The sequence below is a fragment of the Diaphorina citri genome, unplaced genomic scaffold (assembly GCF_000475195.1).
Source record: "Diaphorina citri unplaced genomic scaffold, Diaci psyllid genome assembly version 1.1 scaffold999, whole genome shotgun sequence".
Taxonomy (NCBI): domain Eukaryota; kingdom Metazoa; phylum Arthropoda; class Insecta; order Hemiptera; family Psyllidae; genus Diaphorina; species Diaphorina citri.
Genome location: NW_007378430.1, coordinates 1 through 72,089, shown reverse-complemented (window position 1 = coordinate 72,089; position 72,089 = coordinate 1). Strand labels below are relative to the sequence as shown.

Here is a 72,089-nt window from a genome sequence, read left to right as displayed (position 1 = left end):
ACAAAAATCAAAACCCCATTTTTTTCCTGCGGGGTCCTTTATTTAAATTAAATAATAAAGTCGAGGCCTCAGGATATAATTTTTCATTACAGCCAGGAGGAAGAAAATTTACGGGGGCGAAAAAAAAACTTCATTATTTTATTCGCATATTATATGTATAGGTACAATTTTTAATTCATTACTAGAGCTTTTGTTCATTTAATCAATATGGTACATTGTTATCTACAGTGTCTGCATACCTATGTATACCTTCATAACATCTACAGTACCTATAGGAACCTATGTTAAAAGCCCCATTTTTTTTCCTGCGGGGTCCTTTATTTAAATTAAATAATAAAGTCGAGGCCTCAGGATATAATTTTTCATTACAGCCAGGAGGTAGGAGGTAAAAAAATTTACGGGGGCGAAAAAAACTTCATTATTTTATTCGCATATTATATAGGTACAATTTTTAATTCATTACTAGAGCTTTTGTTCATTTAATCAATATGGTACATTGTTATCTACAGTGCCTGCATACCTATGTATACCTTCATAACATCTACAGTACCTATAGGAACCTATGTTATAAACTACTCGTATAAAAAAGCTCTTTTTGTTTCCCAATGCCACCTATTTGCTTCCGAGCTTATAAGATGACTTGAAGCATTGCGTACACACATAGTGCCTTAGGGCCTTAGGGAGTTAGCTATTAGGATCTGACTCGGTGACTGAGTAGTCCACTGAAAGAGTAGTTTATTATTAGTAGGAAAGAGGAGAGGGGAGAGGGGAAAAGAACAGAGGGGAGGTAAATATAGGAAATTGGGGAAGGAAAAAGGAGAGAGGGGAGGAGGATAATATGGGAGGGAAAGGGAGGGGGAAAAGAAATAGGAAGGAGGGGAGGAAGATGATATAGGAGGGGAAAAGGGGGAGAGCGAGATAAATGGGTAAGTAGCTTGGTAATAATTTATTCAAAAGTAAAATTTAACCCCCGAAAACCTTTCTTACACACATTTGTATACAATATACTGGGTGGTTCAATCAATTCACTCTCTGAATAAATCCCTGTAAGTACCAGTACTAGTGTACTTTTAGGGTGATCCTTTATCTTACAAATTTAGTAAAGAGACTTTTCAGTCTTATGCGAACAGTCTAAATAAGAACTAAATTCAATAATTCAAACAATTCAATTCAAAGGATTAACCAATCAGAATTTAGGAGCTTCCCCATATAAAAAGTTTATATGGGGAAATTGGTTGATCAGTGAGCCCATATCCACTAAAAATTCATAAAAAAAAGGAAATTTGTGTATAAGAGAGCCCCTATACCAAAAAAATTCAAAAAAAAAAAAAAAAAAAAAAAAAAATCGTTTTACCTACGTCCAGTTCAATATGAGTCGATGTCGGTCGACTTTCTTGTGGTAATTTAGTTGTGTTTTACTCTTGGAAACGGAAACGATTTCGCTGGCCCGCCATGTTGGATTTCCTATGGTTTAGTACCTACAGAACCTACTACACCAAAAGTGGGGAAACAAGCTTCAGAAGAGGGGAAATTCTGAAAGGAGCATAAGACTTTTCGTGACGGCCCAATTGAGCACTAGAAGTCGATGTACCTACCACCCGTGTGCAAAAACAAAATACACACACACACACGGAAAAAGTTTCACTCAGTTCTGACTTGGAGTTGTGAATAGCTGAATGTGTTAAATGAGGATAAAGCAGAATACCCTCCTTTCCCTCCCTCGTTTTTGTCCTCTTTGGCAGTTTTTTATCCGTTTTTATAGCGGCGAATTACTTTCCAAGTTTCCATAGAAAATGAAACACTATGGAAAGGTTTTCAGAGAAAATAATTTTGTCACGGCTGTCTTTTATAGACGAGGGTTATGCATGAAGTCCGGGTAAAGCCAGCCGTTCCGAGAACGAACCTCAGGATCTGTTTAAGTTTTTAGGAAAAAAAGCTCGCCCTTGAAGTTCGTAGAGATCCTAGAGACAGAAAGAAAAGAATGGACGATATGAAAGAGAACGAGGGGAAGAGAAATTGGGGGAGAAAAGAAAAGAATTGGAGGGAGAGCGGATTTTATCCTGATGGGATAATGTTCGTTCTCGGAACGGCTGGCTTTCTCCTATCCTGTCTTCCTTCTCTCTTCAATTTCAGGACGATAAGACCTTAGCAGTTACAGATCCCTCTATCAAACCTCTTGAAAAAAAAAGAAAAAAAATCTGTTCTAAGTATAGATTTATCTACTAGTGGTTCTCGCCCATGAGGGGACGGGCATGCTACGACACAGACCACCATCCAGTGAATGGCTCAGCCGTCAGCCAGGTCAAATCTCCTGAGAATGCCACAAAAAAGTGTTTCCTTCACACATAAGTCGCATGACACATGTCAAGAAACTTCAAAAGAAATATCCTTGGAGAGGGCATCAGGGCAAAGGGAATTCTTGAATTTTTAAATTCCGATGACGTCACATCACTTGGGCAAAAGAAACCATCGCCTCGTCATTATAATTATTATTAGTAGGAAAGAGGAGAGGGGAGGAAAATAAAGGAAAGAAGAAGGAATACCAGAATCTGCAATGTTACAAAGTTCTTAATTCAAGTTGCACCTGTCAAAGGTTTATATGCAAATAACCATTTCAAGTTGAAATGAGAAAGGTCTACAACGTCAACCCTGTGGTACGCCACAGAGATTTTAACTTTGTCAAATGTCCATGATTTGGTCCCGAGGGTATTATGGTAGGCAGTCGAGAGAAAGGGACCTGAACGTTACCATCATTTGGTTCTAAATATGATAGGTACTTCAAGTTGAAATGAGACAGGTCTTATCTAATGAGTCAACTCTGCCGTACGCCGAAGAGATTATAACTTTGTCAAGTAGTGTTATAAATTAAATTCCCTTTCATATAGTCAAAATTACAAAATCTAAACGTGTCCTACATTTGGGTGTGATGTCCATAGAACACTAATTTGACTAAAAAAAAAAAAAAAAAAACTCCGGTTGACCTCATTCTTATAATACAGATTAAATAGTAAATGGGGACGATCTGTCATATGCAAAATAATACCTATGTAAAAAATGCTGTATTGATTTATCAAACCCAGTAAAAGAGACCAATCCCATACGGAATGCTATTGAACCAACGACGACGAAGCCAACATCAATACCAACATCGCCAACACCACCAAACACAGTATTACCAAGAGGAACAATATGGACCAAGAGCAACAATAATAATATCAACTACAGCAACAACACTAACAACAATAGCAATATTACCAACAGCAACATGATCACCAGCAACAATAAACCCAGTAACAGTAATAACAGCAAAAGTAGGTACCCGCAACTTCTCAACTGTAAGTCGGACAGTTCTAAAAGTTTCACCATTCGATTTACAATATGGACCAAGAGCAACAATAATAATATCAACTACAGCAACAACACTAACAACAATAGCAATATTACCAACAGCAACATGATCAACAGCAACAATAAACCCAGTAACAGTAAATAACAGAAAAAGTAGGTCGGATAAGTGTAAATTATTTTCAGGTAGCTCCGAGTTTTGTAATTTTGCAAAAATCTTACAACTCGCCTGTTTTGTAAAATAAATAAAGAAGATAATACCAGGAAAAATAATTGTAAAGGTGGTAAACATTAGAGTAATAATACAAGAAAACAACATCCGTAAAACACGAAATGGGAGCAATAGAGAGAGAAAGAGAAATGGGAGGGAGAACGAAGAATTCTTCAGAGATAGGAGGGAGAAATAGAAGATAGAAAGAGACCAAGAGGGAGAGAGATAGAGCAAGGAAACAGCATCAGAAAAAGGAGAACTAGGTGAGAACAAGCGGGGCCCGTCCCTCCGGGAATTTTTTGATCTTGGTTAAAGATAATCAGTATTTATGTACCTACCTATTTTATTTAATATTCAGTTTATTATTATTCTTGATTTGATTTTTTGATTTTACTTTCATGTAATGATTTAAAATCAAGACTAGAGCCCGTTCTCCCTTTATTCCCAATATAAGGTTCAAGTCACCCATGTACGTACGTACGTTACGTACAGACCATGGGCTAAAAACCACTTTTTTGGAATCAGGGGACCCCAAAACGGATATTTCCACCCATTTCCCGATTTTGAAAATTTGGACCGATTGCAATACTTTCATTACTAGTATAGCTCGCTATACTGTAGTAATAGAAAGTAAAAAAGCTGTGTCCACACATAGTTGACAGCCGTTGACTATGTGTGGACACAGCTTAACTTTCTAGCCAATTAAAAAATTGGGGTAGGTCAGAAAACAAAGGTTGCCAAAGTAACCACAAAACAAAACGCATATGCACCGCCGAATCTGCGGCCAGCGGCCACTGCGGTAGACCGGCGCCCAAAATGAACGTATAAGATACCCCACACAGTCATACAAAATTCATTTATACCGTTAACCTTTACCTATGATATGCAATATGGTACCTATATGCATTTCCCCAAAATTGTGTGAATATGGAGCAAACTGTGGAATATGTGGCTGATGGAATGTGGTTGGAAGGAGAGATTAGGGGTGTAGAGAGGAGGGGGTTTTTGGGTTTTTAGCTTCTAGGGAAGAATGAAGATGGGAAGGAAACCACCGGAGGGGGGGGGGTCGAGGAGGATATCAGAAGAAAAATAGAGATGAGGAATGATTTGGGAAAGGAAGAAGAAGGAAATGGAATATTAAATTTATGACTATGCTGGTACAGGTAAATATGTTTGTGTATTTGCATTTGCTTATTTTGGAGTACGCATATTCTAGCACTTAGGAGGAAAAATCTCGAGTTAATTTAGTCCAACAAGTAAAATTACACAGGTAAGTTAAAACCCAGATCACAACATCACTTTCAAATTGTTTGTCTACAACGAAAGGTCTTAATCCTTATCTCTCATCCTTTCCTAAAAATCCCAAACTTGTGTTTTCTAGGCTAGGATTTTGAACTAATCCTTGAAATCTCTTCTTTCTATCCAGAACACTCTTGCTGATGGTATTAGATACGTAGATAGTCATTTCAGATTTTATCCCCATATCGAAAAGCACCTTATAAAGGGAAAGGGCGAAGAAGTTCTGGCGTTAATCGTAATTGGATTGAAAAGAAAGGGAGTGAGAGGATAAAATGAAGATTATGAAGGGTGAAAAGCAGTGAAATTAGAAAGGAGTGTAATTTTCTTTTGCCACTTTAATTGCCTCGTTCGTTATAATTATACATCTATTCGTTATAATTATAGTGTCGGTAAGGTACCAGGTACATAGAGTTCCATTACAGCCAGAGTGTCCAGGGCCGGGCATAGTCGGATCTAATACCAACAATGCACGGGGGAAAATACAGTTTAAGTCGGATTCAAGGAGCACTCCTTGATTATAAATTCCCTGAAATTCCTTAGAATTTAAGGTAGTTTGCCCTAAATGAGGTATAGAGTTCAATATTAGAGTGCCTTAACCCAGTCACTCGATTGGGCTTCCGGCACCCTAGTTTTTTCTCAGTGTACTGTAGGTTCCGGGCCTCCTTGAGAATCCCGAACCCGCCCCCCCGGGTTAAACATTTGAACTAATCCTTGAAATCTCTTCTTTCTATCCAGAACACTCTTGCTGATGGTATTAGATACGTAGATAGTCATTTCAGATTTTATCCCCATATCGAAAAGCACCTTATAAAGGGAAAGGGCGAAGAAGTTCTGGCGTTAATCGTAATTGGATTGAAAAGAAAGGGAGTGAGAGGATAAAATGAAGATTATGAAGGGTGAAAAGCAGTGAAATTAGAAAGGAGTGTAATTTTCTTTTGCCACTTTAATTGCCTCGTTCGTTATAATTATACATTATACATCTATTCGTTATAATTATAGTGTCGGTAAGGTACCTACCAGGTACATAGAGTTCCGTTTCAGCCAGAATGTCCAGGGCCGGGCATAGTTGGATCTAATGCCAACAATGCACGGGGGAAAATACAGTTTAAGTCGGATTCAAGGAGCACTCCTTGATTATCAATTCCCTGAAATTCCTTAGAATTTAAGGTAGTTTTCCCTAACTGAGGTATAGAGTTCAATAATAGAGTGCCTTAACCCAGTCACTCGATTGGGCTACCGGCACCCTAGTTTTTTTCTCAGTGTACTGTAGGTTCCGGGCTTCCTTGAGAATCCCGAACCCGGGCCCCCGGGTTAAACGGGACCGGATAAACCCCCTGTAAACGTCCCTGAGGGTGTTGAGTTAACCTTATGTAATATTAACGTACCTATGTACTGACATACCTGTTAACGTTACTGCAGACGTACCTGTTAATTTTGTGCTAAGGTAAATGAAATGGGCTTAATCGTTCGCTTACCTACTTCTTCTTCCTATTACCATATTACCCAACAGTTAACAAGGTAATCCATTGAGGATTGGCTCTTCTTGTAAGGAGGTCAAGAGTTCAAGCTCGATTTGTGTAGTGTTGGAATTTTCATATTTTTCGTCTTCTCTTCTGGAAATAACTTCGTACATCTAAATCAGATGTGCCGTTTTCGAGGTCCAAAGTAAATATTGATGCAAATTTTGAGATACATATATGGAAACCTGTTAACGTTACTGCAGACGTACCTGTTAATTTTGTGCTAAGGTAAATGAAATACTGTTAATCGTTCGCTTACCTACTTCTTCTTACTATCACCATATTACCCAACAGTTAACAAGGTAATCCACTGAGGATTGGCTCTTCTTGTAAGGAGGTCAAGAGTTCAAGCTCAATATGTGTAGTGTTGGAATTTTCATATTTTTCGTCTTCTCTTCTGGAAATACCTTCGTACATCTAAATCAGATGTGCCGTTTTCGAGATCCAAACTAAATATTGATGCAAATTTTGAGATACATATATGGAAAGACGCCCAAATACGACCACGATGTCACATAAACCCACAGTTTCCAAAATTAATGACGGTTTCAAAATTCTGATCGAGAAAACACGTCTATTATTATTTCCCTCTATACATGACGTGCATAAATTATTAGTAGAGTATGAGAGAGTGAGAGAGGGGCGAGGGAGAGAGAGAGAGAGAAGAAGGAACTCAGAAATTCTCTTTCTTTCTGTCTTTGTCTTTTTTTCCTTTTCCTCTCTCTCTCTCTCCCTTTCCTTTCCTCTCCTATCTCTCTCTCTCTCTCTCCCTTTCCTTTCCTATCTCTCTCTCTCCTTTTCCTTTCCTATCTATCTCTCTCTCTTGCTCAAAATCTCTTTCTTGTCTTCTCTCCATCAACCTCTTTTTCTCCCTTCCCTCTTTCTTTTTCTTTCTTTTTTCCCCCCTTTCTTCAAAAAAGGTCTTCAGAACTCATGACATCTAAATGGCCTCATTACAAAACTAACATGTTGGTAAAATGGGACAAAGAAATGCTTCAAATAGGACAAGGGAATGCTTAAAATGGGAGAAGGGAATGCTTGAAAAAGGCGAGGGACGAAATCATGAAGAATGCTTAAAATGGGAGAAGAGAATGCTTAAAATGGGAGACGGGAATGTTCAATGGGACAAGGGAATGTTTAGAATGGGACAAGGGAATGCTTAAAAGGGGCGAGGGATGGTATCATGGGGAATGCTGCTATGATTTTACATCAGAAACAGCACATGAATGGGAGTAGCAATAACACATATAGTAGCAATATTCCTGACGTGATGTACGCATCTGGTATGCGGATATGGAAAGCAATAATACTCCCTCCGGTGACGTGACTCACATGGTAATATAATCAGGGGCGTTCACAGATAGATTGGCCCCCAGGGGCTGACTTCAATAATGGGCCCTCCTCGTAAAGCTGTGTCCACACATAGTCGACGCCGTTGATCGACGTTGACTGATACCGTACACTGCGACACTGCCTCGACAACACAGATCTATCTCTTCACCTCGTCGATCGACGGGGTCGACTATGTGTGGATATTATAGATTTGGAGCCCAGTCAGTCACTCGATTAGGCTTCTGACACCCTAGTTTTTCCTCCGTGTCGGTATTCTTCACAAACGATACTTTTCCACACTATGGTGGAACTTGGCACTGCTTCCGGACCCCTTTGGAAATCCCCTGATTATACTCGTATTTCAGGAGGTTTATAACTTACTAAGTTCTGTGTATGTGTAAGAATGGGAGGTAGAAGGCTTGTACTCTGAAGAGTCTCTGCCTGTACTACTACTGCTCGCTCTTTCTCTTCCCCCTCTCAAATATATCTACATAGGTATTCCAAAATCTGTGTATATACCACCTATACACCCACGTTTTGGTACCTACATATGTAGCTAATGGAATTTTTAGTACGAATTCCATCAACAACATAAACAGAAATATTCGGGGAAAATATTTGAATGCTGACCCCAATTTTATGATAAATTAATAACAAGAAGAAAGAAATGAAATAGACTATGTGTGGATATTATAGGTTTGGAGCCCAGTCAGTCACTCGATTAGGCTTCTGACACCCTAGTTTTTTCCTCTGTGTAGGTATTCTTCACTGGTAAACGATACTTTTCCACACTACGGTGGAACTTAGCACTGCTTCCGGACCCCTTTGGAAATCCCCTGATTATACTCGTATATCAGGAGGTTTATAACTTACTAATATGTGTATGTGTGTGTATGTGTAAGAATGGGAGGTAGAAGGCTTGTACTCTGAGAGTCTCTGCCTGTAGGTACTACTACTGCTCGCTCTTTCTCTTCCCCCTAAGTTTAGGTACCTATGTAGCTAATGGAATTTTTAGTACGAATTCCATCAACAACATAAACAGAAATATTCGGGGAAAATATTTGAATGCTGACCCCAATTTTATGAAAATTTTTGCATATTGCTGAGAATTTTCGAGCAAAAGCAGTAATAATCTTGATGAAAATAAACTTTTGATATGCAAAACCGCTTCAAGAAACAGCAAAGGAATTTTGTATTTTCGCAAGCATATAATTTCTCAGAAATATGCACAGTTTGCACAGGTACTTACCTAAATCTAAATAGTGAAAACTACATGAGTGAAATAGGTATGTACCTAGGAGTATGCAGGTACATCATCTAACAATATGTACTACCTGTCTAATACATACTCCTTCTACTTTTGGGAAGTATGTGGGTAAAAAATATTAACGTAAGACCTACAGACGTGCTACGTGCGAAGTAGATTCGTAGAAACTTAAACCATTCTGTAGGGCTGGGTTAAGCGAAGTAACTACCAACATTGTAAGTAACTACTTACGAGTATAAACAACCTCAGTGGTGTAGTGGTTAGCACTTCGATAGGGCTGGGTTAAGCGAAGTAACTATCAACATTGTAAGTAACTACTTACGAGTATAGACAACCTCAGTGGTGTAGTGGTTAGCACTTCGGATTTGGAGGTTCGTGGGTTCCAGACCAAGTCATAAAAACAGATAAGGTTCGTTCTCGGAACGGTTGGCTTTCTCCTATCCTATCCTCCTTCCTCCTTTGTTACAGTTCCTGTACCTATAACTACTCGCATACCGATTACTGACTCATCTTTCTAAAAAAAAAGGGGAGGGAGAAAGAGCTCAATTTTGTACCAATATACTCAAACTTGTACCAAGAAGGAGGGAGAGAGAGAGAGGGGCGTCCACGGTACAATTAGATCGGTCACCGGGACCGAGTGATTAAAAAATTACCTAGAAATCGGAATTCTTAGTGGCCAAAACCGGGAGCTTTATCCCGCTACAGCCTTTTATAGGGGAGATAAAGAATTTTATAGCGGGAAAAGGGCCAGAAATTACATTATCAGCTTCGTGATGAAAATTCAAATGAAATTTGGCTTATTTAGCAGTAGAAAAAAATGGGAAAAACGGAAAGCGGGACGAAAAGAGGGAAAAACTGGGAAATCTGCCTCGGAAAGGATTACATTCGGAATAAACATTTCAGCCGAGCTTTTTTCCGGTTACACAAGTGTAAAGGCAGGTATAGTAAAAGGGGGGACATATTTTTTCCCGGTCCAAGTGATATGTAACTCCCATCAGATTTGAAGAAAATCCCGCAGTAAAAATAATGAAAAAAAATCCCTCTTCCCCTTTTCGTCCCTTTTTTCCCTCTTCTCTATTCCCTTCCCCTGGGCTTCAAGGGTAGTTTTTTACCTTTTGTTTCCGTGGTGTGGTTTTGCTTTCTAATCCTCTCCACGTTCTTTTGTTTTCTCTTCCCTTTTCCTTCCCTTCTTCTTCTTCTTCTTGTTCTTCTTCTTCTCCTCTTTCCCTTCCCTCATCTCCCTCTCCCTTCTTTCTTTTCTCCTCACTCCATGGCAGATATTTCACATGCGTTCTTCTTCTTCCTTCCCTCCTTTATCCTTCCTTCTCCCTTTTGTCTCCTTACATCCTTCTCGCCTCTTTCTTTCCTCCTTCCCTCTTCTCTTTCCTTCTTTCTACTTCTTCCGTTCTCCTCCCCTTTTCCACTCATCCCAGATCTTTCACATGCGTTGGTTTGTGAAACTTTTTATTTCCATCTTCACGATAGATGTATTATAGGTAGGTGTATAGGTACTGTGTAGTTCCTGCACTCCGGCGGTACTTAGCTGAAGGTGGATAGGTGGGTCCTGTTAACGTTACTGCAGACGTACCTGTTAATTTTGTGCTAAGGTAAATGAAATGGTGTTAATCGTTCGCTTACCTACTTCTTCTTATTATCACCATATTATCCAACAGTTAACAAGGTAATCCACTGAGGATTGGCTCTTCTTGTAAGGAGGTCAAGAGTTCAAGCTCGATATGTGTAGTGTTGGAATTTTCATATTTTTCGTCTTCTCTTCTGGAAATAACTTCGTACATGTAAATCAGATGTGCCGTTTTCGAGATCCAAAGTAAATATTGATGCAAATTTTGAGATACATACATATAATTATGGAAAGATTGATATATACATATGAGAGAGATAAATACCTATGTATAATGAAAAAAAAAAAGGATTACTTACGTTGTTTTCGTCGAAAACCCTAAACTAGGAAAGGGGAAGGAAGAGGGATGAAGGGAGAGAAGAGATGAGGAAGGAAGAGAAGAGCTATAAAGAGTGAGTAAATAGAGAAGAGAGGGGAGGGAGTGTAAATGGGAGAGAGAGAGAAAGAAAGGGAGGAGAGGGGAAAGAAGAAGGGAAGAGGTGAGAGAGAGAGGAAAGAGGAAGGGAAGGGAAGAGGAGAGAGAGAGAGAGAGGAGGAGGAGGAGAGAGAGAGAGAGAGGGGGAAGAGGAAGGAGAGACTAAACACAAGTGACGCGAATTTGGTGGGATCTCCTTGCGGAAAGAATTGCTTGTAGATTTTGATGAACCCCTGAAACAAGTCATAAACGAGAAGTTAGTAAACAGTTTTAATAATAATTACAGTTTTATAAATTCGCAATGAATCGTATTCGGAATTTCGGATCCTAGAGATTCCAATGATTGAAAAAGAGTTTTTATTTTATTCTGTCTGTTACAAATTTCATGGTCTATGTCTATGGTCATTACAGCATCACAAGACTTTCCCATAGGTAACTATCCATAATCCATATCCACATCCCGGACTCGAACCAGCAATCTGCAGATACGAAGTAAAAGAGTTTTTATTTTATTCTGTCTGTTACAAATTTCATGGTCTATGTCTATGGTCATTACAGCATCACAAGACTTTCCCATAGGTACCTATCCATAATCCATATCCACATCCCGAACTCGAACCAGCAATCTGCAGATACGAAGCCCATCACCGAATCAACCATCAGCAGAACTGTACAGTGGTCGGTCATGATCTGTATTCTCCCTTTCTCTCATCTCTTCCTTTTTTCCCATCCTTCCTTTTTCTCTTCCTCCCTTCCACTCTTTATAGTGTGACATTGTGAAATGTATAAAATCCTTCTTCCTTCTCACCTTCCTCTCTCCCCCCCTTTTCCTGTGTCCACACATAGTCGACGCCGTTGATCGACGTTGACTGATACCGTACACTGCGACACTGCCTCGACAACACAGATTTATCTCTTCACCTCGTCGATCGACGGGGTCGACTATGTGTGGATATTATAGGTTTGGAGCCCAGTCAGTCACTCGATTAGGCTTCTCACACCCTAGTTTTTTCTTTTCCTCCGTTTAGATATTTTCACTTATAAGTTCTAAGATACTTTTCCATACTTTGTGGAACTTGGCACTGGTTTCAGGCTCCTTTGGAAAGCCCCTGATTAAATTCCTGGAGGTTTATAACTTACTAAGTTCTGTGTATGTGTAAGAATGGGAGGTAGAAGGCTTGTACTTGTACTTCAAGAATCTGAGCAATTCTTTCCATCTGCCTGTACTACTCCATCTTTCTCTTCCCCTCTTTCTATCCCTTTACCCTCTCTCTCTCTCTCCCTCCCTCAAATATAGATATTAGGTATTCCAAATTCTGTGTAGATACCTACCTAGTAGGTAAAGTAGGTACGTAGGTAGTATTAGGTACCTTAGTTAATGGAATTTTTAGACTCATAGTGTTTCATTTCAAAGTTTGAAGTGGTAATCAAATAAAATGATTTATGATACGAGACACCTGTACGTGAACGGAAATGAGAGGGAAACGAGAGTAGGGGAAGTAAATAGAATAGGACATGAAGAGTAGGGGAAGTAAATAGAACAGGGCAAGAAGAGTAGGGGAAGTAAATAGAACAAGGCACGAAGAGTAGGGGAAGTAAATAGAACAGGACACGAAGAGTAGGGGAAGTAAATAGAATAGGACATGAAGAGTAGGGGAAGTAAATAGAACAAGGCACGAAGAGTAGGGGAAGTAAATAGAACAGGACACGAAGAGTAGGGGAAGTAAATAGAACAGGGCATGAAGAGTAGGGGAAGTAAATAGAACAGGGCAAGGGCACAAGTTTCGTTCCTATAGTTCCTAGTCTTCGTTTTTCCTCCTCCTTTATTTACAAGCAAGTTTTCCCAGAACATATGTATAAATGTATAAAATAACAGAAGTCAAAAGGCGAAAATGTAATACAATTGCTAGGTATTCCATAAATAATGAAAATGTCACACATTATCGTGCCGTTTGCAGGAATAAATAATTTACTTTTAAAATAAACTTTTGATATGCAAAACCGCTTCAAGAAACAGCAAAGGAATTTTGTATTTTCGCAAGCATATAATTTCTCAGAAATATGCAGTTTGCACAGGTACTTACCTAAACCAGAGCACGAGATAAGAGGGAGAGGAGGGGAAATATATGTGTGAGGAAAAGCAAAGGAGGGGAGGTAAATAGAACAGGACACGAGATAAGAGGGAGAGGAGGAGAAATCTATATGTGAGGAAGAGCAAAGGAGGGAAAGTAAATAGAACAGGGCACGAGATAAGAGGGAGAGGAGGAGAAATGTGTAAGTGTAAGTAAAAGAAAATGAAAGAAGGAGAAAGAAGAAGAAAGAAAAAGGAGAAGAAGAAGAAAAAGAAAAAGAAGAAGAAGAGGAAGAAGGAGGAGAAATAAAACCAAGGAGGATTTTGGAGAAAACAGTGGCTTTTATGGAAGGAGAAGAGAAGAGAGAGCGAGAGAGAAACAGAGAGAGAGAGAGAGAGAGAGAGAGAGAGAGAGAGAGAAACAGAGAAAGAAAGGAGGAGGAGGAGGAGGAGGAGTAAACAATATACAAAGGTCTGGAGATTGTGGAGAAGGTAACGTAAGACCTACAGACGTGCTACGTGCGAAGTAGATTCGTAGAAACTTAAACCATTCTGTAGGGCTGGGTTAAGCGAAGTAACTATCAACATTGTAAGTAACTACTTACGAGTATAGACAACCTCAGTGGTGTAGTGGTTAGCACTTTGGATTTGGAGGTTCGTGGGTTCCAGACCAAGTCATAAAAACAGATAAGGTTCGTTCTCGAAACGGTTGGCTTTCTCCTATCCTCATTCCTCCTTTGTTACAGTTCCTGTACGTGGAGAAGGAGAGAGAGAAAAGAGAAAGTGCAGTGTTTTGAGTACTTTTGAGAAATACCTAGAGTTACATTTATGAGACGTGAATAGCGGGGTGGGAGGGTTTTTGATATGAGAATATAGAAAGTATTGTATATGAAATTTTTGATAGAGTGGAAATTTTATGAAAGTGGAAATTGTGAAAGAGAATGAGAAGGTCGGGAAGAAAAGAGATGATTACTCAATGTGTAGATAGTGGGAGGAGAGAGGGAGGAAGAAAAAGAGATGATTGGAGAGTGTGTAGATAGCCTAAAAGAAATCTCCAGTAAGGTTCATTTCAGTTTACTTTGTGGAAAAGATTGTGTAAGAGCATTAGAAAGTAGAAAGTTGGAGTTACGAACACGGAAAGTAAAGAAAGTTGGAGGTGAAATGAAAGTAAATGAAGTACGAGGTCCTTAGGTAAGGGAAACCTATCGCATGACAAGCAAGACTCTGAACAGACTGGAACTACAAGGTTACTGATAACAGTGATAAGACGTCTGAGGTAAGCGAAAATGAAGAGGACTTTACAAGGCGAGATAGGAGTATTTCACAAGTATTTTTACCTAGAGCTAGCCATTAGAACTATGAACTTTTTAGTTGACTATGCCCCGCCCGCTTGACACTCATAAATATGGCCTTCCTGTCTTCAACCCCGCCGGGAATCGAATCCGAACATCCTACGTATGAGGCCAGCCATTCACAGTCAGGTAGACCTGGCAGGTACAGCTGAAAAGGTACCTATCAGGTCTACCTAATCAGGTGGTTAGCCTTAGGTCATAGTGAGGTTTTCGATCTCCAGTGGTATGTTATCATGTATGTTCCCCTTAAGAAGGGCAAAAAGGAAAAGAGACTGAGACGCGTTGCTCAAACTTTCGGAGAAACTTTTCAAGTTGACAGCTGAAAAGGTACCTATCAGGTCTACCTAATCAGGTGGTTAGCCTTAGGTCATAGTGAGGTTTTCGATCTCCAGTGGTATGTTATTATGTATGTTCCCCATAAGAAGGGCAAAAGGAAAAGAGACTGAGACGCGTTGCTCAAACTTTCGGAGAAACTTTTCAAGTTGAAATGATGATGATGATGATGACTCAAGAGGACGCCAGACAGACTGACTAGTTCTACACACAAACCGTCCTGTCATTCTGACGGAATAAGGATAATCTCGGAGAAAAATGATGAATTTCACATTTATGTATTTTCAAATCTGAGACAGAATAAATTAAATCACAAAGAAGGAGGAGGAAATAAAGAGGGAGAGTGAGAAGGAGGGAGATAATCTCGGAGAAAAATGATGAATTTCACATTTATGTATTTTCAAATCTGAGACAGAATAAATTAAATCACATAGAAGGAGGAGGAGGAAATAAAGAGGGAGAGTGATAAGGAGGGAGAGAGAGAGAGAGAGAGAAAGGAAACGTCTTCCTTTACTGCTTGTATTTCCTTATGTATGAATATCTCTCTCTGCTTCCTCTTCTTTCGAGTGGATTTACTGAAAGTTTCATGTTATAAGGAAAGTACGAATTTACAAAGCAAAGGATCTAGAAGAGCTTTAGGGTAACATGGAATATGTACACAAGAATGTCTGTTTTCTATGTATGCTTTCTTTTTATTCTGTCTTGATTTTTCGAATTTTTTTGCATGTACCCTGTTCGTATTGTTTCCAATGCAAACGAACGATTCCTTTTTCCATGTTTCTATCATGCTAAAAGCTTCTTTTCTATTGAAAGTCCTGTTTGATTTTATTGTTTAGGTTTAGGGTATTAAATTATTAATTTAATATCTATATCTTAACTTTATAATAATTATAACAATAAACACTGAATTTGATCTTAGACATTACCTCCGTTCTTTATATGGGGTACTGTGGAACACATCTCCAAGCAGATTACAAATGTTAGGGCAAAACGGGGGTCATTGGACCTCTTTTGTGAAAGAAAGATTAGAAGGAAGGAAGTGAAGGATCTTCCGTTTCCTGAAGGGGCTTTTTCACCAACTTTGTCAATGGTAGGCTAGCGAAAATCCAACCAACACACTGAAGGTATTATTTGGGATAATTATTACCTACCTTCCTAGTCTGATATTAGCTTTGTGCTTGACCTACTGAACTCTCAACTCTGGCCCGATTTTTAGGTGTTGTACCAGCGATCTTTGAATATTCCTAGACTTGAGAGTTCCTTATGTCCAGGTAAAGAGAATCCCTAGCCTAGCTAGTACCTAGTACCTACCTAGGAATTGCCAGTCCTGAAATTTCCAGGAGATTAAAAAATGACACCCAGTACACCCACTGGTTTAAAAAAAGGAAAATTATTTCATACAATTTTAGATCCAATGCCGAAAGGGCCCGATTTTTAGGTGTTGTACCAGCGATCTTTGAATATTCCTAGACTTGAGAGTTCCTTATGTCCAGGTAAAGAGAATCCCTAGCTAGTACCTAGGAATTGCCAGTCCTGAAATTTCCAGGAGATTAAAAAATGACACCCACTGGTTTAAAAAAAGGAAAATTATTTCATACAATTTTAGATCCAATGCCGAACCCAACATTACATACGTCAAAGTTACCCTATTCTGTCTTACACTTTGACTTTGAAGGATTTTTTCAAACTTTTTTCCGCAGAAATTCTCAGTGGAATATGGCTGGCGGGGTTTTCTCAAATGCCGAACCCAACATTACATACGTCAAAGTTACCCTATTCTGTCGTACACTTTGACTTTGAAGGATTTTTTTCAAACTTTTTTCCGCAGAAATTCTCAGGGGAATATGGCTGGCGGGGTTTTCTCGTAAGTTTCCGAAACAACTGGGAAAACATAATTTCAGGATAAAGCTACCTGATATTATTATTTATATTCTGTTTACACTTCCAATATAGAAATCATCGAACCGTGCATAAGACGGTGGGAACGCCGTCTACATACATAATTACAATTCTATTTTTATCCCTACTCTAACCACCTACAGGTAAAAAGGTATATTGTTAGATGCATATTTATGTATTGTCCATGTTCTGAAGAACTGTTACATAAAATATATAAAGAGTAGTTCTATAATTCACTCACTCTTTTCAGATCTCTAAACATATTGCAAATATTTCTACCGTCTCGTCTAGAACTTTACAAAGTAGGTATGTAATATGTACTCTGATGAATAATAACCTTAAACGGCCTCATGTTGACCTTAAGTTGGTACATTTTTGGACCAATTCTCAGAGCACCCAAAATAAATATTTCTACCGTCTCGTCTAGAACTTTACAAAGTAGGTATGTAATATGTACTCTGATGAATAATAACCTTAAACGGCCTCATGTTTGACTTTAAGTTGGTCCATTTTTGGACCAATTCTCAAAGCACCCAAAACACGATTCATCATAAGACAACTGACCAGGTCCTAAAACCCCCAGTTCTACTGCTCCCCGAAGGATGAGAAGATTAGATGAAGCTATGTGTAGTATTCCAAAAGGTACGGGTAGTTACGTTGTACTCGTATTGTTATAGTTTATGTAGCCTTTAACTATAGCATATGTACCTATGTAGCCTATACCAATGCAGATTGATTTTCAATATGTTTGGAATTTTCCAGGACGTTGTGTTTTGAAAGCTATTAAAATCGTTCTCCTCTATCTCCCTCCCTCTCTCTTTTCTCTGTATCTCTCTCTCTCATTCTATATCCCTTCTTCCTTTCTCTCTATCACTCCCTCTCTCTCTCTCATTCTATATCCCTTCTTCCTTTCTCTGTATCACTCTCTTTCGTTGTACTCGTATTGTTATAGTTTATGTAGCCTATACCTATAGCATAATATATGTACCTATGTAGCCTATACCAATGCAGATTGATTTTCAATATGTTTGGAATTTTCCAGGACATTGTGTTTTTAAAGCTATTAAAATCGTTTTCCTCTATCTCCCTCCCTCTCTCTCTTCTATCACTCTCTCTCTCTCAATCTATATCCCTTCTTCCTTTCTCTCTATCTCTCTCTCTCTCATTCTATATCCCTCCTTCGTTTCTCTGTATCACTCTCTTTCCCTCTCTCCCTCCCTCCTTTCTCCATCTCTATCCCCTCTCTCTCTCTCTCTCTCTCTCTCTCTCTCTCTCTCTCTCTCTCTCTCTCTCATTCTATATCCCTTCTTCCTTTCTCCATCTCTCTCTCTCTCTTTTCTCTGTATCTCTTTCTCTCTCTCTCTTCTCTCTATCACTCTCTCTCTCTCATTCTATATCACTTCTTCCTTTCTCTGTATCACTCTCTTTCCCTCTATCCCTCCCTTCTTCCTTTCTCCATCTCTCTCTCTCTCTATCCCTCCATTCATTCTTTCTGTTTGAGTAATTTTGCTGCATTCTCCAGAACTCGGTGCCATAATCCCCTTTTGAATAGGCACATACTGCCCTCCTCCCTCCCTTACCTCGTCTCTTTCGGTTAGGCAGTGAGGCAGGAGAAAGAGAAGTGAGGATTCTCTTCCCTCATCACTTTCGGTGAGATAGAAAGGCAGGACAAGCTGAGCCCGTCCTTTTCGGTTAGGCAGTGAGGCAGGAGAAAGAGAAGTGAGGATTCTCTTCCCTCATCACTTTCGGTAGAGTAGGGGAAGTAAATAGAACAGGGCAAGAAGAGTAGGGGAAGTAAATAGAACAAGGCACGAAGAGTAGGGCCTCTTTCACACATCCTATTTCCTTTTTCTCTCCCTTCATCACCTCTCTTCGTCCATATTTATCTTTCCCCCTCCCTTCCCCTCATAGTGTTTCATTTCAAAGTTTGAAGTGGTAATCAAATAAAATGATTTATGATACGAGACACCTGTACGTGAACGGAAATGAGAGTAGGGGAAGTAAATAGAACAGGACATGAAGAGTAGGGAAGTAAATAGAATACGGCACGAGATAAGAGAAGGGGAAATCAATGTGTGAGGAAAAGCAAAGGAGGGGAGGTAAATAGAACAGGACACGAGATAAGAGGGAGAGGAGGGGAAATCTATGTGTGAGGAAGAGCAAAGGAGGGGAAGTAAATAGAACAGGGCACGAGATAAGAGGGAGAGGAGGGGAAATCTATGTGTGAGGAAGAGCAAAGGAGGGGAAGTAAATAGAACAGGGCACGAGATAAGAGGGAGAGGAGGGGAAATGTGTAAGTGTAAGTAAAAGAAAATGAAAGAAGGAGAAAGAAGAAGAAAGAAAAAGGAGAAGAAGAAGAAAAAGAAAAAGAAGAAGAAGAGGAAGAAGGAGGAGAAATAAAACCAAGGAGAATTTTGGAGAAAACAGTGGCTTTTATGGAAGGAGAAGAGAAGAGAGAGAGAGAGAGAAAGAAACAGAGAGAGAGAGAAACAGAGAAAAAAAGGAGGAGGAGGAGGAGTAAACAATATACAAAGGTCTGGAGATTGTGGAGAAGGAGAGAGAGAAAAGAGAAAGTGCAGTGTTTTGAGTACTTTTGAGAAATACCTAGAGTTACATTTATGAGACGTGAATAGGGGGATGGGAGGGTTTTTGATATGAGAATATAGAAAGTATTGTATTGTATATGAAATTTTTGATAGAGTGGAAATTTTATGAAGGTGGAAATTGTGAAAGAGAATGAGCAATGAGAAGGTCGGGAAGAAAAGAGATGATTGCTCAATGTGTAGATAGTTAGAGGAGAGAGGGAGGAAGAAAAAGAGATGATTGGAGAGTGTGTAGATAGCGGGAGAGAAACGGAGATAAAAAGGTGAGAGAAGAGAGGGTAGAGAAAGGGAGGGGTAGAGTTAATTGAAGATTGAATTGAGAGAGGAGGAGGAAGAGGGAGGGAAAGAGAACGAGAGAGAGGGACGGAAGGAAAAGTGAGATAAAAAAGCGAGGGTGGGAGGGGGAGTGAGAGGGATGGTAGAAAAAGGAAGAGGTGGAGTTAATTGATGACTGGGAAGAGAGAGGGAGAGGGAGAGAGAAAGAGAGAGAGAGGAAGGAAGGAAGGAGTGAGAGAAAGAGAGATTTTGAAACGTCAATTACTGACATTCCCAATTAACTTTGATAAAAATATATCCACCGAAAAAATACACCTATAGATATATGGAAGAAGAAGAGAAGAGAGAGAGAAAGAAACAGAGAGAAAGAGAAACAGAGAAAAAAAAAGGAGGAGGAGGAGGAGGAGTAAACAATATACAAAGGTCTGGAGATTGTGGAGAAGGAGAGAGAGAGAAAAGAGAAAGTGCAGTGTTTTGAGTACTTTTGAGAAATACCTAGAGTTACATTTATGAGACGTGAATAGCGGGGTGGGAGGGTTTTTGATATGAGAATATAGAAAGTATTGTATATGAAATTTTTGATAGAGTGGAAATTTTATGAAGGTGGAAATTGTGAAAGAGAATGAGCAATGAGAAGGTCGGGAAGAAAAGAGATGATTACTCAATGTGTAGATAGTGGGAGGAGAGAGGGAGGAAGAAAAAGAGATGATTGGAGAGTGTGTAGATAGCCGGAGAGAAACGGAGATAAAAAGGTGAGAGAAGAGAGGGTAGAGAAAGGGAGGGGTAGAGTTAATTGAAGATTGAATTGAGAGAGGAGGAGGAAGAGGGAGGGAAAGAGAACGAGAGAGAGGGACGGAAGGAAAAGTGAGATAAAAAAGCGAGGGTGGGAGGGGGAGTGAGAGGGATGGTAGAAAAAGGAAGAGGTGGAGTTAATTGATGACTGGGAAGAGAGAGAGAGAGAGGGAGGGAGGGAGGGAGGGAGAGAGAGAAAGAGAAAGAGAGAGAGGAAGGAAGGAGTGAGAGAAAGAGAGATTTTGAAACGTCAATTACTGACATTCCCAATTAACTTTGATAAAAATATATCCACCGAAAAAATACACCTATAGATATACAACACATTGATGGAAATTCGAAAGGTGCACATCAAATATAATTAAAATTATACGTACAGACAGATAGGACACGGAATTTCACCTGGGAATAAAGCTATTTAGTAAATAGCTTTGAATAAAGCTATTTAGTAAATAGCTTTATTCCCAGGTGAAATTCCGTGTCCTATTATTTACTGACATTTGATTGGTCCAAATGGAAATTGAGGAATCGAAATTTTATACCTAGTAAGAAGAAGAAAAGAAAAGAAAAAAAAAAAACTCCGGCTGACCTCATTCTTATAATACAGATTAAATAGTAAATGGGGACGATCTGTCATATGCAAAATAATATCTACGTAAAAAATGGTGTATTGATTTATTGAACAAACCCAGTAAGAGACCAATCCCATACGGAATGCTATTGAACCAACGACCGCAAAGCCAACATCAATATCAACATCGCCAACACCACCAAACACAGTATCACCAAGAGGAACAATAAGACCAAGAGCAACAATAATAATATCAACTACAGCAACAACACTAAATAGCAATTTTACCAACAGCAACATGATCAACAGCAACAATAAACCTAGTAACAGTAAATAACAGAAAAAGTAAAAAGTAGGTCGGATAAGTGTAAATTATTTTTAAGTAGCTCCGAGTTTTGTAATTTTGCAAAAATCTTACAACTCGTCTGTTTTGTAAAATAAATAAAGAAGATAATACCAGGAAAAATAATCGTAAAGGTGGTAAACATTAGAGTAATAATACAAGAAAACAATCCTGTACCTAAAAGGTCGTATACCGATTAGTGACTCATCTTTCTAAAAAAAGCTGTGTCCACACATAGTTGACGGCCGTTGACTATGTGTGGACACAGCTTAACTTTCTAGACAATTAAAAAATTGGGGTAGGTCAGTAAATAAAGGTTGCCAAAGTAACCACAAAACAAAACCCATATGCACCGCCGAATCTGCGGCCAGCGGCCACTCACTGTACTCACACGGCGGTAGACCGGCGCCCAAAATGAACGTAAAAGATACCCCACACAATCATACAAAATTCATTTATATACCTTTAACCTTTACCTATGATATGCAATATGGTATATGCATTTCCCCAAAATAATTGTGTGAATATGGAGCAAACTGTGGAATATGTGGCTGATGGAATGTGGTTGGGAGGAGAGATTAGGGATGTAGAGAGGAGGAGGTTTTGGGTTTTTAGCTTTTAGGGAAGAATGAAGATGGGAAGGAAACCACGGGAGGGGGAGGGTCGAGGAGGATATCAGAAGAAAAATGGAGATGAGGAATGATTTGGGAAAGGAAGAAGAAGGAAATGGAATATTAAATTTATGACTATGAAAAAATAATTGTAAAGGTGGTAAACATTAGAGTAATAATACAAGAAAACAACATCCGTAAAACACGAAATGGGAGCAATAGAGAGAGAGAGGGAGAGAGAAATGGGAGGGAGAACGAAGAATTCTTCAGAGATAGGAGGGAGAAATAGAAGATAGAAAGAGATCAAGAGGGAGAGAGATAGAGCAAGGAAACAATAGAGAGAGAGAGAGAGAGAGAGAGAGAGAGAGAGAGAGAGAGAGAGAGAGAAATGGGAGGGAGAACGAAGAATTCTTCAGAGATAGGAGGGAGAAATAGAAGATAGAAAGAGACCAAGAGGGAGAGAGATAGAGCAAGGAAACAGCATCAGAAAAAGGAGAACTAGGTAAAAATAATTGTAAAGGTGGTAAACATTAGAGTAATAATACAAGAAAACAACATCCGTAAAACACGAAATGGGAGCAATAGAGAGAGAAAGAGAAATGGGAGGGAGAACGAAGAATTCTTCAGAGATAGAAGATAGAAAGAGATCAAGAGGGAGAGAGATATAGCAAGGAAACAGCATCAGAAAAAGGAGAACTAGGTGAGAAAAAGGGGGAGTAGGGAGATTACTAGTATAGCTCGCTATACTGTAGTAATAGAAAGTAATCATTACTAGTATAGCTCGCTATACTGTAGTAATAGAAAGTAAAAAAGCTGTGTCCACACATAGTTGACAGCCGTTGACTATGTGTGGACACAGCTTAACTTTCTAGCCAATTAAAAAATTGGGGTAGGTCAGAAAACAAAGGTTGCCAAAGTAACCACAAAACAAAACGCATATGCACCGCCGAATCTGCGGCCAGCGGCCACTGCGGTAGACCGGCGCCCAAAATGAACGTATAAGATACCCCACACAGTCATACAAAATTCATTTATACCGTTAACCTTTACCTATGATATGCAATATGGTACCTATATGCATTTCCCCAAAATTGTGTGAATATGGAGCAAACTGTGGAATATGTGGCTGATGGAATGTGGTTGGAAGGAGAGATTAGGGGTGTAGAGAGGAGGGGGTTTTTGGGTTTTTAGCTTCTAGGGAAGAATGAAGATGGGAAGGAAACCACCGGAGGGGGGGGGGTCGAGGAGGATATCAGAAGAAAAATAGAGATGAGGAATGATTTGGGAAAGGAAGAAGAAGGAAATGGAATATTAAATTTATGACTATGCTGGTACAGGTAAATATGTTTGTGTATTTGCATTTGCTTATTTTGGAGTACGCATATTCTAGCACTTAGGAGGAAAAATCTCGAGTTAATTTAGTCCAACAAGTAAAATTACACAGGTAAGTTAAAACCCAGATCACAACATCACTTTCAAATTGTTTGTCTACAACGAAAGGTCTTAATCCTTATCTCTCATCCTTTCCTAAAAATCCCAAACTTGTGTTTTCTAGGCTAGGATTTTGAACTAATCCTTGAAATCTCTTCTTTCTATCCAGAACACTCTTGCTGATGGTATTAGATACGTAGATAGTCATTTCAGATTTTATCCCCATATCGAAAAGCACCTTATAAAGGGAAAGGGCGAAGAAGTTCTGGCGTTAATCGTAATTGGATTGAAAAGAAAGGGAGTGAGAGGATAAAATGAAGATTATGAAGGGTGAAAAGCAGTGAAATTAGAAAGGAGTGTAATTTTCTTTTGCCACTTTAATTGCCTCGTTCGTTATAATTATACATTATACATCTATTCGTTATAATTATAGTGTCGGTAAGGTACCTACCAGGTACATAGAGTTCCGTTTCAGCCAGAATGTCCAGGGCCGGGCATAGTTGGATCTAATGCCAACAATGCACGGGGGAAAATACAGTTTAAGTCGGATTCAAGGAGCACTCCTTGATTATCAATTCCCTGAAATTCCTTAGAATTTAAGGTAGTTTTCCCTAACTGAGGTATAGAGTTCAATAATAGAGTGCCTTAACCCAGTCACTCGATTGGGCTACCGGCACCCTAGTTTTTTTCTCAGTGTACTGTAGGTTCCGGGCTCGGCTGAAGTGTTATCTAAAACTTTCTCGCTTTGAGTTTATAGGTCGTCGCGACAAATTTCGAGATCAGATCTCATTTGTGTGAGAAAATGTGAAAAAAATCCCCCAAAAATCAGTTTTTTTTTTTGGTTTTTTGGCTTTATGGTTTTCTGGACAAAATTTGCACCACCATTTTCGTGATCCTGGTAAAAAGACCTTTAATTTGATATATAGGTCGACCAGGTTTGGATAAGTCCTTCTATGGGAACAGACAGACAGACAGACAGACAGACTGACAGACTGACAGACGACACCGAGGCGAATACAATAGTCCGTCCCTTATACCTTTTTATTACTGTTGTAATGATAAAGGAAGGACGGACTAAAAAGGGGGAGTAGGGAAAAAGCGATATATGTGGGGAGAAATAGAGAGAGAAAGGGGCGTGAAAAAGTGTAAACTGTGTAAAAATAAAAGTAAATAAAGCTTGGGTTGCTGCAATAAATATAAATTCCTGCTGCTCTAAATATAAATTCCATTCTGATAGCAAACACCTCCTAACCCTCCCCGTTAGGGAGGAAAAGTACCCCATGGGGGGTGTATTATAACTTATAAGAGAAGTAAAGAACCCTAAACACAAGTGACGCGAATTTGGTGGGATCTCCTTGCGGAAAGAATTGCTTGTAGATTTTGATGAACCCCTGAAACAAGTCACAAACGAGAAGTTAGTAAACAGTTTTAATAATTTACAGTTTTATAAAATTCGCAATGAATCGTATTCGGAATTTCGGATCCTAGAGAGTACTAGGAAGGTAAATGAGTAGGTGTAGGTAAGGCATGTTATGTATGTTGGATATGATGGATCTGTGTTGAAGAAGTAAAGAAAGGTAGGAAGGTAGTACCTACTCTGATATGGAGAAGAGAGGGAGAGATGATACCTATACACCCAGGAGTGGTAGGGTTGAACCTTGAGGGCATTGATGTACGAACCTACTCTGATATGGAGAAGAGAGGGAGAGATGATACCTATACACCCAGGAGTGGTAGGGAGGTAGGGTTGAACCTTGAGGGCATTGGTGTAGGTTACTAGGAAGGTAAATGAGTAGGTGTAGGTAAGGCATGTTATGTATGTTGGATATGATGGATCTGTGTTGACTGTGTTTAGACCTACTCTGATATGGAGAAGAGAGGGAGAGATGATAACTATACACCCAGGAGTGGTAGGGAGGTAGGGTTGAACCTTGAGGGCATTGATGTAGGTTACTAGGAAGGTAAATGAGTAGGTGTAGGTATGTAGGATGTATGTTGGATATGATGGATCTGTGTTGGGTGTTTAGGAATTAGGGCAGCAATGGCATACAAACTTACAATGTGTATTTGCATATAAATTGAAATGCCTTTGAAAGATCAATATGTATGTACATCTGAAAGAGTCGAAAGCTCTTCTGTTGTACCTATCGAGGAACGTTACGTAGATGTTAGGCAATTTGGGTCGAATTTAGAGCCCAAAACATTCCGGAAAAAAAGAACACGTTTATAACTCAGTAAGAGGGGGGAGAGAGAGAGAGGAGTTGAACGTGGAGATATAAAAAAAAACATTCCAAGAGGAATGAGAGCGTAAGATAGCTATAAGGAATATTGTATGTGCTAGACAAGGATGAAGGATTTATTTCTGGTATTCCGTGTGTAGGTATGACTCTCATTTCTCATTTATAACTTTTAGTATGAGAAAGAGGAGAAGGAAGAGGAGGAGGAAGAGACTGAGGAAGATGAAGAAAAGGGGAGAGTGATAGTAAGAAAGCAGAGGAAGTATACATATACATAGAAGACACCGAACGAAAGAAAGCAACTAAGCAGGATTTATTTCTGGTATTCCGTGTGTAGGTATGACTCTCATTTCTCATTTATAACTTTTAGTATGAGAAAGAGGAGAAGGAAGAGGATGAGGAAGAGACTGAGGAAGATGAAGAAAAGGGGAGAGTGATAGTAAGAAAGCAGAGGAAGTATACATAGAAGACACCGAACGAAAGACAGCAACTAAACGAGGGACAGAGAGAGAGAGGGAAAGAGAAGAGGGAGGGAGGCAGAGAGAGAAAGGAGAAAGAGAGAGAGAGAGAGAGAGAGAGAGATACTTACTTGTTCAGTGAGAAGACCGTTCGGACAATCTTTTAGGAAACCTTTGTGCCTGAAACAGATAAAATAATCCAAATGTTGAATACTGCTGATTCCCGGTACTCACGCTCAGACCATCTGATGCGATTATTTGCTCAAATCCATTTGAACTTGGGACAGAAGGAGTTGTCGTGTATAGGCACCTTGCAAGCCCATTTTACTCCCCAGATCCCAACAGTCCAGTCCGTTGTAAATTTAGGTTCGACAGCCGACAGCCCCTCAGGGGATTTTTTTCCTCCTCCTTCTTCTTCTTCGAAGGTACCTTTTTCGAGATTTTTCCTTGTCCACATTTTTCATGTCCCGGTCCATTTTTTTCCTCTAAAATGTTATTCCCTCCCTTCCTAGTACCTTGTTTTTCTCCACCTCAAAAAAAAAGTGTCATAGCTGCCTGCGCCATCTTTCATTTTAATTTCCCCTGAGACTGCGTATACCTTGGGCACAAGTTTCGTTCCTATAGTTCCTAGTCTTCGTTTTTCCTCCTCCTTTATTTACAAGCAAGTTTTCCCAGAACATAGGTAACTGTACGCTCATGTTTTTACAAAGGACATAACTTTTCAAAAATAATAAACAATACGTGGAATTTCCCAAGCGTATACTGCGTATAGTAAAGTGTTATGAATAAAACGGACAGAAGAAAACATACAGCACTATACGAGAATACCCTGAATTTTTACTTTTTTCATCGCTCTAGGACAAACCGTTCTTGAGATATTTTGTATACCACCTTTTCCCATTTAAACCTGTAATACCCTGAATTTTTACTTTCAGCTTATGAATTAGGTACTTTTGATGTGCAAAGAAGTGAAGTACCTACCTCGGTAGTAAAACATACAGACAAACAGCAAACAGACATCTCAAGTAAAGTATGTAAAAGCACGTAGAAAAAGTACATAAATATGTAAATACGAAAGATATGTACGACATTATTATAATTTTGATAACCTATACTATGTCATGCTATGCAACTTGAATAGGTAGGTATAACAAGGGGGACTTGTTTATGAGAAAAGCCCTAATTACCGAAAACTTCAGATGGCAAAACAAACACGGAAGAAAAACAATGTTCATCTTACTTGAGGAAGCATTCGGAGGGAAAGAAAACAATAAGGAACTGTATGTATGTGTGCTTTAGAACATAGCACTTCACACTCAAGTGTTATGCCTAGGGAACAAGGTGCTTGGTAACTTTCTCCAAAGTACCTCCACACAGTTAAGCGAGCATTTCCACTCGGGCCGGTCATAGGTTGATCTGGCCCCATTTGCCCGGAACCAACAGTTCTCAAGCCCGCCGCCCATTGAAAGATTAGATGGGCTACTAAAAGTCGCGCTTCTTCCAATATGCGTCGGGCCTTACTCGTCAAATTTTTCGATGGTCAGTTTTTTGTTTTACCAACACATGTTTTGAGGTACCACTGGTATGGGTATACCGTGCATTTTTCCTATAATGAATGCATGAAGATTGACAATGATTGATAGAAGAAGCAAAGAGAGATTAACTTATTAAGGTTAACGAATTCCTGGAAATTTTGACATAATTTATCTGCTGCGGATTGAAATTAACAAGAGTTCTAACTCAAATGTCTGTTTTAAAAAGACAGGTTTGTACTAAGTTATTATATCTTAATGATTGTTTTATGAAATATATTTCCTTCGGAGTTTTTTCACGTTATTTATACTATTTTTTCCCCAGATATAACTTCTACGTCTGTTTATTTCTTTCGTTTGTGCAAGTCGATAGAACTTTTGATGTGTCTTTTCCCGTGTAGTATCTTACGAGCACATTTTTCTAAGGGAGAGCCAAGACATTATTTTGTTGTTCAAGTTTGTTTCTCCATTCCAAGTTGTAAACCAACTGACATGAGTATAACCTTGTAGCTTGTAGCCCAAGTTTTGCCATTAAATAGTGAACTATGTATATGGGATAGCCGGATGTGATATTTGACAGCTATCTTTGCTTTTACGCTATTCCTTAACATCACAACTTCCTAGGATTAAGAGTACACACATACATACGTACGTACGTACGTACATACATACGTACAGACCATGGGCTAAAAATCACTTTTTTGAGCAACGAATGTCCAGTATTCTGCGATACTTACTGACGAAACCCTCTGAAAATAGATGTTCAACCCATTCTTCAGAGTGCAACGAAAAAAATTTTAGAAATATTCCCGATTTTGAAAATTTGGACCGATTGCAATACTTTCATTACTAGTATAGCTCCGCTATACTGTTAGTAATAGAAAGTAAAAAGTACGGGAGGGAAACAAAAAATGAGAGGGTGAGACGGAGGCGGAAAAGTGGAACAAAGGGAGAGATGGATGAAGATAAGATAAATAATGAATGAATATCCTGCTCTAGCAAAATTTCCCTCCCCTCCCATTCCTGAGGAAACCTTCCCCTCCCTTGGTTTGTCAGTGCCCTTTTGCCTTTATTATTTTCTGAAAAGCAGAATTGAAGAGAAAACGGAGAAAGAGAGAAGGAGGGAGAAGAGAAAGAAGAGGGAAAAGGAGGAGAGATAGAATGAAAGAGAGGCGAGACCGAGAAAGGAGAGATAGAAAGCAAAGAGAAGAGGGGAAAGAGGAGAAAAGAGAGAGAGAAAAGGAGAAAGAGATGTGAAGAAAGATAGAAAAGGAGAAGAAAGGAGAGATAGAATGAAAGAGAGGCGAGACCGAGAAAGGAGAGATAGAAAGCAAAGAGAAGAGGGGAAAGAGGAGAAAAGAGAGAGAGAGAAAAGGAGAAAGAGATGTGAAGAAAGATAGAAAAGGAGAAGAACTTTGTGGAAGGGAGAGCCAAGACATTATTTTGTTGTTCAAGTTTGTTTCTCCATTCCAAGTTGTAAACCAACTGACATGAGTATAACCAAGAAGGGAGAGCCAAGACATTATTTTGTTGTTCAAGTTTGTTTCTCCATTCCAAGTTGTAAACCAACTGACATGAGTATAACCTTGTAGCCCAAGTTTTGCCATTAAATAGTGAACTATGTGGGATAGCCGGATGTGATATTTGACAGCTATCTTTGCTTTTATGCTATTCCTTAACATCACAACTTCCTAGGATTAAGCAAAAAGCAACGAATGTCCAGTATTCTGCGATACTTACTGACGAAACCCTCTGAAAATAGATGTTCAACCCTTTTTTCAGAGTGCAACGAAAAAGATATTAGAATTGGAAGAAAAATTCTGAATCAGCATTGTGCCAAATTAAGAACACTTTAATTCACCGAGCTGAATATTTACTTTGAAACTTGAAATGTTGCAATCAATTTCGCTCTTGTATTTAAGCAACGAATGTCCAGTATTCTGCGATACTTACTGACGAAACCCTCTGAAAATAGATGTTCAACCCATTCTTCAGAGTGCAACGAAAAAGATTTTAGAATTGGAAGAAAAATTCTGAATCAGCATTGTGCCAAATTAAGAACACTTTAATTCACCGAGCTGAATATTTACTTTGAAACTTGAAAAATTGCAATCAATTTCGCTCTTGTATTTAGCAATGTTCTCTTTTGTCTTTTCAGAACTATTTTATTTTCCTAGTTCTATTTAAGTTAAAATCAGCATTGTGCCAAATTAAGAACACTTTAATTCACCGAGCTGAATATTTACTTTGAAACTTGAAATATTGCAATCAATTTCGCTCTCGTATTTAGCAATGTTCTCTTTTGTCTTTTCAGAACTATTTTATTTTCCTAGTTCTATTTAAGTTAAAAAAAAAAATCATACGAGCTTTTGTTATTGTCGAGACAAAAGTATTTTTTCAAACGCTAAATTGTGAGATGACTTTGAAGATGAAAAACGTCTCATGTTTTTGTTGTTGGTGCTGTTGTTGATGTTTTCGCTGTAAATCGTCGTATGTTGGTTATGAGGTAACTGTACGCTCAAAAACGTCTCATGTTTTTGTTGTTGGTGCTGTTGTTGATGTTTTCGCTGTAAATCGTCGTATGTTGGTTATGAGGTAACTGTACGCTCATGTTTTTACAAAGGACATAACTTTTCAAAAATAATAAACAATACGTGGAATTTCCCAAGCGTATACTGCGTATAGTAAAGTGTTATGAATAAAACGGACAGAAGAAAACATACAGCACTATACGAGAATACCCCGAATTTTTACTTTCAGCTTATGAATTAGGTACCTACTTTTGATGTGCAAAGAAGTGAAGTACCTACCTCGGTAGTAAAACATACACACAAACAGCAAACAGACATCTCAAGTAAAATATGTAAAAGTACGTAAAAAAGTACATAAATATGTAAATACGAAAGATATGTACGACATTATTATAATTTTGACAACCTATACTATGTCATGCTATGCACCTTGAATTTTTTTTTTTGGCCCGGAAATTTAAAATCAAAAAAAAAAAAAAAAAAAAAAAAAAAATGTCATAAAAAGTTAACAAATAAAGAACCAACATCCTCTTTGTTCAATATAGTCTCAGTTTAGCATATTTTGACTGTTACTTAAAAATACAACATGTAGGTACCTAGGTATTAAAGTCCTGCAAAGCTACGGTAAACTTAACGCCCAAAGTTGTAGCAAAGATCATTAATATTTTTATTCCTCTCATTTCACTCTGTTCATAAACTCACCCCCTGAGGCTAAGAGACAACTGTTGCGTGAATTTAAGCCTTCTTCATTAAATGCCGCATTCTCTCTTCCATATGCCCACACATATCCTCACAAGGCCATTGGATACCCTGGAAATTTCCAACGCAGTTTCATTTGGATTGTAATTCCATCCTCAAGCATCAACTCCCCTCCCTGCCTCTTCCTCTTCCCTTAATCCAGTCAACTATTCCTCTTTCTCCCTCAAAAATCCTCTCATCCCCCTTTTCCTCTCCGTCTCCATCTTTTCTTCCTGTCTTTTCGCTTTCGAAATGAAATTAAACATTATTCTGGGCAAAAGTCTTCTCCGTTCCCTACATGTGGAAATGGAAAGGCAACTTAGCAGAGACAAAACGTCCCTCCTTTCAACTCCTTTGTAGGATGCGACGATATTTCATGTGGTTTGCGACGATATTTCATGTGGTTCTGAAGAGAGAGAGTAATTAAGTCCCACATTGTTCAAAGAGGAAGAAGTCCCTATGTCAAAAACACATTAAGGGCGAAAAGTGTCTTTTGTACAACTGACGTCTCCACTTTGGGATGGGTTTGTTCTACTCAACAGAGTCAGAGAAGGTGGGGTAGAAAGCTTCAGATCGTTAATGGGAGTGTTAGCACACAGAAAGTCCGGGTTTTCTTCTAAGCTCCAGTTCACAATGACTAAGGTTTTGGGTTTTGGGACCACTGTATTTGGATTTTTTTTCTTCCTTTTTTGGAGGAATGAAGGCTTTTTCTGAGTGAGTTTCACAGTTTAATGAACCACTACGAGAGGGAGGAAGCAGAGTGAGATTAGCATTCACCAGTTCATATCTTGCTTCTTACTTAAAGGTTTAGCAAAGTGGAAGAGCAAACTGATGAAAGCATGACAAATTTAAACAAGTTAAGAACAAATTCTGATTTATAGAGGTTAGGGTTGGGACATCGAGATGAAAACATCGATGTTCGATACATCGATGTTTTTAAACTTCGATATATCGAGTATCCGATGTATCGTAATCAAAAACATCGATGTTGACATCGATGTTTTTGTTCCGATACATCGATGTTTTTAAACTTCGATATATCGAGTATCCGATATATCGTAATCAAAAACATCGATGTTGACATCGATGTTTTTGTTCCGATGTATCGATGTTTTCAAAACATCGATGTCGATGTCCCAACCCTAGGACAGAAACGGAAATTCGGGACAAAACGCCCCAAAATCCCAAAATGAAAAACTGAACGGGACGCCCCCTGAAATTCGGGACTGTCCCGGCCAATTCGGGACGTTTGGCAAGCCTATTAATAGTTATCATTTTCCGATCAAAATCAAACTGAACGGGACGCCGGGACACCCCCTGAAATTCGGGACTGTCCCGGCCAATTCGGGACGTTTGGCAAGCCTATTAATAGTTATCATTTTCCGACCAAAATCAAAATTCTACTTGCATTTTGCGTATTTCATTCAATTTCAATGATTTTCAAAATCAAAACTTACCACTGTCGGATTTCTTTTTCTGAAACTGCACCGTGAAGTCAGCATGAAACAGAAAAGCAAAAGTAAAACACGTTAGAAACTGAGAATACGTAGGAGGGAAAACAGGCAAAGAAACACTTCACTTTTTAATAAGAATCAGAAATATTCCAGCACGAATCTGAGTTCAACTTACATCCTTTTCTCTCTCTCTCCCTCACCGTCTTACCTTCATTTTCTCTCTTCCTCCCTCTCCTGTTTACATCTCTCTCTCTCTCTCCCTTCTACTTACATTCCTCTCTCTCTACCTCCGAATACGTAGGAGGGAAAACAGGCAAAGAAACACTTCACTTTTTAATAAGAATCAGAAATATTCCAGCACGAATCTGAGTTCAACTTACATCCTTTTCTCTCTCTCTCCCTCACCGTCTTACCTTCATTTTCTCTCTTCCTCCCTCTCCTGTTTACATCTCTATCTCTCTCCCTTCTACTTACATTCCTCTCTCTCTCTCTACCTCACCATCCTATAACCTACCTTCTCTCTCTCTTGCCGACATTTTCTCTCTTTCTTCCTCCCTCTCCTACTTCCATTTCTCTCTCGCTATTCCTTCCCATCCTGTCTACTCTCTCTCTCTCTCTCTCTCTCTCTTTCTCACCATCTTACCTACATTTTCTCTCTTTCTTCCTCCCTCTCCTTTTACATTTCTCCCTCTCTTTCAACCACTTCCTCCTTATCATACCTACCTCCTTTCTACCTGTGTGCCACATTTTCAGCACTTCAGCGGAAACGTGCAGGCATTATGAAATGTAACCACGAGGAGTAATGTATATGGTTAGGGACCACAACATACATATATATTGTTACCGCGACAAATAATGTGACCACTAGATCGCAACCATTATTATTATTATAGTCATACGTTTGCTGCACGTACTTCAGGAGTTTGCTCTTTGGCCAACACCTGAGAGCAGCCGCACGCGTTTCGTTCTTATTGGAACTCATCAGTTAGACATAGCTCTCAGGTGCTGGCCAAGAATTTGGAAGTGATATTTATACTTCAGAGATGGACATTGTGGAGAAACGAGAACCTGCGTTTTCTATGTAAGATTTTATTTGTGTTGAGTGTTGTTGTGAGCGCCACAGCTCCAATAATTGTTGGAATTAGACACATCTTCTTAGAGTTTATCAGTATCTCAGCATCAATATAGACAAGACAGTAATCATAGTGACACTGTATTTTTCTGATGAGTACAAGTATTACCTATGCTGCAAAGAATTTGGGTAAGGCGAATTAACACGAAATGCTGAAGTAGCAAACAATTATATAATGTACCTACCGAAAAGCTGTGATGATACGAAACCACAATACAAGTTCGGCTCAAAATACAAAATTACAGCAGAAATATAAAAGGGAAGGAGATAAAACGAAAGAGAGAGAGAGAGCTGAAGGGGAGGGAGGGAGAAAGAGAGAGAGGGGGGAGAGAGAGGGTAGAATTTGGGATTAATCATCATACTTCGGGGTTCAATATTACAAAGCAGCAAAATGCTGAAATACCTTAACCTAACAATATTTTACCGAAGGCAGGGATAAAAGAGAGAGGGAAAAGAGGAAGGGGCAATGATGAGAGAGTGGAGAGAAGTAGAGGGAGAAGGGAGAGAAAGAAACAGATAAGGAAGAAAAGAAGGAGAGAGAGAAGGACGAGAAGAAATAAAGGCCCCTACACACGACGAGTTCAACTGCATGTATCCAGTACTTATTATCCATTCCTAATGGATTCGAGTCAAATTTAATAATGGTGGTGCCTATATTAGTCCAAAAATTAAAATTTTCAACTATAAAATCTCCATCTGAACCGTAATTTAAAACACCATTTGGACTAGGACAGGAACATTCCAAGGATTTGCGAACTGATTTTCGGACGTGCCACAAATCTTGCAAAGCCATTGCAGATTTCTCTCTATGCGACAAGTTTCGAATTGACTTCAGTCCATTTGTACGTTTGGATTCGTGTGTAGGCACCCTAGGATCCAAGGATTTGCGAACTGATTTTCGGACGTGCCACAAATCTTGCAAAGCCATTGCAGATTTCTCTCTATGCGACAAGTTTCGAATTGGCTTCAGTCCATTTGTACGTTTGGATTCGTGTGTAGGCACCCTAAGAGAGGGTATAGAAATTGAGGGGACTTTTTGGAATTTCATTTTGGAAAATGAACTTTTCTGAAACACAAACATAAATAACAGGAAAGTTCGACAGAGTATAATATTATACAGCACAGGTGGGCGATAAAAGCCAAGCTTTCTCTCTCCCTCGCTCTCTCTCTCTCCCTATCACTCAACAGGAAAGTTCGACAGAGTATAATATTATACAGCACAGGTGGGCGATAAAAGCCAAGCTTTCTCTCTCCCTCGCTCTCTCTCTCTCTCTCCCCCTATCACTCTCTTTCTCTCTATCTCTCCCTATCACTCTCTTTCTTTCTCTCTCTCTCTCTCCCTCTAGTGTGACATGGTTTTCGACATTTCGAGATTTATTACAACCAAAATCTTCCCTCTCAGTCACACTAGCGTCACTCACTCTCTCTCTCTCTCTTTTGCTTTTTTTCCTCCTTCCCCTTTTCCATTAAATCTCTCTCCCTCTAGTGTGACATGGTTTTCGACATTTCGAGATTTATTACAACCAAAATCTTCCCTCTCAGTCACACTAGCGTCACTCTCTCTCTCTCTCTCTCTCTCTTTTGCTTTTTTTCCTCCTTCCCCTTTTCCATTAAATTTTTATTCCATTAAAATTTCCAAAATTCCACTGAATTTCCATTATTTTTTTGAAAAATATATCCAGTTTCAATTCAATTCATCTCACTCTTCCTATCCCGATTTATCTCTCTCTCTCTCTCTCTCTCTCTCTCTCTCTCTCTCTCTCCTACTCTCCCCCTCTCTCTCTCTGGCGAATTAAACCTGTGCCCTATTTACTACGCCACCAAGGCACCAAAGGGAGGAAGGTATGCTATTACAATATAACAGCTATTTCTATGAAAATGTCTTGTAACTCGTTACAGATACCCAACTTCTGTAATAGCAACACAACACATACTCCTACACTTATTATTTATGTGTCGGGAATACGAAACTTCTTGCATTGGGAACGGGAACTGTTGTTTCGGAAGACATTTCTTTTCACCCACTTCATTGTCATTTGAAGATGAGCAGTAGTAATTCCTATTTAGAACCTTTTTACTCATTCCATTATTAGAATATTCCTTTTCAGGTTTTCCTATGTCATTGTTTTTCTTTACTTTACAACCCATACAGTATTGTTTCGGAAGACATTTCTTTTCACCCACTTCATTGTCATTTGAAGATGAGCAGTAGTAATTCCTATTTAGAACCTTTTTACTCATTTTATTATTAGAATATTCCTTTTCAGGTTTTCCTATGTCATTGTTTTTCTTTACTTTACAACTCATACAGTGTTCACACTTTGGCCTCGTTTTATTTCGCTTCATATTTTTTTCCTTGATAGCTCTACATATTTTGCAATCTTGACTATTTACTTTAATGCTCTTTTCAAGTTTTCTTTCTTTTGGTTGTTTTATAGATTCCATACTGATATAGCTCTACATATTTTGCAATCTTGACTATTTACTTTAATGCTCTTTTCAAGTTTTCTTTCTTTTGGTTGTTTTATAGATTCCATACTGGTTCTGAAGAGAGAGAGTAATTAAGTCCCACATTGTTCAAAGAGGAAGAAGTCCCTATGTCAAAAACACATTAAGGGCGAAAAGTGCCTTTTGTACAACTGACGTCTCCACTTTGGGATGGGTTTGTTGTACTCAACAGAGTCACAGAAGGTGGGGTAGAAAGCTTCAGATCGTTAATGGGAACTGAAATGTGGAGTGTTAGCACACAGAATGTCCGGGTTTATTTCTAAGCTCTAGTTCACAATGTCTAAGGTTTTGGGACCACTGTATTTGCATTTTTTCTTCCTTTTTTGGAGGAATAAAGGCTTTTTCTGAGTGTGTTTTACAGTTTAATGAACCACTACGAGAAGGAGGAAGCAGAGTGAGATTATCATGCACCACTTCATATCTTGCTTCTTACTTACCTACACCTTGGGGAAGCACATTATATCTATTGTCCCCCTCAGCACCGACAACTTTTCTCCAAGTTTACAACGTCCTCCCCTTTTTTTCATGTCTCTCTCTCTCTCTCTCTCTCTCTCTCTCTCTCTCTCTCTCTCTCTCTCTCTCTCTCTCTCTCTCTCTCTCCTACTCTCCCCCCCTCTCTCTCTCTCTGGCGAATTAAACCTGTGCCCTATTTACTACGCCACCAAGGCACCAAAGGGAAGAAGGTATGCTATTACAAGATAGCAGCTATTTGTATGAAAATGTCTTGTAACTCGTTACAGATACCCAACTTCTGTAATAGCAACACAACACATACATACTCCTCCTACACTTATTATTTATGTGTCGGGAATACGAAACTTCTTATATTGGGAACGGGAGCTCAAATGAAATTTGTTTTTGTTTTCTTTTGTTTGTACGGAACTGAAATAAACATTTGAAGTAATACGAGTATCATTATGTAAAACACGACTTCGCGTTAGATCTGTCTGTACGACTGTACGTAATATTGTTTCGTAGTTCCGTACACTTACTGGTAGTTACAAACGTACCTAAAATGTTTGTTAGCTTGTAAGTGTGCAATGAACGGGTAAATTTGCCCGAATAAGACATAGCATAGATATTCTCATAACTCAAAGGTAGCCATCTCTATGAACACAAACAGTTCTCAAATCCTTACTGTCGTTAGTCGTAGGCATCCTCGCGTAGAAATTTACAAAAAAATCGAGTGGAAATCATTTGGAAAACATTGTACGAAATTAGGAATCTACACCAAAAGAAATTTGTACTCATTTTTCTCCGCCAAAAAGACACGGATAATTGGAAAAGAAATTCTCCGCAATAAAAAAGACAAAGATACAAGCTGTAGAGTTTATTATTCGTGTCAGAGCGGTAGAGATGGAGAAAGAAACAGAAAACGGGATTTTCGTTTCTCCTCAGTGGAAAATTGAAAACGGAAATCCCTTCCCTCAGGTCAGAGCGGTAGAGATGGAGAAAGAAACAGAAAACGGGATTTTCGTTTCTCCTCAGTGGAAAATTGAAAACGGAAATCCCGATAATTGGAAAAGAAATTCTCCGCAATAAAAAAGACAAAGATACAAGCTGTAGAGTTTATTATTCGTGTCAGAGCGGTAGAGATGGAAAAAGAAACAGAAAACGGGATTTTCGTTTCTCCTCAGTGGAAAATTGAAAACGGAAATCCCTTCCCTCCCCCTCAAATTGTATCCTGACAAAGCTGATGTCTCAAATAACATTTGAGAAAAGCCAGGTGAGGCACGAGTTTGCTTCACACGAGTGGTTCATTTGTCTTTGGCACGCGTGAGAGTAAGTTATGGATCTAACTTTACTTCGGGAAACGAATATAATCCACAAAATGTTTCAGGGGAAAAAACTTTGGAACGATGCAAAGACGAGTATGTTAAAGTAGCGCGCACATACGTCCCAAATACGTTCCGTCTCCGAGTCGGGAGTATGCTTTTGTGAAACAACCTGGTTCGGACGGAGACTTAAAGTCGAAAAAATGTGATACAAAGTTAAATAATAAAGAACCAACATCCTCTCTTTGCTCAGTATAGTCTCAATTTAGCATATTCTTGACTGTTACCTAAAAATATTGCCTAATACAACATGTAGGTACATAAAGTCCTGCAAAGCTACGCTAAACTTAACGCCCAAAGTTGTAGCAAAGATCATTAATATTTTTATTCCTCTCATTTCATTCTGTTCATTTCCTCCGTTTCCCTCAGGCTAAGAGACAACTGTTGCGTGAATTTAAGCCTTTTTCATTAAATGCCGCATTCTTCTTTCTCTTCCATATGCCCACACATATTCTCACAAGGCCATTGGATACCCTGGAAATTTCCAACACTGAATATTTTTCAAGGAAGGACTTCCTCCATTTCCTCCATCAGGGAAGGGTTGGTATGATGGATCTAGAAATGGATACGTACGAATGGGAACTCTAATTATGAAGGTCAAGATTGCCGACAATCAGCAATATTATTCTTTTGGTGACCCTATGTACATATTTGTTGTCCAAAGTACCAGAATAACACAATGTCTTATTATAATATTGTGTTAAATTTATCATTTTAGAGTAATACAATAAGTCATAATGCAGAGAAATAAGAGGATGTAGTAAATACCTCGTTGATAATTATTAATTACCTTTGAAAAATTGCAAACTGTCATTATTGGCATTCAAAAGACAGACGACACCGAAGCGAATACAATAGTCCGTCCCTTATACCTTTTTATTACTATTGTAATAATGAAGGAAGGACGGACTAAAAACCGAAAATTTCTCCTCATACTTGCTACCATTCAATTAATAGCGCTGTCAAACTTTCTTGGCTTGGCGGGGAAGAGCGGTAGTAGCGTTGTACCGCGCTCCTTACTAAAAATGTCTCATTCAAAAGTCCATAGGATTGCAAGACTGGTGGCATGAAATTCAGACTTGAAACACCAAAATTATCTACACAGGAAAAACAGTTAAAACACACCTGAACTGTCAAAAAAGACAAAAAACATCTTCCCAAGTTGTAAAACAGACTGCTGATCATTTTCGAAAAGAAGCAATCATGCTAACACAGGGACTAATTATGTTGGCCTGATTATTGACTTTCTGACGATTCAATGATGTGATGATGAGAATGTAATTAGCGTTCTAGACTACTCGAGAACAGGAAATGAGGTTCTAACTATTTCCTACTTGTACCGTAATGACTTGAACAATTCAACCCACCTTCGGGTACTAAACTTCTACAAAACAAAATGTGATGATGAGAATGTAATTAGCGTTCTAGACTACTCGAGAACAGGAAATGAGGTTCTAACTATTTCCTACTTGTACCGTAATGACTTAAACAATTCAACCCACCTTCAGGTACTAAACTTCTACAAAACAAAAAGCACACGGGGAGAAAATATAATTTATTCCTGTTCTATGAGAAGTTTGCGTGATGGTCTAGTCGGGCTAGTGCCTTCGGAAAAGAGAGCCCGCCATGAAATTTTCCAGCGAAGAATCATTCAAACATCCCGAACAATCTTAACGTTATCTTAATTTTTCTAAAAAGTTCCCATTTCTCAGAACTTTAAATTTCCTACCTGTTTTCTTTGCAATATAATGGGCAAACCCAATTAGGTTTCTGAAATAAGACGAGAAAAAAAGTCTTAATAATCTCATTCTCATCAATTTAATAATTGAACAAATTCTAATATTTTTTTTTCCTTTCTTTTTTCATTAATCTCATTTTTGAGAAAGAAAAAATCTTGTCTCTATTTTTGTGCACTCATGAGAGAAATTTATGAAAAATTAAAATCCAAAGACGGAGAGTGGAGAATTTACCATTTCTCAGAACTTTAAATTTCCTACCTGTTTTCTTTGCAATATAATGGGCAAACCCAATTAGGTTTCTGAAATAAGACGAGAAAATAAGTCTTAATAATCTCATTCTCATCAATTTAATAAGTGAACAAATTCTAATATTTTTTTTCCTTTCTTTTTTCATTAATCTCATTTTTTGAGAAAGAAAAAATCTTGTCTTTATTTTTGTGCACTCATGAGAGAAATTTGTCAAAAATTAAAATCCAAAGACGGAGAGTGGAGAATTTATTCGGAGAAGAGGAAGAAGAAGAAGAAGAAGAAGAAGAAGAAGAAGAAGAAGAAGAAGAAGAAGAAGAAGAAGAAGAAGAAGAAAAACACTCGTGGAAAGCAATCCAAAGGAAATCACAGTTCCTGTTATTCTCTAAAGAGGAATTCGAGACGAAAATTTCAACATCAAAGAGAAGAAGAAAGAACAACACACAATGAAATGAGATTTTGTACTCAGTAGATCTTGAAAAACCTTTATTAAGGTTAAAAGCAAAACACTGTAGCACAAAAAATGAACACATAAAATGCTATGAAAAAAACTAATGCATTATGCACTCGGTAAGTTGCTCAATGCTCATACAGTATGCACTAAACCTTTTGCAAGGTTCGAAAACTACTGATATTTTTTATGCGCACCGTTCTATCAACAAAATTATGCAAAGTGCACAGACATCACCTCTCATAATTACTAGAGGCATACGTACCTGCATGCTTGCATTTTATTGGCCATTATGAAAAATAAATGGCCCATATATTACCTTGAGTCATAGTTAAGCCTCAATGCTAACCATATTTTACCTTTATGAAGAACAAAAACCTGGAATTTAGATAATGAATTATTTATATGTTTTAGGCAGATTAGATTTATGCGAGCAGAACGTAAAACGAAAATTGAGGTTTTCTTACATTTTGCGTACAGTAAATACAATAATGCTAAACTCACCAATCCGATCCTTTAATACAAACAAATGACTAAAATGAGAGGGAGTGTTTTGTCTACACGGAGTTTGTCTACAAGATTCTACACGGAGAGGGAGACACCAGTCAGAGTGTTTTGTCAAAGGAAATGTAGGAAACTAAAAACATCAAAGGCACCAATCAAGGATGAAATCTAACCTTGAACAAGCCTTTGAAGCCTTTAATGTTCATGCGAAAAGCCCACTTGTAATGAACCTGGAATTTAGATAATGAATTATTTATATGTTTTAGGCAGATTAGACTTATGCGAGCAGAACGTAAAACGAAAATTGAGGTTTTCGTACATTTTGCCTACAGTGAATACAATAATGCTAAACTCACCAATCCGATCCTTTAATACAAATGGATGACTAAAATGAGAGGGAGTGTAGAGGAAGGGGCAATGATGAGAGAGTGGAGAGAAGTAGAGGGAGAAGGGAGAGAAAGAAACAGATAAGGAAGAAAAGAAGGAGAGAGAAGGACGAGGAGAAATAAAGGCCCCTACACACGACGAGTTCAACTGGATGTATCCAGTCCATATTACCCATTCCTAATGGATTCGAGTCAAATTTAATAATGGTGGTGCCTATATTAGTCCAAAAATTAAAATTTTCAACTATAAAATCTCCATCTGAACCGTAATTTAAAATTTAAAACACCATTTGGACTAGGACAGGAACATTCCAAGGATTTGCGAACTGATTTTCGGACGTGCCACAAATCTTGCAAAGCCATTGCAGATTTCTCTCTATGCGACAAGTGTCGAATTGGCTTCAGTCCATTTGTACGTTTGGATTCGTGTGTAGGCACCCTAGGCGAGGGTAGAAATTGAGGGGACTTTTTGGAATTTCATTTTGGAAAATGAACTTTTCTGAAACACAAACATAAATAACAGGGAAGTTCGACAGAGTATAATATTATACAGCACAGGTGGGCGATAAAAGCCAAGCTTTCTCTCTCCCTATCACTCTCATTCTTTCTCTCTCTCTCTCTCTACTTACACCTTGGGGAAGCACATTATATCTATTGTCCCCCTCAGCACCGACAACTTTTCTCCAAGTTTACAACGTCCTCCCCTTTTTTCATGAATATTTTATACCCAAGTATAATAATTTAACAGACTTATAATTGCTTTACTGTTATTCTTTTTTCCCCTTCTCCTTCTTGATTCTTTTCTTTTCTTCCACTTCTCCTTCCTCTTTTCATCTGCGGACTTTTCAGAAACTTTATTTCTTTCTTTTTATTAAGTAGATTTTTTAATTTATGCATTTTGGTTGCAACAAGAATACACAAAACTTAAACTCAGAGAAGCGCAATGGACTTTTTTAATTTCAATTTTCAGTGAATTATTTTATTGTCTTCTATTTCATTTGCTCTGACAGAAAGTAGTGACAGCGTCATTTGACGTGTAGGTGGTATGGGTATACCGTGCATTTTTCCTATAATGAATGCATGAAGATTGACAATGATTGATAGAAGAAGCAAAGAGAGATTAACTTATCAAGGTTAAGATACTTGTTAGAATTCCTGAAAATTTTGACATAATTTATCTGCTGCGGATTGAAATTAACAAGAGTTCTAACTCAAATATCTGATTTAAAAAGACAGGTTTGTACTAAGTTATTATCTTAATGATTGTTTTATGAAATATATTTCCTTCGGAGTTTTTTCACGTTATTTATACTATTTTTTCCTCAGATATAACTTCTACGTCTGTTTATTTCTTGCTTTTGTGCAAGTCGTTAGAACTTTTGATGTGTCTTTTCCCGTGTAGTATCTTACGAGCACATTTTTCCTCATCGTTCAGTTCAGGTGTCAGACTCGAATACAGTGAGGTTTGACTCAACTTTTGATACGAATTTTGATCCGGAAGATAGAGAGCTTTTAGCACAGTGGAGAAACCTGGAATTTAGATAATGAATTATTTATATGTTTTAGGCAGATTAGACTTATGCGAGCAGAACGTAAAACGAAAATTGAGGTTTTCGTACATTTTGCCTACAGTGAATACAATAATGCTAAACTCACCAATCCGATCCTTTAATACAAACAAATGACTAAAATGAGAGGGAGTGTTTTGTCTACACGGAGTTTGTCTACAAGATTCTACACGGAGAGGGAGACACCAGTCAGAGTGTTTTGTCAAAGGAAATGTAGGAAACTAAAAACATCAAAGACACCAATCAAGGATGAAATCTAACCTTGAACAAGCCTTTGAAGCCTTTAATGTTCATGCGAAAAGCCCACTTGTAAAAGATTACTCACTGCCAGTGTTTGGGTCATTCATTTTCTCTCGACAGAAGTACAATTGCTGCACATTATGATTTGCATGAGACTGAGGGTTACAACAAAGACATGTTTCGTACTTCTGCCCGATATCCATCTTGACTACTTGAAATTCTCCTTGCGAGTCAATGGCTATATCATGTTTTCTGTTGAATATTCGTACAGTGACAAATATAACAGCCAGTATGATGAGTATGATGATAAGCAGTGCTAGGATGGTCAGATCTGGACTACTTCTTTTAACCGTGTCCACATCAACAAAACTTCGATTCTTGAATCCAAGTTTGTTTAATATTCCTGGATACAGGGGAAATCCAAATAAAGAGAGCAATATTAAATGTTGGAAGCAGCGTCTTCGAATAATCCTTTTCTAATTTTCATTATAGCATACCTACATAAAAGCTGTTGGTCAAACGTCGAAACAGCCAGCACTTTTCTTTTTCTCGTCAAGGAGAAATGGAGTAGAACAAACAAACGGTGTCGATTCTTTTTTTAATGAAGCGACGATCTAGATTTTTTAAGAGGTTTGATAGAGGGAACTGTAACTGCTAAGGTCTTGTTGTCCCCAAAGCGAATGAAGATGGGATAAGAGAAAGTCAGCCGTTCCGAGAACAAATCTCGTCTGTTTAGGATAAAATCCGTCCCCGGGCGGGAATCGAACCCACAACCTAGTGCAAAAATAAAACGTTTGAGGCGTATTAGGAGCCCTTTTCATAGGTATATTTAATACTAATAAGGCCTATTATTCTATGCATAGAGGATATGGTTGCAATATTTACAATATTAAATAAAGGTACCTAAACGCTTGACGTCTCCACTAGGAATTGGTGGATGCGCCGTAATTTCCCACACAGTACATATTATACAACTTTACACATTACCTTCAATAAGATGCATGAAAATCTATGTCAACTGTCATTGTATTACCACATATAGGTACTCAGCCCCTTGTGTAACTGACTGACTGACTCACTCACTCACTCACTCACTCATACTAATTCTAACCCACTTCTAGATGACCTAGGAAGATGCGGTTTTCACCATTGGATTCCTTTTTTAAAGAGAGCAATATTAAATGTTGGAAGCAGCGTCTTCGAATAATCCTTTTCTAATTTTCATTATAGCATACCTACATAAAAGCTGTTATCAAAGCAAAGCACTCAATATCATGTAACTCACCACTGCAAAATTAAAAGCACCCCGACCTTTCCTCGACTTAACAGGAAAGCAATTTCCTTTTCTCTCATTATCCTTCGGATAATTACGGAGATAAAAGTTCTCAAGGATAAATAATTTATCCTGTCGTTCAGATGGTAATTGGAAAATCTAGACTACGTGTAGGTGTTAAACATGACAAGTTTGAGGCCAGCAAAACATTTCCTACGTTTAATATTTTCCTCTCGCTTTTAGTTTTCAGTTTTCATTTCTTCGAGACAAAACTCAGGTACGATATTAGTATTCAGGGGCGAAGCCTCAGGTGTTAAACATGACAAGTTTCATAATTTAGTGCAGAAACCCATTAGCACGTGAAATTCACCGAGCTCACAAAAATGTCTGCTCCATTTTAGAAAACAAAGATGTTACATGAATATTTCTTTGGCGTTAAATGTTAAATTTGTGAACTGGGTTCCCTTTCGAGTACATACACAGGAGAAGTTGAAAAATGAGGTGTTAAACATGACAAGTTTCATAATTTAGTGCAGAAACCCATTAGCACGTGAAATTCACCGAGCTCACAAAAATGTCTGCTCCATATTAGAAAACAAAGATGTTACATGAATATTTCTTTGGCGTTAAATTTGTGAACTGGGTTCCCTTCCGAGTACATGCACAGGAGAAGTTGAAAAATATAAAACTTTGTTAACTTACTTTTGACAATAGACAGTGTTTTATCGCTGTTTTCGCAGTCACTCGCTTCATCAACATCACTTGTATTCTCCGTTTCAGGAGTTTCCAAATCAGCATCATCGTCATCCTCTTCGTCTTCATTATTGAGAAGTTCTTCTTCATTGTTTTTATATTCATTTAATTCTTCATCTTCTGTGCCATTATCCATGTCTTGTTCATCATTTTGTTCTGTCTCTTCCAAATCGTCATCATCAGAATTGGTATCTTGATCATTGTCATCAGACTCACAATGCTCGATGTCTTCATTTGTGTCACAATTGCTTCTTCTGTCTTTTTTTTCTCGACTTTCCTTTCTATTCTTGTCATGATTGCATTTTTTACTGGTTTCTTCTTCATGTACTTTTGACTTAATTTTAAGATCCTTTTGACATTTTCCTTTTGATGTGTCTTTCTTTTTCTTTTTTGCTGTTTTGCTCTTCCCTTTTCCTTTTGATTTAGAGGGTTTTGTTAAAATTTCTGTATCACTACATTTTCTATTACCACTTTTATCAGGATTATGAGGTTTTTTACATGAACCCCGTGTTTGGGTATCCTTGTCATCTTCATGACTTCTTCTATTATTTTCTGGATTTTTCCTCTTCGTGTTAACCTGATGGGACTTTTCACATTCATCGTGGTCTCTTTTTCTTTTTCTCATATCGTTTTGTTCTCTACACATCTGGTAACCTTTTGAAGAAGTAGAAGGTTCAATACTTTGTAATAATTCTTTAATTTTTCTAATACATTCTTCAGGATGACAAGTTGTTGGTCTTTGTTTCGGAACATGAACCCCGTGTTTGGGTATCCTTGTCATCTTCATGACTTCTTCTATTATTTTCTGGATTTTTCCTCTTCGTGTTAACCTGATGGAACTTTTCACATTCATCGTGGTCTCTTTTTCTTTTTCTCATATCGTTTTGTTCTCTACACATCTGGTAACCTTTTGAAGAAGTAGAAGGTTCAATACTTTGTAATAATTCTTTAATTTTTCTAATACATTCTTCAGGATGACAAGTTGTTGGTCTTTGTTTCGGAAGACATTTCTTTTCACCCACTTCATTGTCATTTGAAGATGAGCAGTAGTAATTCCTATTTAGAACCTTTTTACTCATTTTATTATTAGAATATTCCTTTTCAGGTTTTCCTATGTCATTGTTTTTCTTTACTTTACAACTCATACAGTGTTCACACTTTGGCCTCGTTTTATTTCGCTTCATATTTTTTTCCTTGATAGCTCTACATATTTTGCAATCTTGACTATTTACTTTAATGCTCTTTTCAAGTTTTCTTTCTTTTGGTTGTTTTATAGATTCCATACTGTTTGATTTAATAAAATCTCTATTTATCATTCCGGGGCCACCAGAGTCTAGAGTTGGCTTAACCACCTGACTTCTTTGTTTTGATTTTGAGTAATTCGTCTGGTAAGGTTCTATTGTCTCAATATTATTCTCCTGAACGTTCGACAATGTAGTGGCATGATTTCGTACAAAATTCGCCTCGTTGGAATTTTCTGACAACAGAAAATATTCCGAATAAAAACTATTTATTGTGGAGCGTTCACTCTCTTTCTCTCACGAAACCATGGTAAATGTAAAACTACCTTATGTCATTACCTTGGATTGAAGTATGCACCTGTGTAACCCACTACCTACATACGTATTAATTACCTTTTCAATTTACATCATTACTTCATTACCTATGCAATATCTCAACTGACCTGAGCCACCCACGCAAAGTTGTGGGTCAGATAAAAGATGCAAACTTTATTTATCGCCATGCAAATGTGCACAGCATTATCCGTGTATTAAAATGTTCCAAGTCGCAAAATATAAGTTTCGCAATTGCTGCTACACGGTGGTTATTGTGAAATGGTTCAAAAGGTTATCAACGACCCCTTATAGAAGACACCAGACAGCTTTTACAAGAGGTTTCATGGAGGGATCTGAAACAACGGGGGCCTTGTCATCCCGCAATCAAAGAGAGGAGGACAGGATAGGAGAAAGCCAGCCGTTCCGAGAACGAACGTTATCTGTTTAGAACAGAGTTTGGCCCTGATGATAACAAGTTACCTGTTTAGAATGAACTTTGGCCCGGGTGGGAATCGAACCCGCGACCTAGCCCTTACAAAGCAGATGTCTCCAAAGTTCCAAGCTAACTAGGCTGGCGAAACAAGCATGTTTTGATAGAGGGAACTTGAACCTCTTAGATTTGGCAGAAGAACTTGAAACAAAGTACCAAGCAATCTTCAACTCATACCTAGCTTTGAACTTGCACCCTTACAAAGCAGATGTCTCCAAAGTTCCAAGGTAACTAGGCTGGTGAAACAAGCATGTTTTGATAGAGGGAACTTGAACCTCTTAGATATGACAGAAGAACTTGAAACAAAGTACCAAGCAATCTTCAACTCATGCCTAGCTTTGAACTTGCACGACAGAAAGAAAATTGGGTTTTTCAGAGCAGGAAATTGCAATTTCACACATAAAAAATAAGTTTCCTCATTCTCTTCGTTACTATTTTTCGTTGCTTTGACTCAGACGATTGAGTTTTTCCCCTAATAAGGTCGTTACTCACAGGTATAGTGTGTTGGAAAAAAATTCCAAATTCAGCGTTTAACAACGTTTCCGAGTGTAACAATGTTCCCCAGAGGTAAAATAATCAGGTCTGCTGTGTCTGCCATTTTTCGAAATTTTTCCCTCTTTTTTTTTACATCCGTTAGTATTATAGGACTATAGGCGTACATAGTAAGTTACGGTGTAAAAATTCTAGAGCGAACTTTTTTTCCAGTGTTGCCTTTGGGCTGTGTAACTTTTTTTGCTTAATTTTAATTGTGTTCTCTCTCTCTCTCTCTCTCTCTCTCCCTCTCGTTCTACAAGCAGGCGTACATAGTAAGTTACGGTGTAAAAATTCTAGAGCGAACTTTTTTTCCAGTGTTGCCTTTGGGCTGTGTAACTTTTTTTGCTTAGTTTTAATTGTGTTCTCTCTCTCTCCCTCCCTCCTCTCTCCCTCTCGTTCCACAAGAAATATTCGCTTCAATGATCACCCAAGTCCTTCCTCTCATTTCCCCCTCCATAAAAAACTGAACTTGTACACCGCCCCTCTCCTCCCACCTCTCCAAGGGGGTCTTTACCCCCCTTTCACCCCCTTCCCCCTTTCCACAAGTGAGAGTGGGGGCCATACTACGAATTATTTAGAAAGAGAGAGGGAGAGAAAGAAGACAGAGGGAAGAGAAGGAAGAATGAGAGAGAGCAAAGATAGAAAGAAAGAGAGAGGGAAGAGAAGGAGGATATGGAGGAGGGAGGGGGAGAGAGAGAGGCTTGAGCCCCCCCAAAGTTATCAGGGCCTCTTACACTAGATAAAATTGGATTTCAGAATAATAATCCAAAACACCATTTTTTTCGGGTTCCGGGAGTTTCTCGTCTTTTTACTTTCCTTATCCTATAGGAAGGAAAGTAATGTAATCGGGTCAAATTTTCGATGGTCAAATTTTAGTGCCAAAACACGTTTTGAGGTCCCTAGAGCCTAAATCCAAAGTTTCAGCCATTGGTCCGTGTGTGTATCTGTGTGTCTGTCTGTCTGTAAACAAAATATCTCGAGAACGGTAAGAGCTAGCGACTTGAAATTTGGTATGTAGCTGTCAAGTGTGTTAAGGATGCGACACGAAACTTTTGGTTAAGACCGGTGCAACGGTTGGCGGCATTTTACCGCTTTTTGGCGATTTTCGGTGTAATTTAACAATATCTCGGGAACGGTATAAGCTAGAGACTTGAAATTTGGTATGTAGTTAACAAATGTGACAAGGATGCAACACAAAATGTTTGGTTGAGATGGTTGCTGCGCTTGGCGGTATTTTCACCGCTTTTGGACAGATTTCGACCGTTTTTTGCGGTTTTCAGGCCCTGTCTCCTGCTACTCGTCCTGCCGTATTTACTTCTCTCTTTACTGCTTGAGAAGTGAAGGCAGAAGTTGTGTGTTTATATTCAGCTCACTTCCCTTCCTAAACTACTTCTCCAAGCTGCCCTGGTCATTGCTCATCAGTTTCAAAACACACAACGCAAATGATTCGAAGCTGAATGTAAACGCCTTCCTGCCCCTTCACTTCTCCTCGTCATGCCGGTCCTTTGACTCGTGCACAAAAAACCGACAATAAGGGGAGCACAGGGCAGGAGCAGTGGCAGTAGAAGTGGCGAGGCGAGTGAGGTGTTTACATTCTCGTCATGCCCAATTCCCTGCCCACTTTCCTGCTCATTGCCACAGAAGTGAGCATAATGTAAATGAGGCATAAGGACAAGCACCAATGGTAGACACGTACACAAAAAGCCCACTCTGAGACTTAGGTGTAGGGGCAAACAGTCCTGAAAGTTGGGTAAAGCTTACGAATATACCAATGCTAGACACACCTGAGTGCCTCTTGTTGTCGCCTTGTGATTCACGATGTGAGTCTTGGGTACTTACCTAATGTACTTAAATGCTTAGGTTTAGGTACCTATAGGCTCTTAGCAAAAAACCGAAAATTTCTCCTCATACTTGCTACCATTCAATTAATAGCGCTGTCAAACTTTCTTGGCTTGGTGGGGCGGAGCGCTAGTAGCGCTGTACCGCGCTCCTTAATAAAAATGTCTTGGTTAAACTGCCTACATGCCTGCTTTCTTTTTAATATTAAATATTTTCTTTAAACTTTAAAGCCATACCCTACCTAGTTTGTCAGCAAAGGCAAAATTTTCCTTCATACTTTTGGTACCATAATAAAAAATACGTCTGAGGTAGACTCCTCGGATGAAATCATGAGACTGAAAAGTCCATTAACCCCTAGAGTCAAACGAGTCCTGGGAAGCCCCAGTCCTGGCAACCTCATAATGAGATCTCCTTTCTAATGCTAATTTATTACGGCTCTACATTAGAGCATTACACCAGTGTGTAGATAACCACACCACATATGAAAAATACATTACACACAAAAAGCCACAATGTAGGTTCACACGGCTTGTTTATTAGAGCAGTAAACTACTATAGAGTATGGAGCAGTGCTGTGAAATAAGGATAGGGCTCTACAAACTCTATCTACATACTCACCTCACTAATATTTTTCAAAGTTTTCAAAAGAAAACTTCTTGTTAAAAAGAAAGTTCATTTTTATCCTCCCAGTTTTTTACATCCTCTCTCTTTCTCTGTCCCTCTCTCACTATCTCCCTATCTTTTGCTCTGTCTCTCTCTCTTTCTCTGTCCCTCTCCCTCTCTCTCTCACTCTCACTATCTTTTTCTCTCTCTCTCTCTCTCTCTCGCTTCAACCATCCATCCGTTCTCTCACTTCCGCCTCGTGTCTCTTTTATCTCTCTTTTTTTTCTCTTGCTTTTTTGAGACTTTCTTGTTCTTTTAACTCTTCTCCTAGCCAAAAAAAAGCAGGTTAAAACCTTGCCGAGATATAAAGTAACCTTGTTGAGATACACAGAGTTAAGTCTTTTGAGACATGGGCCCTCGCTACATCCACTACAAGTTTCAGATTATGAACCGTAGACATACTAGAACTCTAGCTCTAGACTTTAGAAAGGGGTAACAAAAACTCCACAGACAGTAGAAAATGGCACCGAAGAAAGATGGTTTCCGGTTTCTAAACAGGCAAGGCTGAAATTTCTTTGCAGAAAACTTGCTGAATTTTCGTTTTAATAGAAAACTTTTTCCATCAAACTTGCCTTCCACTCTCCTCTTTTTGTCTCCTTCTCCCTTAGTTTCTATATTCTATAACATTGTTTATTCCTTTTCTCATTTTCCCTACTCATTCGCTCCTTTCACCAACCCTGCTACCTACTCGAAATATACCTTGTTTATACTGATGCTAGTATAGGTCCAAAAAGTCAAAAGGCAGGAAAAAATAATAATAATAACAATGATAATAAATTCAATTTTGTAGGGACTTTTCAGTCTCATCCTATGATTTAGATGTATAAATGACGGTCTTTGCTAATGCAACTCTAATGCTATAATATTGCACTCTAATGAAACTCTAAATCTAAAGGCATGATATTGTACTCTAATGGTCTAATGGTATGATATGGTACTCGTAGGGAAATGTTAATAGTCCAAATATTTTCTTTAAACTTTAAAGCCATACCCTACCTAGTTTGTCAGCAAAGGCAAAATTTTCCTTCATACTTTTGGTACCATAATAATAAATACGTCTGAGGCAGACTCCTCGGATGAAACCATGAGACTGAAAAGTCCATTAACCCCTTGGGTCAAACGAGTCCTGGGAAGCCCCAGTCCTGGCAACCTCATAATGAGATCTCCTTTCTAATGCTAATTTATTACGGCTCTACATTAGAGCATTACACCAGTGTGTAGATAACCACACCACATATGAAAAATACATTACACACAAAAAGCCACAATGTAGGTTCACACGGCTTGTTTATTAGAGCAGTAGACTACTATACATAGAGTATGGAGCAATGCTGTGAAATAAGGATAGGGCTCTACAAACTCTATCTACATACTCACTTCACTAATATTTTTCAAAGTTTTCAAAAGAAAACTTCTTGTTAAAAAGAAAGTTCATTTTTATCCTCCCACTTTTTACATCCTCTCCCTCTCTCTCTTTCTCTGTCCCTCTCTCTCTCTTTCTCTGTCCCTCTCCCTCTCTCTCTCACTATCTTTTTCTCTCCCTCTCTCTCTCTCTCTCTCTCTCTCTATCTTTTTCTCTCCCTCTCTCTCTCTCTCGCTTCAACCATCCATCCGTTCTCTCACTTCCGCCTCGTGTCTCTTTTATTTATCTCTTTTTTTTTCTCTTGCTTTTTTGAGACTTTCCTGTTCTTTTAACTCTTCTCCTAGCCAAAAAAAGCAGGTTAAAACCTTGTCGAAATATAAAGTACTTGTTGAGATACACAGAGTTAAGTCTTTTGAGACATGGGCCCTCGCTACATCCACTACAAGTTTCAGATTATGAACCATAGACATACTAGAACTCTAGCTCTAGACTTTAAGAAAGGGGTAACAAAAACTCTAGACAGTAGAAAATGGTTTTCTCTCCCTTTTTTTCCTCTTTCTTTCTCCCTCTCTCTCTCTCTCTCTCTCCTTCTTTCGCCCTCTGATTATTTTTATCCTTCCCTTATTCCTTATTCTCTAAATCTTCCCTTCTTCTTTTTCATATGTTTTCTGTTTGCTCTCTTTCTCTCTCCTTCTTATATTAACCCCTACCCCTACCCTCATTTCACAGCTTGCTCCTCTCTCTTCTGTTTTCTGTTTCCATCTGGGTGAACCATCCTTGAAAACTGCTCAGAAGTTCGGATACAACAATGTCATTGTTATAACAAAAAACTAGCACAAGCACACAAAATCTCACAAGTCTTTTCTCTCTCCCTCTCTCTTGTGTCCAGGATATCTCATTGTCCTGGTTCTATTGTTACAAGTCTCTCTTATTGGACTCGATTCAACACTTTGTATACAAATGTATGCTTTTTTTTATCTTTACCTGTGTTACAAGTGCTTCCTCTAAACCCTACCTCCTCTCTCTCTTCATCTCCTCTCTTAATCTAGGATTTCATCTCTCTCAACATTTGAATCGCACCTTTTCTGAAGGGTTTACCTCTGCTCTGTTTCTCTCACCACCTCTTTCTCTCTTCTCACACTCAGATTTTTTCACAATGGTCCTTCCATATAGACCCATGATATATTGAGTATTCTCCTGTAGCACCACATCTCAAATGCTTGGATCTTCTTCACGTCTGCCTTCTTCAAAGTCCATGCTTGAAGGGTTGTTTATGTTGTTTATGGTCAGCTTGGGTAGAGAGTGGGTAGAGGGCACCTTTTTTTCCAGCACGGATTCGACTGGCTGCATGTATAAGGACTGTGTGACCTGTGACGGGTATTTCTAGTCTATTGTATATATAAGGGCATATTGTAGGTACATGGGTGTTTCTATTGTTTAATGCCTCATTTACATTCAGCTCTGTCTCCTGTTACTCGTCCTGCCGTATTTACTTCTCTCTTTACTGCTTGAGAAGTGAAGGCAGAAGTTGTGTGTTTATATTCAGCTCACTTCCCTTCCTAAACTACTTCTCCAAGCTGCCCTGGTCATTGCTCATCAGTTTCAAAACACACAACGCAAATGATTCGACAGGATTAGGAAAATTAATTACCTACTACTTACAAGTAGCAAAGTAGGTAAGTACCTACGACATTATTAAGTGCCGCCTTTACCCTTCTCATTTTCAATCGAGCTTTTTACACGGGCTTTGGTCGTTACATAAAAAAAGCTATGTAGGTACTTGAATAACTATTGCACCCCCGATTCCCGACATAAAATAATAAAATAGCAGACCCAACATTGTCCGGTGTGAAAAAGGGGATAAAAAAAAAAATGACATCTCGTCTCGTCTCTTTGGCAACTTAGTTCCCTGCGCACTTCCCACCAGAAGTCAAAAACACGTGATTGGCCTAGAATCCCACAGTCCCATTTAAGAATTTATTAGAATGAGACTGATTTTTTCAAGTGTATTGGACATAGCTCTAATAGAACTCAGATCGTCACGTAAAGAAAATTTGGAAGCGCCTTTCGATAATTAGATCAAAGGCCTTCCCAATACCTAGCACCCTAAACAGGCCTACACCACTGCATTTCAATATTTCAAAAATCAACGATTCTTTTATGGGATAACTGAGCTTGATTTTCGTTTTGCCTATGAAAAAGAGGAACCATTTATTAATAAAAATAAATAAATAATAAAAAAAAGTAAACAGAAAAAAGTAAAAAAAATAATAAATTGTCAAAAATAATAATAATAAAAAAATCTACGAAAAAAATAGTAGAAATTTTACCAAAAAATTAGCGCAAAAGAATATAGTTTTGGAGGAAAATCTGAATAATTTTCCCAAACCACTGGAGAAAAATACGACGAAAACAAAAGGTAACAGACTGTGCACGCGTTCGCGGAACATTCGCTTGTGAGAAGAATGTGGAGAGAGATCTCGATTCCTTTTTTCTCTCCTCTCCAATCCTGTTGTTCCTCTTTTCTCTATTTTTTCTCGTATTTTTCCTACTTTTTTTTCGACAGATATGTTCTCCTCTTCAGTGCCTAGTTCCACGGTTGTATTGACTAGAGAAAGTCACTAGTGCAGGGCATCCATCTGGTACAGTGAGTTCCATGATTGTAGTGACTAGTAAAAATCACAAATTATTACTATTGTTAACACTTTGTCACTTGTAACTTTTACTAGTTCTGCTAGTCCATACACTCGTGGAATGGGGAACAAATCCACTATGCAATTGTATTCAATGTTACCTACTTCTAATCTTTCCAAGTTTGTAATCAATGTGACAAATAGTGTAATAAGCAAAGGGAAGTATGGACAAACTGGGTTTGTAGTCTGGCCAAAATTCTTCAAAAATCACAAATTATTACTATTGCTAACACTTTGTCACTTGTAACTTTTACTAGTTCTGCTAGTCCATACACTCGTGGAATGGGGAACAGATCCACTATGCAGTATGGAGTCATTTGTGACTTTGTACTATACCAGGGGCCACCAACCTTTTATGGAAATTTTATGATGACTCGGAGACCCTTGGTGAGTTACCCTTCTGGGAACAAAAAGTTGACAATGTAATGACGTAAATTTTTGGTTCCCTTAAGAGTTGCTCTCAACTTGTGTGACTGTCTGCGAGCTACCAGAAAACCTCTCTATCAAACATAAAAAAAAACAAACCATTATTTTAACTAGCTGAAAATGATTGTTGGGACGGGAAGATCACGAGGAGAAGAAAGAAGCAAAGAGAAATACAGAGAAAGGACAGAGGAAAGAAGGGAGCACAAGAAAGAGGAAAAAAACTCTGGAAACTAGAGAAACATTCAAAAGAAAGAAAGGTGAAAGAAGTAAGAAGAAGAATAGAAAGAAACAAAAGAGATGGAGAGCATTGGTCAGGCTAGATACGAGAATATACCCTGTTTATACTGCCGACATGAGACTGAAAAGTCCCTTTACTCCCGCAGTCTAAACTATAGGTACATACATACGTACGTACATATTTATTTTGTACTATACTGCTATACATGTCAGGCTAGATACGAGAATATACCCTGTTTATACTGCCGACATGAGACTGAAAAGTCCCTTTACTCCCGCAGTCTAAACTATAGGTAGGTACATACATACGTACATACATATTTGTACTATACTGCTATACATATGTAAATATTTGCTGTTTTATTGTTTAGATACCAAAACCGCACTTTTCGTTGTTTTTCAGTTTAGTACACACATCACCATTCTGTGACCATATGCAGTCCATTACTTCCCATATCTGCATATCTCTCTATCTCCCCCCTCCCTTTCTCTCTATCTCTCCCCTTCTCTCACTCCAAACCACTATTTTTCTCCTTTTTTTTCACTTTCCACCTCCTCTTCTCTTTTCTTTTACTCTAGGATTTTACTATATCCCTCTACGTTTGAATTTCTCCTTCTCTCGTTTTTCTCTTCTCTACCTCTCTCTTCTTTCTCTCTCTCTCTCTCCCTCTTTCTATCTTTCCTTCTCTCACTTCCAAGCACTTTCTCTCTTCTCTTCCTCTAAACCCTACCTCCTCTCTCTCTTCATCTCCTCTCTTAATCTAGGATTTCATCTCTCTCAACATTTGAATCGCACCTTTTCTGAAGGGTTTACCTCTGCTCTGTTTCTCTCACCACCTCTTTCTCTCTTCTCACACTCAGATTTTTTCACAATGGTCCTTCCATATAGCATATAATGACCATTTTTTCATACATGTAGGTGGTCACGTACTGAAAACGTACATATAATACATAGGTGTGTTAGGTACATAGGAAAGTAGATACAGAAAGTTGGGTATTTCTGGGTTTCCAAATTTAAAACGAAACCTGAGAAAAAAGCAAAGAGAGAACGAGGGAGAGAGAGAGGAATAAGAAGAGATGGAAAGAGATAAGGCGATGAGAGGAGAGGAAGGAAGAGAGGGGAAAGGAGAAAAATACGGTGAAGGCCATACTACGAATTATTTAGAAAGAGAGAGGGAGAGAAAGAAGACAGAGGGAAGAGAAGGAAGAATGAGAGAGAGCAAAGATAGAAGGAAAGAGAGAGGAAAGAGAAGGAAGATATGGAGGAGGGAGGGAGAGAGAGAGGAAAAGAAGATAGAAAGAAGAGGGAAAGATCAAGAAAGAGAGATATAAAGAGGAAGGAAAGAGAGAGAGGGAAGATATGGAGGAGGGAGGGAGGGAGAGAGAGGGAGGGAGAAAGAGAGAGAGAAAAGTAATAAGTGTATTTGTAACAGAAGCACGTTCGTCCTTACAGGATAATATGAAACATACCACGTTGATATCTTTCTTCTCTCTCTCTCTCTCTCTCTCTCTCTCTCTCTCTCTCCTTCTCATATTAGCCGCCATCCTTTTCCTTTCTGTTTTCCTATTTCGGTATCTTTCTCCCTCTTCTCCTTTCTTATTATATGTAGCTTCTTACCTCTATTTTTTTTTTCTCTCTCCCTTTTTTGTCCTCTTTCTCTCTCCTTCTTTCGCCCTCTGAATAATTTCATTCTTCCCTTATTCTCTAAATCTTCCCTTCTTCTTACTCATAGGTTTTCTGTTTGCTCTCTTTCTCTCTCCTTCTTATATTAACCCCTAATACCCTCATTTCACAGCTCGCTCCTCTCTCTTCTGTTTTCTGTTTCTATCTGGGTGAACCATCCTTGAAAACTGCTCAGAAGTTTGGCTACAACAATGTCATTGTTATAACAAAAAACTAGCACAAGCACACAAAATATGAGACTTTGAGGACTTTACTGACAAAAAAAACTCCCCAGGGACCTTTTGTTTTCATCTTTTCTCATTTCCCCCATCCTGTCAATTTCTCTCTCTCTCTCTCGCTCTCTCTCTCTCTCTCTTGTGTCCAGGATATCTCATTGTCCTGGTTCTATTGTTACAAGTCTCTCTTGTTGGACTCGATTCAACACTTTGTATACAAATGTATGCTTTTTTTTTATCTTTACCTGTGTTACAAGTGTGGTTCATAAATTCATGTAATGAAATTCGTACTTTTTCGGATACTCTGATTAAATAAATCTATTTTTTTCCCACCTCTATTATATTTTTTTTCCAAGTCTAATAACAGTAAAAGTGGCTCAAAGGCCTTCTCCTTTCGATTTCGAGGCGATAAGACCACCTTTGTTAGAATTCCCACTAAAACGCTAAAACCTTATCAAACTTCTTCATGCCATATTCATAAATTCATGTAATGAAATTCGTACTTTTTCGGATACTCTGATTAAATAAATCTATTTTTTTCCCACCTCTATTATATTTTTTTAAAAAGTCTAATAACAGTAAAAGTGGCTCAAAGGCCTTCTCCTTTCGATTTTTCCCGCTATTCCCGCTAAAACCTTATCAAACTTCTTCATGCCATGCATGTTCCTGAAAATAAACTGATATTACTGATATCTCTAGCTAATTACTTTCCCTGACAATATTTTCATACGTAAGCAGCACTTTTTATTTTGTTTTGTTCTATTGTGTTGGGCCTTAATGCCTATGCCTTCATTTAGAATATTTAAATCATGCCATGCATGTTCCTGAAAATAAACTGATATTACTGATATCTCTAGCTAATTACTTTCCCTGACAATATTTTCATACGTAAGCAGTAAAGCAGCACTTTTTATTTTATTTTGTTCTAATGTGTTGGTCTTTAATACCTATGCCTTTATTTAGAATATTTAAAACTTGTAGCACGATATCCACTTTCCCCTATAATGAAACCTCCTCTCAAGTAAGGTGATAAGACATGCTACTGATAAGGTGACGTTATCTTGATAGCTCAAAGGTCATGCTATGGCACAGTTTGGCACAGGAAATAATGAAACCTCCTCTCAAGTAAGGTGATAAGACATGCTACTGATAAGGTGACGTTATCTTGATAGCTCAAAGGTCATGCTATGGCACAGGAAATGCTTTCACTGATAAAAGTTCCCAACTTCCTCTCGACTGACAGGGAACGTTGCATTCTGGCCTGTATGCTGGAGGGAGTAGGCCCTTGCATGTCGTGAGAATATAAAGAAAAGGCTCACACGAATCAGAACTTTCTACAGTTCTCTTCAGGTTGGTATTGTGCTATCGCAGAAAAGATTTTATTTAGATTTAGACAGATGAATAAAGAGAAAAGATATTTTAGCTATGTCCACAAATAGTCGACGCCTTGACAACATCGATTCACCTCGTCAGCCGTCGACTATGTGTAGACAGTGGACACAGCCTAATAGGGGGAACTGTAGGAGGCCTTGTCACCCCAAACTTGATCTATGTATCAGGGTTGGATAGCAGATATTGCCATATTATAAATAAAAAATATCGCATACCCTTATCGAAATGACGTACAACATTCGATAGATACAAGTAAATAATTCGACGCCTTGACAACATCGATTCACCTCGTCAGCCGTCGACTATGTGTAGACAGTGGACACAGCTTAATAGGGGGAACTGTAGGAGGCCTCACCCCGAACTTGATCTATGTATCAGGGTTGGACAGCAGATATTGCCATATTATTTTAAGAAAAAATATCGCATACCTTTATCGAAATGACGTACAACATTCGATAGATACAAGTAAATAATCAATTCGGTATACAGGGTGAACACAAAAATAATAGAGGGCCATCCTTTTTAGTCTAGCGCATTGCATATCTTGATAGATAGTAGGCGTTCATACAAACTTCGCATTGAGCCAAGAAAATTAGTAAATATTTTTGTATGAACGCCTACTACCTCTTTAGATATGCAATGCGCTAGACTAAAAATTTGGACGTTTATCTCATTCATTTTATGAAAATAATTTCTAGGGGTAACTATTTAAATTTATCTCCCTCTTTACCTCGTCTTCTTCATCTCCTTTTCTTCACCTAATGAATCCTAATGGCTTTTAACACTCCCTCATATTCTTCCCCCCTCGTTGAAAGTAATTTGAAGAGCGATATTCCCTCTTTCTCCCACTCAGCATTTTATGTTCTGGTCATGTTTTTATAGCTCCCTCCCTCTCTTTTCTTCTCTTATCTAATAAAAAAATACACATAAATCTCTGTTAACGTTTTCAGCATCCGAATAAAAGAGACAAACACGTAAAAAAATATTCTTCGTTATATAAAAACGAAATAAAAATATCAACAACAAAATTTTCAAAAAATTTACACAACGAAAAGTTTTTCCGCCATCTTTTCTATAGTTCTGTAAAAAAAAAGTTTGGCTATAGGCTTTAGATATGACCTCATTATCTTTTTCTCCTCCCTCGCGATTTCATCCTTTTTATTTTTCTCACCCTTCGTCCCTTTTCTTTCTCGTTTTTTATTTTCATTTCTCATACTTTTTCTTTCATCGCTCCCATGGCGTAGTGGTCACTGCGCTCGCCTTGCACGCGGGAGGCCCGGGTTCGATTCCCGGCGGGTTCAAGAAATTTGTATCATGCAAATGATTGATTCCGTGACTGGCTGTTACGGGGCCCACTCAGGAAAATGAGTAGCTGTGACATGTAAATGCGCATAGCGACCGGTGCTAGCATGGTAGGTAAACATTGGATTTTAGGATTATTGAGATATTGGGAAAATCCTAAAATGCTGCAGTGAGCACCAAAGTTGTGACATAATAACACAAAGAAACTGCATTTACATTTACTTTTTCTTTCATCTATGTCTCCCCTCTTTCCTTTATATTTCGCTCATATTCCTTCCTCTCCTCTCGCCCTTCAATCTTCACATTATTTTAAGAGAGGGAGAGGGAGGGAGAGAGATAAGGAGAAAAAGATTTGGCAAAGAAGAGGGAGTTTGGAACAGAACAACAGAAATGGACGCACATTTATCTCTCTTGAACAGTGAACGTACATACAGAAAACATAATTGTTCAAATAATTAATAGAGAGAAAGAGAGAAGAACAAAGCTCCCAGAGAAAGAAAAAAGAAGAATGAAAGTGTGAGTGAAAGGAAAGATGGATTTGATGGAATATAGGGAGCAGAAGGGACGATGTTGAAAATGGAAGGAAACATAAAGAAGAAAAGATGGATGAGAGACCATCGTAGAGAAGAGATGAGAGAGCTAAATGAAAGAGAACTTGAAGAGGGGGGGGGATAGGAAGAGATGGACAAATAAGGAGGTAGAGGGAGAGAGAAATTAGTTTGTTCTCCTTATGTGCTTTGAGAAAGATAGAAGGTAAAAAAAGAGAGAGAAGAAAAATCTCAACAAATTAGTTCTTCTATTATTTTACACAGTGTTGAGCACAGAGCACAGAGAAGAAGGGAGGGAGAGTAGAGAAATAGAAGGAGGGAATGAGAGAGAGCGACAGAAAAGAGAAGGAGGGAGAGAGAGAGAGAGAGAGAGAGAGAGAGAAGAAAAATCTCAACAAATTAGTTCTTTTTACTTTCTATTATTTTACACAGTGTTGAGCACAGAGAAGAAGGGAGGGAGAGTAGAGAAATAGAAGGAGGGAATGAGAGAGAGCGGCAGAAAAGGGAGGAAAACGAAAGAAGAGAGAGAGAGAGAGAGAGAAGTAACGAAGATACAGGACACACAAGTTTTTAAAATGGGGTAATGATAATATTATTATAGTTTAGAGTAGACTGCTCACAGACGTACATATGCCATTATTTTATTATCACATTTTTGACCTTATTTCAAATAGAAGAACCTAATTATTATTTATTTATTTATCTCTCTTTCTATCCCTCTCTCTCTCTCTCTCTCTCTCTCTCTCTCGTCATATTGTTTGATTGAATGTCATATCACCTCACGTATGTACATACACATAAATAGCACACACGACAATCACACGCGTGTGACACGGTAAATTTTACACCACACTTCAAACTTCCAAACCTCATCGTAAAATACAACAGCTTGAAAATTTAATCAACCCGAACTGAAAAACCACATGGAATTTCATTAAAGAAAATATTGCGTCCAATCGGAACGATTAAAGGGAACTACGTAGGTACTACGTAGGTACCTTTAGTTAGATAATATAATACATTTAATACATACAGTCAGATATGAAAGAATGAATTTATCCTCACATCGCATCCCACTATTGAGAAACGCGGTAGCGTGTGGTCGGTTAAGTGGAAATTTTATGAAGCCTAGTGCGTTCAATTAAGATAAGACTTGGTGGAATTCAATTTATGCGGGTAGACATTTCAGAACTTTTTAACTTTAAAGTATCAAGTATCCCATGTATATTTTATTTCTATGTATTTAGAACTAGAGAGATCTTTATGTATTTAAAAGTTAGTGAGTATCCAATCACAGGGTTTTACAGAATGGTAGATTTTTTAAGTTGTTTGATAGAGGGAACTGTAACAAGTAAGGTCATAACGTTCCGAAATCGAAAAGGACAGGATAGCAGAAAGCCAGCCGTTCCGGGGACAAACCTTATTTGTCTAGCATAAAGTTCGCTTCTGGCGGGAATCGATCCCGCGACTTAGAGCTCACAAGGTTTGGTGTTATTGTCCTCATGCATAAAAACCTATTAGTTTCATGTGCAGTGATGTAGTACCTACACAAAACGGTATATAATCGATCCCGCGACTTAGAGCTCACAAGGTTTGGTGTTATTGTCCTCATGCATAAAAACCTATTAGTTTCATGTGCAGTGATGTAGTGCCTACACAAAACGGTAGTAAATAATTAATTCGGTATACAGGGTGAACACAAAAATAATAGAGGGCCATCCTTTTTAGTCTAGCGCATTGCATATCTTGATAGATAGTAGGCGTTCATACAAACTTCGCATTGAGCCAAGAAAATTAGTAAATATTTTTGTATGAACGCCTACTACCTCTTTAGATATGCAATGCGCTAGACTAAAAATTTGGACGTTTATCTCATTCATTTTATGAGAATAATTTCTAGGAGTAACTATTTAAATTTTTGAATTATTTAAATTTATCTCCCTCTTTACCTCGTCTTCTTCATCTCCTTTTCTTCACCTAATGAATCCTAATGGCTTTTAACACTCCCTCATATTCTTAAATATTTTTGTATGAACGCCTACTACCTCTTTAGATATGCAATGCGCTAGACTAAAAATTTGGACGTTTATCTCATTCATTTTATGAAAATAATTTCTAGGGGTAACTATTTAAATTTATCTCCCTCTTTACCTCGTCTTCTTTATCTCCTTTTCTTCACCTAATGAATCCTAATGGCTTTTAACACTCCCTCATATTCTCCCCCCCTCGTTGAAAGTAATTTGAAGAGCGATATTCCCTCTTTCTCCCACTCAGCATTTTATGTTCTGGTCATGTTTTTATAGCTCCCTCCCTCTCTTTTCTTCTCTTATCTAATAAAAAAATACACATAAATCTCTGTTAACGTTTTCAGCATCCGAATAAAAGAGACAAACACGTAAAAAAATATTCTTCGTTATATAAAAACGAAATAAAAATATCAACAACAAAATTTTCAAAAAATTTACACAACGAAAAGTTTTCCCGCCATCTTTTCTATAGTTCTGTAAAAAAAAAGTTTGGCTTTAGGCTTTAAATATGACCTCATTATCTTTTTCTCCTCCCTCGCGATTTCATCCTTTTTCTCACCCTTCGTCCCTTTTCTTTCTGTTTTTATTTTCATTTCTCATACTTTTTCTTTCATCGCTCCCATGGCGTAGCGGTCACTGCGCTCGCCTTGAACGCGGGAGACCCGGATTCGATTAAATAAAAATATCAACAACAAAATTTTCAAAAAATTTACACAACGAAAAGTTTTTCCGCCATCTTTTCTATAGTTCTGTAAAAAAAAAAGTTTGGCTTTAGGCTTTAGATATGACCTCATTATCTTTTTCTCCTCCCTCGCGATTTCATCCTTTTTAAAATAAAAATATCAACAACAAAATTTTCAAAAAATTTACACAACGAAAAGTTTTTCCGCCATCTTTTCTATAGTTCTGTAAAAAAAAAGTTTGGCTATAGGCTTTAGATATGACCTCATTATCTTTTTCTCCTCCCTCGCGATTTCATCCTTTTTCTCACCCTTCGTCCCTTTTCTTTCTCGTTTTTTATTTTCATTTCTCATACTTTTTCTTTCATCGCTCCCATGGCGTAGTGGTCACTGCGCTCGCCTTGCACGCGGGAGGCCCGGGTTCGATTCCCGGCGGGTTCAAGAAATTTGTATCATGCAAATGATTGATTCCGTGACTGGCTGTTATCTCTCTCTCTCTTTCCTCTCCCTCAATCTCTCTCTCTTTCCTCTCTCCCTCAATCTCTCTCTCTCTCTTTCCTCTCTCCCTCAATCTCTCTCTCTCTTTCCTCTCCCTCAATCTCTCTCTCTCTTTCCTCTCCCTCAATCTCTCTCTCTTTCCTCTCTCCCTCAATCTCTCTCTCTCTCTTTCCTCTCTCCCTCAATCTCTCTCTCTCTTTCCTCTCCCTCAATCTCTCTCTCTCTTTCCTCTCCCTCAATCTCTCTCTCTTTCCTCTCTCCCTCAATCTCTCTCTCTCTCTTTCCTCTCTCCCTCAATCTCTCTCTCTCTTTCCTCTCCCTCAATCTCTCTCTCTCTTTCCTCTCCCTCAATCTCTCTCTCTTTCCTCTCTCCCTCAATCTCTCTCTCTCTCTTTCCTCTCTCCCTCAATCTCTCTCTCTCTTTCCTCTCCCTCAATCTCTCTCTCTCTTTCCTCTCCCTCAATCTCTCTCTCTTTCCTCTCTCCCTCAATCTCTCTCTCTCTCTTTCCTCTCTCCCTCAATCTCTCTCTCTCTTTCCTCTCCCTCAATCTCTCTCTCTCTTTCCTCTCCCTCAATCTCTCTCTCTTTCCTCTCTCCCTCAATCTCTCTCTCTCTCTTTCCTCTCTCCCTCAATCTCTCTCTCTCTTTCCTCTCCCTCAATCTCTCTCTCTCTTTCCTCTCCCTCAATCTCTCTCTCTCTTTCCTCTCCCTCAATCTCTCTCTCTCTTTCCTCTCCCTCAATCTCTCTCTCTCTTTCCTCTCCCTCAATCTCTCTCTCTCTTTCCTCTCCCTCAATCTCTCTTTCCTCTCTCCCTCAATCTCTCTCTCTCTCTTTCCTCTCTCCCTCAATCTCTCTCTCTCTTTCCTCTCCCTCAATCTCTCTCTCTCTTTCCTCTCCCTCAATCTCTCTCTCTTTCCTCTCTCCCTCAATCTCTCTCTCTCTCTTTCCTCTCTCCCTCAATCTCTCTCTCTCTCTCTCTTTCCCTCTCGTCATATTGTTTGATTGAATTTCATATCACCTCACGTATGTACATACACATAAATAGCACACACGACAATCACACGCGTGTGACACGGTAAATTTTACACCACACTTCAAACTTCCAGACCTCATCGTAAAATACAACAGCTTGAAAATTTAATCAACCCGAACTCAAAAACCACATGGAATTTCATTAAAGAAAATATTGCGTGCAATCGGAACGATTAAAGGGAACTACGTAGGTACTACACACATACATAGGTACTTTTAGTTAGATAATATAATACATACAGGCAGATATGAAAGAATGAATTTATCCTCACATCGCATCCCACTATTGAGAAACCCGGCAGCGCTCCGCCCCGCCAAGTCAAAATTTGACCGCGCTACTAAGAGAAATACAATAAGAAGGTACGAGTAGTAGTGTTAGGGGTTTACGTTTACGTCCCGAAAGCGAAGAGAGAAGAAAGATAGAATAGGAGAAAGCCAGCCGTTCCGAGAACGAACCTTAACTTACCTGGATGAAATCCGTCCCGGGCGGGAATCCTAGAGCTTACAGGGCAATGCCCGGTTTTATTACAGGTAAGATTTTCTATTTCTAGGTCAATTAATTTTTTGCCAATTTTAGCGAGCAGTTCGTGCAAATATGCAATGTAATAAATGTTGGAGCTCAGGGTACCCGTAATATTATCCTTGCCAAGCTTTAACCCTGGGTTATGCGTTCAAGTTAAAACTGCATTTTTTTTTTTACATAATCGGTTTGCAGGTGAGTAAGAAGTGCCAACTTTGAGAATATTTTGCAATTGCATAGAGTCCTTGTGTGAAGTACGTGTAATTGCAAGACATTTCTAAGCAAAAGTTAGAGAATCAGGATTAAGTTAGGGAACATTTTGGCTCTCGACTTTCAAAATTATTTGTAAATTCCAGGACATGGAAGGAACCCAGATATTGTATCTGCGGGCGTCCAAAGGGTTTTAAGTTTCAAACCCCCAACCCCCAATCCTCCTCATATTTCCAATCAAACTTTCTTGACTTGGCGGGGCGGAGCGCTACCGCGCTCCTTAATACCGTAGGATAAGACAGAAAGTAAGTAGCTTTTATTTCTCATTTCAGTGCATAGTCTAATCTTAGCCAATATCGTTCTGCTTCAAAAGGTTAACGTGTGCCTTCTTCCCCCAGTAGCAGTTCGTGCAAATATGCAATGTAATAAATGTTGGAGCTCAGGGTACCCGTAATATTATCCTTGCCAAGCTTTAACCCTGGGTTATACGTTCTAGTTAACCCTGCATAGCTCGTATTTTTTTGTGAGAGACAAAAGTCTGAACATCATCTGTTTTCAGGTGAGCAAAAAGCGCTAACTTTGTATCTAATGGATTACCTATATGAATATTGTGCTTTCTTAGAGTCCTTGGGTAAAGTAAAAGTTACAGGTTCGGTATAAGTTGGGCAACTTTTTTCTTCTTTTTTTTTTAATACCTTCCAGGACACGGAAGGTACCCAGATATTGTTTCTGTGGGCGTTCAAGGGGCTTTTTTAAACCCCCAAACCTCCCCCATCTTTTCAATACCGTAGGAAAAGACAGAAAGTAAGTAAGTAAGTAATTAACTTGTTTCTCATTCAAGTGTATAAGAGAGACAAAAGTCTGAACATCATCTGTTTTCAGGTGAGCAAAAAGCGCTAACTTTGTATCTAATGGATTACCTATATGAATATTGTGATTTCTTAGAGTCCTTGGGTAAAGTAAAAGTTACAGGTTCGGTATAAGTTGGGCAACTTTTTTTTTAATACCTTCCAGGACACGGAAGGTACCCAGATATTGTTTCTGTGGGCGTTCAAGGGGCTTTTTTAAACTCCCAAACCTCCCCCATCTTTTCAATACCGTAGGAAAAGACAGAAAGTAAGTAAGTAATTAACTTGTTTCTCATTCAAGTGTATAATCTAATCTTGGCCAATATCGTTCTGCTTCAAAAGGTTAACGTGTCCCTTCTTCCTCCAGCATTAAGATTAGGAAAAAGCGAAATATGGAAGCTCGGGAAAGTTTTTAATGAACCCGAGGTAAAAACCCGAGCATAATTATCACAAGAAAACAGTTTGGCCAACTTACTCGCACAGTTCAGAGTTCAACATTACAATTAAAAGTTACGTCTATTCCAGAATACTAAACAGCTACATGAATCGTCTGGATCCCAACATCGAAGACAGATGCCCCCAGTGCAGAGGAAGCCCACACAACATCTTACATCTCTTCAATTGCCCCTCTAAACCAACACAAATGACACCAATAGATATGTGGCTGAAACCAATTGAAGTGGCTGAACACCTGGGCCTACCAGTAACAGATGGGGATGGAAGAACCTGATGGGACTTTGGCTACTACAACAACAACAACAATTACTTTCCCTGACAATATTTTCATGCGTAAGCAGTAAAGCAGCACTTTTTATTTTATTTTGTCCTAATGTGTTGGGCTTTACTACCTATTCCTTTATTTAGAATATTTCAAACTTGTAGCACGATATCCACTTTCCCCTATAATGAAACGCGAAATATGGAAGCTCGGGAAAGTTTTTAATGAACCCGAGGTAAAAACCCGAGCATAATTATCACAAGAAAACAGTTTGGCCAACTTATTCGCACAGTTCAGAGTTCAACATTACAATTAAAAGTTACGTCGCTTGGAGTAGAGGTATGGAGGAGCTTAGAGGGAACTCTGGTATGATAGAGAAGATAATTTTATTTCTACACGCTCCTGGGCTCTTGCTGTTAATTGCAATATTTCTTAACTTTAGATGACATATTCGTAAGTTCGTATCTGCTAGCTATGTATGACTTATTTCTTTGTATGGAGCAGGTACATGGTATACTGATTAGAGGTAAGTGGTTAATTGCAATATTTCTTAACTTTAGTTGACATATTCGTAAGTTCGTATCTGCTAGCTATGTATGACTTATTTCTTTGTATGGAGTAAAGGTAGGTACATGGTATACTGATTAAAGGTAAGTAGGTAACTATTATATTAATACATATTTTGAAAATATGAAAACTAAGAAAAACTAACTCATAACCTTAAACAGACAGAATCAAAATGGTAGGTAATTGGTAATTGCCTACCCGTAGTTTAGTTTAGAAAAACACTTAGTACTTTGTAATCTTTTTGTATCATATGAGGATAAGGAAAGTAAAATAGGTATGTATAACCTAGGTACCATCTACGTAAAAAAAATTAGATACAGAAAGTTGGGTATTTCTGGGTTTCCAAATTTAAAACGAAACCTGAGAAAAAAGCAAAGAGAGAACGAGGGAGAGAGAGAGGAATAAGAAGAGATGGAAAGAGATAAGGCGATGAGAGGAGAGGAAGGAAGAGAGGGGAAAGGAGAAAAATACGGTGAAGGCCATACTACGAATTATTTAGAAAGAGAGAGGGAGAGAAAGAAGACAGAGGGAAGAGAAGGAAGAATGAGAGAGAGCAAAGATAGAAGGAAAGAGAGAGGAAAGAGAAGGAAGATATGGAGGAGGGAGGGAGAGAGAGAGGAAAAGAAGATAGAAAGAAGAGGGAAAGATCAAGAAAGAGAGATATAAAGAGGAAGGAAAGAGAGAGAGGGAAGATATGGAGGAGGGAGGGAGGGAGAGAGAGGGAGGGAGAAAGAGAGAGAGAAAAGTAATAAGTGTATTTGTAACAGAAGCACGTTCGTCCTTACAGGATAATATGAAACATACCACGTTGATATCTTTCTTCTGTCTCTCTCTCTCTCTCTCTCTCTCTCTCTCTCTCTCTCTCTCCTTCTCTTATTTATTAGCCGCGCCATCCTTTTCCTTTCTGTTTTCCTTTTTCGGTATCTTTCTCCCTCTTCTCCTTTCTTATTATATGTAGCTTCTTACCTCTAATTTTTTTTTCTCTCCCTTTTTTTCCTCTTTCTTTCTCCCTCTCTCTCTCTCTCTCTCTCCTTCTTTCGCCCTCTGATTATTTTTATCCTTCCCTCATTCTCTAAATCTTCCCTTCTTCTTTCTCATAGGTTTTCTGTTTGCTCTCTTTCTCTCTCCTTCTTATATTAACCCCTACCCTCATTTCACAGCTTGCTCCTCTCTCTTCTGTTTTCTGTTTCTATCTGGGTGAACCATCCTTGAAAACTGTTCAGAACTTCGGATACAACAATGTCATTGTTATAACAAAAAACTAGCGCAAGCACACAAAATCTCACAAGTCTTCTCTCTCTCTCTCTCTCTCTCTCTTGTGTCCAGGATATCTCATTGTCCTGGTTCTATTGTTACAAGTCTCTCTTGTTGGACTCGATTCAACACTTTGTATACAAATGTATGCGTTAATTGCAATATTTCTTAACTTTAGTTGACATATTCGTAAGTTCGTATCTGCTAGCTATGTATGACTTATTTCTTTGTATGGAGTAGGTACATGGTATACTGATTAGAGGTAAGTAGGTAACTATCATATTAATACATATTTTGAAAATATGAAAACTAACAAAAACTAACTCATAACCTTAAACAGACAGAATCAAAATGGTAGGTAATTGGTGCCTACCCGTAGTTTAGTTTAGAAAAACACTTAGTACTTTGTAATCTTTTTGTATCATATGAGGATAGTAAAATAGGAATGTATAACCTACGTACCATCTACGTAAAAAAAACATGTTATAGATATGTATCCATCCGAGGTACAGGTCTCTACTTTTCATTCATGGAAGGAAATAGAAAGTAGAATCAAAATGGTAGGTAATTGGTAATTGCCTACCCGTAGTTTAGTTTAGAAAAACACTTAGTACTTTGTAATCTTTTTGTATCATAGGTATGAGGAAAAGGAAAGTAAAATAGGTATGTATAACCTAGGTACCATCTACGTAAAAAAAACATGTTATAGATATGTATCTATCCGAGGTACAGGTTTCTACTTTTCATTCATGGAAGGAAAAAAAGAAAAATTGCCTCTGACCGCTGACGTAAAACTAACGTTGTGGAAAGACCTTATTCAAAATTACTTTCCACTCGAAAGGATTACACATTGAGAGGGGAAGGCAGATAATAGAAACATTTTGTATTAAAACTTCTGACTTGGGACAAGTAGGCAGGTACTACCTAAAAACAAACCTACAATCTAGATAGGTACCCACACTACCCACTTGAAAATTTGAAAGAATAATAATTTTAAAATATTATTATTTGGTAGATATTTTTTATACTTGGTGATTTTTTTCCGTTTACACAATATAAATTATAATAGAGAGAGGGAGAAGGGATTAAAATAAATTATCTATTAAAATATTACAATGACTTTTATCTTGCTCTTTTTTCATGTCGCTGCTGGGTATTAAGCCCACAGTCCTCCAGTTTCGGAACCAGTCCTTAGTCAATTACATTACCTACTAGGAATGGGTAGACAAGTGAAAATTGAATATTAAATAGTGATATTACTTACAATAGGTATCACTCATGAGTTTCTCAATAGCATCTTGCTTGAGCTTGGAATTTCGCTTGCCCATGATTCCCTTGTTCGGTTCAGAAGCAGGTAGCTTTAATAGCGATCCATCACACTAGATCCAAACTGAAATGAAAAACAAAGAGATTAATAATATGTGAAGAAAATTTGTAAAATAAAAATACAAATAAATATAGTAAATTAATTAATAATATTTGAAGAGATCAGAAGAGCAAGGATTAATTAAAACACAATAGCAAAAGTAAGGATCGAATAAAAGACATTTCGCGCTTGTTGGAAATTCGTTTGCGGTTAGCGCTTTTCCGCGAATGCTTCCTAAAAGACACGAGTGGAAATTTGCGGAAAACTACTTTTGTGAAATAGACAGGAATTTGGTGTTCCTACCAACTAAAAATAAATGTAATAGGTAGGTAGATTACCTATAAGTTGCAACACATTTTATATGACGGCTAATTTTACCTACCACATATTTACAACAGCAAAATATGGACAACAAAACATGGACTATTCCTTTATTTGCCACCCAAAAGTAGGAACGATAGGTAGGTAGATTACCTATAAGTTGCAACACATTTTATATGACGGCTAATTTTACCTACCACATATTTACAACAGCAAAACATGGACTATTCCTTTATTTGCCACCCAAAAGTAGGAACGCAATAGGTGGGTAGCAGGTTAATTATGTAGGTACCTATGGAATTCTCTGTAAAATTCTTACGGGAAAACGGGGATAATTTATAGAGTCGTAGGAATTTTAGACACGCTGTACATTAGGGGAAAAAACTGTTCAGAAGAAATTCCCCCGTGTTTATTTTTCCGACGCTTTTCCGCGAATGCTTCCTAAAAGACACGAGTGGAAATTTGCGGAAAACTACTTTTGTGAAATAGACAGGAATTTGGTGTTCCTATTAACTAAAAATAAATGTAATAGGTAGGTAGGTAGGTAGATTACCTATAAGTTGCAACACATTTTATATGACGGCTAATTTTACCTACCACATATTTACAACAGCAAAACATGGACAACAAAACATGGACTATTCCTTTATTTGCCACCCAAAAGTAGGAACGCAATAGGTGGGTAGCAGGTTAATTATGTAGGTACCTATGGAATTCTCTGTAAAATTCTTACGGGAAAACGGGGATAATTTATAGAGTCGTAGGAATTTTAGACACGCTGTACATTAGGGGAAAAAACTGTTCGGAAGAAATTCCCCCGTGTTTATTTTTCCGCAAAATAAATATTTATTCTCTTTTACCGAAAATAATAATACTACTAATAATGATGATAATAATAATAGAAAGTAAGAAGAAAAAAATAAAGAATTTATTACCTCAAAATTTTCTCCAGCTTTTCTTTTTTTTACTGCAATGTTTTAAGGTATGTTTTTTCTCTCTTTAAATTTATCTTGAAAGAAGAGAAAAATAAGGAAAAATATAGGTACATTTATGTAAGTGCCTTCAGTTTTCAATTTCAATTATGTATGGCCCGTATTGACGGACTCTAAAATGGCAAAAGAGAGAACCTGGAAGGGGGAGAAAGAAAAGTATATGAAGAGGAGGAGGGGGAGCGGGAGGAAGAGGAGAATGAGGGTGAAGAAAAGGAAATGTAGGGAAACAGGATACAGGTATGAGTAGGAAAAATGTAGACGGAGAGATAGGGGGAAGAGAGAAACGAGAAAGAGGAGGAAAAGTAGAAGTCGGTATAAGAAGGAGAAATAGAAAGAAGAAAGGAAGGAGAAGCAGGAAGAGGAGGAAAAGTAGAAGGTGAGTGAGCACCAAAGTTGTGACATAATAACACAAAGAAACTGCATTTACATTTACTTTTTCTTTCATCTATGTCTCCCCTCTTTCCTTTATATTTCGCTCATATTCCTTCCTCTCCTCTCGCCCTTCAATCTTCACATTATTTTAAGAGAGGGAGAGGGAGGGAGAGAGATAAGGAGAAAAAGATTTGGCAAAGAAGAGGGAGTTTGGAACAGAACAACAGAAATGGACGCACATTTATCTCTCTTGAACAGTGAACGTACATACAGAGTAGAAGGTGTGAGAAGGAGATGGACACATTTAGAATATTGAGATGATAATAATAGTGCTTATTTATACTGCTCAAATAAAACAAACCCCGTTTTTAAAGCAGCAGGCTACTTCTATAAATGTCAAATTCTCAGTCTTTTACTTGGTGAAGGTGAAACCACTACACTATCAAAGCAGACTAATCAAATCTTAGAGGTAATAGCACTAATAGCAAAAATAATTACCTGTTCGAAAGAAAGTCTTAAGATCACCTTCCGAAAATAGCCTCTCAATTTATTGATAAAACCGGTCAATTAGTCTAACGTGAAACCACTACACTATCAAAGCAGACTAATCAAATCTTAGAGGTAATAGCACTAATAGCAAAAATAATTACCTGTTCGAAAGAAAGACTTCTTTTAAGATCACCTTCGGAAAATAGCCTCTCAATTTACTGATAAAACCGGTCAATTAGTCCAAGAGCTAGTGTTTTACTTCTGATCGAAAATGTATAAGTATATGAAACTCGTATCTACTCAGTCACTGTCACAAAATAACACAGGGGGAGGGGAAATAATAAAATAAAAATA

At 38.3% G+C, this 72,089-nt stretch overlaps 2 protein-coding genes across 3 annotated transcripts; both read right to left on the bottom strand.

Moving 5' to 3' along the window:
• Positions 1-24,605: 24,605 nt before the first annotated feature.
• On the bottom strand, positions 24,606-72,063 carry LOC103513639 (frequenin-1-like). The gene is made up of 5 exons (XM_017445901.2): positions 71,897-72,063; positions 69,460-69,585; positions 32,267-32,291; positions 26,140-26,188; positions 24,606-24,704 (listed from the first exon to the last, which is right to left on the bottom strand). The coding sequence occupies exons 2-5, from the start codon at positions 69,521-69,523 to the stop codon at positions 24,606-24,608; spliced, it is 237 nt and encodes a 78-aa protein (XP_017301390.1). The 5' UTR covers positions 69,524-69,585; positions 71,897-72,063.
• LOC103513638 (uncharacterized protein DDB_G0283697-like) lies at positions 42,326-46,554 on the bottom strand. Of its 2 annotated transcripts, XM_026826789.1 has the most exons (4): positions 45,852-46,554; positions 44,848-45,598; positions 42,958-43,275; positions 42,326-42,594 (listed from the first exon to the last, which is right to left on the bottom strand). In XM_026826789.1, exons 1-4 carry the CDS (start codon positions 46,212-46,214, stop codon positions 42,410-42,412), a joined length of 1,617 nt encoding a protein of 538 aa, XP_026682590.1. In that variant the 5' UTR covers positions 46,215-46,554; the 3' UTR covers positions 42,326-42,409. The 2 variants fall into 2 exon arrangements, with proteins under 2 accessions (XP_026682590.1, XP_008476706.1); XM_008478484.3 differs by lacking the exon at positions 45,852-46,554 and having other exon boundaries at positions 44,848-45,640.
• Positions 72,064-72,089: the final 26 nt, after the last annotated feature.

What these genes read in the sequence shown, in the direction of transcription:
- LOC103513638 (XM_026826789.1), bottom strand. Translation starts at nt 46,214, where the DNA reads ATGATAAATAGAGATTTTATTAAATCAAACAGTATGGAATCTATAAAA. An exon ending in CTGAAGAATGTATTAGAAAA is followed by an intron (nt 45,599 to 45,851) that starts ATTAAAGAATTA and finishes TGTATTAGAAAA; the next exon opens with ATTAAAGAATTATTACAAAG. An exon ending in GAATGACCCAAACACTGGCA is followed by an intron (nt 42,595 to 42,957) that starts GTGAGTAATCTT and finishes TCTAAATTCCAG; the next exon opens with GTTTCTCCACTGTGCTAAAA.
- LOC103513639 (XM_017445901.2), bottom strand. Translation starts at nt 69,523, where the DNA reads ATGGGCAAGCGAAATTCCAAGCTCAAGCAAGATGCTATTGAGAAACTC. An exon ending in ACTCATGAGTGATACCTATT is followed by an intron (nt 32,292 to 69,459) that starts GTAAGTAATATC and finishes TTCACGGTGCAG; the next exon opens with TTTCAGAAAAAGAAATCCGA. An exon ending in ACGGTCTTCTCACTGAACAA is followed by an intron (nt 24,705 to 26,139) that starts GTAAGTATCTCT and finishes GACTTGTTTCAG; the next exon opens with GGGTTCATCAAAATCTACAA.